Genomic DNA, 60948 nt, shown 5'->3' on the forward strand with positions numbered 1-60948 from the left:
TCAATTGCTGATTTGGGATTAGATGGACCTGGTATTATACACGTTAAAAACATGTAAGGTTTTTTCATACACATCTCAGGTGGTAGATTGTATGGGGCAAAGAATTGTTTGGAGGTGTCAGATCTAATACCAATTTTGATATGAAGTCTAATGCTTGATTGGGAACATTCCAATTAGATTTAGAGGCCATCAATCTAATGCACACTGACAATTTTGACTCAGTTGATCATTCAAATACAGGTTGATTTGCCTTTGCCAATAAATTGTAAAACCTCTGAGTGGTTTCATTTGGAGACTCTTCATCATGACTATCGGCTGGTTCTTGTTCAATATGTCGATGAAGAGCATTGTTGACCATCTTTTTCATATAGGCAAATTGATCTATCTAAGATGTATGTACACTAGTATTCGAACCTATTACATGCCTCTTTTCAGTTGCAGTGGAGGTGAAGGGAATTTCTTCACCATGAAATGTCCAACCCGTGTAATTAGGCAATGAACCTTTTTTGGTATAGGTGAACTTTGACAACTTCATCTTTTAAAATCCTTGTAGATTCGCACTTGATGCATGGACATCGAATCCCTCCATCAAGAACATAATATTGATATCGTCGATCCGTCTCCACAAATTCTTCAACTCCGATGACAAAAGCTTCCTCCAAACCTCTCCTTCCGCCATAACAACGATCGTACATCCATCCATGGTGGTTGGAAAAATGGGTCATGTTCTGTGACAAGTCAAACAAAGAAAAACTTAGCCAAAACAGCAACATTCCACGTGACATAAGTAATAAAACCTATTACTACTTAAGTCGATCATGGAAGGTAATTTGAACACTACCATCATAGGCATACAATAAGAGAATCCAAAGAGAAGTCCTTAGTATTGAAATGCCTTAGACATCCTAACGGTTGTGTATTAAATTTGGGGGAGACAACTTATTATTACTGAAGTTCTCTTTTATAGAGTACTTCCAAAGATTTTGTAGGTTCTAAGTGTTTATAGTACTTTTACCCTTCTCATTCCATTGAGAATGTGTGTAGTACCATAGGATTTTAAATGACTACTTAACTTAATGAAGTTGTAGCCTAATAAATGAACATACAAGATATATGAACATATGAAAAAGTCAACTCTAGGTCAACTATGTAGTCAAACCTGGTCAACTATGAAGAATTAATGAAGCATGGTGGGGGGCAAGGTCCTCGAGTATGATTTTTGGGTGGAAGTTAAATGAGAAAGAAATAAAAGGAAAAGATGAGAAAAAGTGTGGGGGAAATGGGAAGTAGATAGATTTCAGAGGGTCATATTTTAGCCTATTCTAGTAACTAGTTTTAGGTTCCAGAGTGTCATATTTTGAGTTCTAGGTTGCTTTTGTAGTGTGAGTTTCTAATTAGCTAGGTTTTACCATTCTAAACTTGTTAGGACGGTTTATTTGAAGTTTTTTAGGCTAGTTTAGTGCAGTTTGCAAATTTTGACCATTCTAGTGCATTTCTAGTAGTCATTTTGAGGTTTTAGTAGTGATTTCAAGAAATTGTGTCAAGAATCAATTCTTGAGTCCATTCTTAGTCATTTCTAGTCTATTACAACTTGTGTAGATACTTTTAGGTGTCTTTTACAGATTACTTAGTAGAGATGACAGGTGAGACGCAGTATCAGTCTATACTTATGATGTCAAAATGCCAAACAAAAGATAGAAAAGTAGGTAAGTAGGCTTTAGACAGATCAATCAGCACCAAACTAAAATAAATCATCTACATAAGTTTAATGCTCAATTGGCACAACATGAAGGTTATAATAAGCAAAACATACAATTCATACATGCTCAAATTGTTCAAACTATGAAATTTATAAAACAAATTCCATACTCACCTCTTTAGTAGCCATTTTTAGGTGGGTTGCACGTTTGATAACAAACTTCTACAAGGAAATAAAATTGCAAGGTGTTCAGCCATGGTCTAAATGCCAAATAGAAGAAATGGAAAAGTTGGACTCAAACAAAGACCCAAAATTTGGTGGTTTGAGATATAAAATTACACAATAGCAGCTCTAGATAAAAAACAACCACTTCAGCAACTTTGTTTGATGAATTGAAATATGATAAAACTCAAATTTAACTCAAAACCAAACTACTACTCAAAATCACCTTTCTACTTCCCAAAATTGACTCAAAATTGGTCTTAGTAGTGATTTTTTGCCTAAGCCATTCTAAAAGTTTGCTAATCATTTCAACAGTTTTAATTCATCAAAACACACTTGCTTGAACTCTAATTAGGCACAAAACAGAACTGCAACTCAGATTCACTTTGCAAGTTCTAAAAATGGGTCAAATATGATGGTTTGACATACTAAATTGCATACAGGTCATTCTAACTTCATATCAATGGTTTTAACAACTTTAATACATCAATTTGGACTTGTTTAAACTTCTAAACATCACAGAATCATAGTAGAACGAAATTTCACATGTAATGACTCAATTATGCAAAATGTTGATTAACCACACTACAAAATTTGAGTTTAAATGAATCAAAGACTATAACAGCACTAAAATTGACTCAGAAGTTTAATTATCAAAACTAACCACTTCAGCAACTTTGTTTGATGAATTGAAACATGTTAAAACTCAAAACATAGGATAAACCAAACTATTACTCAAAGTCACCTTTCTACTTCCCAAAATTAACTTAAACTTGGTGGTTTTGGAAGTGATTGTGCCTAAGCCATTCTGACACTTTGCTAATCATTTCAACAGTTTTAATTCATCAAAATACACTTGTTTGAACTCTAATTAGGCACAAAACAGAACTGCAACCCAGATTCACTTTGCAAGTTTAAAAAATGGTTCAAATATGATGCTTTGACATACTAAATTGCATACAGGTCATTCTAACTTCATATCAATGGTTCTAACAGCTTTAATACTTCAATTTGGACTTGTTTAAACTTCCAAACATCACATAATCACAGCAGAACGAAATTTGACCTGTAATGACTCAATTAGGTACTTTTTACTACACTTTTTAAGGTTTTAAGTAGTGTGATTTTGAGTTTTAGGGAATTCTTTTCTTTTGACCACTTTCATAGCATCATTTCACTACTTTAGACTTGTTAGGATGTTAAAATTACTTAAAATTACTCTATTTTAGGTGAATTGGCAATTTGTCACCCTTTAAGTGAACTTTTTAGGTTGAAACTACTCAAACTTTGAGTTTTAGGTACATGTTTGCTTTTGAATAGTTTCCTAGTGTCATTTCACTACTTTAGACTTGTTAGGACATTAAAATTAGTTATTTTTAGTCTACTTTAGGTGAATTGCCACTTTCTCACCCTTTTAGTAAACTTTTATAGGTTCTACATACTCAAACTTTGTGTTTGAGGTAATTCTTTGTTTTTGACAAGTTTCCTAGCTTCAATCCTCTAGTTTAAACTTGTTACGATGTTAACATTACTTTAAATTATTGTACATTAGGTCTAGTTGCAATTTCTCACCCTTTAAGTACACCTAATAGGTTCTAAATACTCAAACTTTGAGTTTGAGGTAATTCTTTGCTTTTGACAAGTTTCCTACCTTCATTCCACTAGTTTAGACTTGTTAGGATGTTAACAATACATAAAATTACTCTGCATTAGGTCTAGTTGCAATTTGTCACCCTTAAGTACAGTTTTTAGGTTTTAAATACTCAAACTTTGAGTTTGAGGTAATTCATTGCTTTTGAGAAGTTTCCTAACTTCATTCCACTACTTTAGACTTGTTAGGATGTTAACAATAGTTAAAATTAGTCTACTTTAGGTCAATTTTCAATTTATCACCCTTTAAGTAAAATTGTTTGGGTTCTAACAACTCAAACTTTGAGTTTTAGGTAATTCTTTGCTTTTGACTCCTTTCGTAGGTTCATTAGAGTACTTTAGACTTGTTAGGATGTTAAAATTACTTAAAGATGGTCTACTTTAGGTCAATTGGAAATTTCTCACCCTTTTAGTAGACTTTTTTATGTTCTAACTACTCAAACTTTGAGTTTTAGGTAGTTGTTTACTTTTGAGTAGTTTATTAGTGTCATTTCACTACTTTAGACTTGTTAGGATATTAACATTAGTTATTGTTAGTCTACTTTAGGTCAATTGGAAATTTCTCACCCTTTTAATAGACTTCTTAGGTTCCAACTACTCAAACTTTGAGTTTTAGATAGTTGTTTGCTTTTGAGTAGTTTCCTAGTGTCAATTTAGTACTTTATACTTGTTAGGATGTTAACATTAATTATTGTTAGTCTACTTTAGGTGAATGGCCACTTTCTCACCCTTTTAGTAGACTTTTTTAGGTTCCAACTACCCCAACTTTGAGTTATAGGTAGTTCTTATCTTTTGACTACTTTCCTAGGTTCATGTTGTAAGATCCGTATAAATAAAATGATTTCTTACCTTAAGTATTTTATTTTGTGGTATTATATAATAAATTGTGATGAAAAACAATGTTGAGGAAGGGAAGAAACTTAAATTAATATTGGTTTCATAGTAAATTTTGAAAAAAGTTGAAAGAGTATTTAAGTATAATTGTTTACGCTATTATATCAGCAGATGGAGCCTGGTCTAGTGGTTGATGTGAGTGTGCATGGGAGGGTGTGTGTGCTTGGTCTCAAGTTCAAGCCCTCTTAAGACCAAAAAGGCTCCTAGCTCTTTTTGATTTCCACCTTGACATGTGGGTCCCACTATGAGTTAAGAAACATAGAAATTGAAGTGTTAAGATGAGCGTGGAAGTGGCTTCCAAAGCCTTGTTTCACTTTGCTTTTCATGCATTAAATGATGAAAGAGAAGGGTGAATGTTATATTATTTTATTGATGTTGAGGGAAGCACTTTACGTTAATGCTTCCATTATTTGATTCCAAGAGGGAGCTTTTATTCTCATTAATCCCTCAGTCTCGTGAAATGTTGCATGAGTGCTTGAGTTATTGCTTTTTTTTTCCAGTTTGCTTGAGTGGGCACATGTTTTCTGGGCACATGTTTTCTACACTTAGGAATCTTGTAAGTGACCTTGGAGAGGTTAAAGCTTGGAGAGTGGAAAAGAGATTTTGGAGAGCAACCAAGTTGGTGAGATAAAGGAAGAGCCACCCTAGCCTTGGAGTTTTTGGACGTCACTTGTAGGAGACCAAGAGGAATGGAAGCTTGTTGTCTAGTGAGGAAAGAAACCTAAGAACCTTTGGAAGCTAGCTTGGAATTGAGGTAAGGGGTTTAACTTGGGATATAACATAGTGTATGATGGGTAGAAGGTACCAATATAATGTTGTTCCATGCTTTCTCTCTTGTGTGTTGGGATTAAAGTTAACATGTTGAGGCATGTACTCTTCTTTTGGGTTTAAGTTTCATGTGTTGTTGCATGGAGAATGGGTATTCACATGTTCATTTTCGTTTTTCTACTATATGGGGTAGTTAATGGATTATACATGTTTATATTTTATGAAAAAGTGGTGTTGTTGTAATGGGTATACATGTTTGATGTATTGGGGTGTTGTTTGTGTATGAAAAAGTGTCATGGGTACACTTTAAAATCATGTATATTTTGTATATCTTGGTTCTTATTACCTTGCAAGAATTATATATTGTTGAGAGCACTTATATACACTCTTTAACCAAGAGTGTGGGTAAGAGGGTATTGAGAATTCTCTTCCATTGTTGGAAGAGGAAAGAATGAATTATGAGAATGAGAGGAGTGAAAGAGATGTTTGGTGAGTTGAGGTACATGTGTTTGATGAAAAACAGTGAAGAAGAATGAAAGTTTGATGTCTTGGGTAGAAGAAGAACATGATGGAAGAAGAATAGAAGTGGAAGATGGAGATGCGCATGGCTTGGTTGATGTAAAAGTGGCAAAGAAAAAGAAAGGTGCTGGAAGAGGACCAAAAACAGTGAAGGAAGAAGCTTGGGATGGCCTTTGAAAGCAAAGAAAAAAATGAAGGAATGGTGGGAAGGAGTTATCAAAGAAAAAAAAAGGGGAGAATGGGTAATTGCAGGGGTCTGGATATAAGAAGAAAAAAATAAATAAAGTGTAGCATGCAAAGAGTGATGGGGCCGTGAATATGGAAGGAAAGAGAGAGAAGAATGAAATGAAATTTAAAAAGTTAGAAGTAAGGTGTGGTTAAAAAGTCAAAAGAGAAGAAAGTGGAAGTGTGAAGAGAGGTGGTTACGTAAATGGTGTTGGTGCATGGAATGAAGTGTGTAGCTTTTAGCATTTGAAAAGAGAGTGAAAGTGGTAGATATTGGGAGTGGGGGCTACGGTAACAGTGGGAAAAGGTGGGTGAAGTAGAGTTTTGTGTAAATGCATGGAAAATAAAAGAGAAAGAGGGAAGGAAGAGAGTTTGGTTACGTAAAAAGTGGTAAAAGGGGAGAGAAAGAGCGTTTCATATGAAGTGAGTGGTTTCATGTGGGACCTACTTGGAAGTAAGAGAAAATGTAATTTAATGGTTTTGGGGTTCACTTGAAAATGTAGATATAGAAGGGAGTGTATTTAGAGAAAAAAAGGGGTGTATTAGAATTATGTTTTTTTTTGTTGGGTATTAATTAAAAAGTGGGGGTGCACTAGAAATGTTGTTCTAGTTGATGGAAGTGTGAAATTAGTAATTTCAGAGGGGTGCGGCAGTAGGATAAATAATTAAATTAAGGTATTTAATTATTTGTTAGTCAATGAATTTAGTTGACTTTATATATGATGGTGATGGTTGTGATGGTAAAATTGTGAGAGTAAGCGTTTTGTCATTTCCTTAGAATTTTTGTCGAATCGATGGTGTTCGTATTGCGATACGATAGTGTGTTGAGTCTCTGCGGAGACTGAGGTTCAAGTGTCACCCTTTCCTCGTGCGCGGGGACTAGAGAGGGTTGGATGTCTCGCCCAATGACTTCGGCTCGTGTGAGTATAGTGCTCGGTGGGTGCGCCTAACCGAAGTTTTTACTCGTAATTCCTTGAGGAGTCGGGGAGATAGGTCTGAAGTTGCGATGAAAGACGGCTCGAATCGCCCTGTTTTGCGAAACAGGTTTGGTACGACAAAATTCGAGGAAACAACAGAAGCTCGTGTAAATGATTGAATCGTGAGTTTAATACTGTGACGTATTGTAATATTGTGACTTTGATAGTCTGAGGGGTGATGATCTAAGTTATGAGTTGAATATTATGTTGTATTGTAAGGTTATGACTAGGATAATTTAAGTTATGATATTTTGATATTGAAATTATATGCTATCTTAGGTTCTTCGTTACTCACCCTTTCCTTTTATGGTTGTGGTTCCACCTACGATGATCGTACTTGTACGGAAGTAGATGGCGTTGCAGATGAGGCTGAAATGGAGTAGCATGACGAGAGTTATGGGAATAACTATGGGGGATTTATCATGTTTTAAAGTAATTTTATGTCTTTGAATAATGAATTTGATATTTGTAAGGTTTTAACCTTATGTTGTAAGACGCGTAGACTTTTGAGGTTTAGTTCCACGATGCTAATCTTAAAAGAAAAAAAACTGGCATAAAATTTTGGATTTTGTTATTTTCTAGTGGCACTCCATAAGGGGTGTTACACATGTCACTACTTTACACTTATTAGGATGTTATCATTACTTAAAATTAGTCTACTTTAGGTGAATTGACAATTTCTCACCATTTTAGTACAAGTTTTTAGGTTCTAAATACTCAAACTTTGAATTTTAGGTAGTTGTTTGCTTTTGAGTAGTTTCCTAGTGTCAATATACTACTTTAGACTTGTTAGGATATTAACATTACACATTCTTAGGCTACTTTAGGTGAAATTTTAATTTCTCACCTATTTAGAACACTTTAAGGTTTTAAGTAGCCAAATTTTGAAATTTGGGTACTTGAGCCAATTTGACTTGTTTCTTACCTTCATTTAACTGGTTTAAACTTGTTAGGATATGAAGATTACACATTCTTAGGTTACTTTAGGTGAATTTCGAAATTCTCACCTATTTAGTAAATTTTTTTATGTTTTAAGTCTCAAATTTTGAGGTATGAGTACTGATTTTTAGAAGTTGTCTTAGGAATCAAAACTTCACTCAATTCTTTGTCATTTCTTGTCCATTAGAACTGGTGTAGATAGTTTTAGGTCTCTAAAACATAATGGACATCTTCATCCTAATCTATTTCACTCTATTAAAGTGTAAATTTAGGTGCTCAATAGTCAAATTTTGATTTTCTTCTTATTTTCGAATTGTGACTTCATTTTTATCTTTCTTTTATGTTTCAAAAGTTGTCTAGATATTTATTTTACAATTTCAATTAGTACTTTGATAAAATTTTCATTCTTAGCACTTTTAGCCTATTCTACTTACTACTTTAAGTTTTAGGTAGTTTTTGTAGGGAGTTTTTTATTAGCAAGGTGTAACTATCCTAAACTTGTTAGGATAGTTTTTGTCTAGTTTAGGCTCGTTTAGTGCACTTTGCAAAATTTTAGCATTATAGTCACAATAGTGATTTTTAGGTGTTTCTCATTAGTTTTATGTAGTTTAACTTGATTTGGTGCAGAAAAGGTAAACCAAGGACAATTAAATGGAGTTATTTGAGAGCTGATCAAAAGCAAAGAAATCCAGTGGTTAAATGTTGATTAAAGGAAGAGAAATCACTGATCACAGCAAGTGCACAATCTAAAAAACAATTTCAAGCTTTATATGTTGAACTTTTGACTTTAGAGTTGACTTTCACAATTGAAGTCCAAATTCATGTCCAGGTTGTTGGAGACACTAAGAGACATATCTTTTAACATGTTGAAGGCCAAATTAACCACTATAGTGCCCTTAACCACTACTAGTTGGAGCAAAGTTAATAAAGCTTAACCTTAGAGATGTTCTACTTTAGCCTTAGTTAGGAATTTTCAGTTTTTTAGTTATTATATGAACTATAAAACAATTATAACTTTGGTTCCTCCTTCTAGTCTGGTAACTTGGGGGATTCAAGATAGTATATAACCAATATATATGCATGTTGGTTCGTCCTTGTACTCTGCTTCATCCTTATAATTACTCATTTTAGTAATGAAGGTGTACTTGGATATTTTTAAGGGTGTTGTGATGGTCTTCTTCCAAGAGGCCATTTCGGTGGAAGGGTGGGCAACAAGGTGTGGAGGTTATAGATAAGAAGAATATAAATCAGAGAGAAGACAAGAGAGGAGAAAGAGAAAGAGAGATAGAAGGCAAGATCTGTGAGATGAGGAGGGATGGAAAATGTATCATTTTTATTGATCCCTTATCTCATTCATATCCATTGATTAAGCAAAAGGAGGGGCCAAAAGTTGGTCCTACCCATCCACTTAAGAAGCAAGGAAGGTGGTAGCATCCAAAAACTACCAAAGCTGCCCACTTTTCACACTAAAGACAACATAAATATATCATACACTAATATCAACACATAATCATAAAATTTCTCATCAAAAGCCACTTCTGGTCTGCCCAACACAGCTAGTATAATTCCACAAATAAACCACTAAAGACAACAAAAAAATTATAAGCATCACAACACCATGATCACGAGCATTCACTCATGGATATCAAGCATTCAAACACATAAACTAGTGACCAAAATCAGCTCCCTTTACCTACACATGTAATATTAATACTTACTTTAATAGAAAAATGTACACTTATACCTAAACCTAAGTACACTACCAAGCAGTACAATACATATAAGTATCTTCACTCTATCATGTAACCACACCGTAGCAAATAGTCATTAAACCATGCAACATCAAGTTAGTAACTACATACTAAAATTTAGTAATGGTATCAACTTTAATCACATTGAAGTTTTCAAACTCCTATGCACAATGAAATTGTTCTTTTCAAACTCCAAGTTTTCCCCTTAAAGGGAGTTTCATACCTCTCACAAAGCCACCCAGTTACTAGTATCCATTACACATTTGCAAAAACCAATTCCATCTTAACAAAACTTTAGCTTCCCCATTTCAAACGCAATTAAAACCCAAAATGAAGCAAGCCACACACAAGAGAACGAACTTTACCTACCTAGAAATGATGAACTCTTGGACCCTTCAGCAATGACACGCCTCAGCCCCTGATCGAAGCCCCAAAACCTTGTAAATTAATGAAAAAATGACATTAGCAAAACCTAACAGGAACAAATATTAATCATCAAAAACACCCTGTTACCCAAGAATAGGAGTTCAACACATTCAGGTTCGATTAGAAACCTACTTACCTCATCGACAAGGGAAGAAACATAACCCAAAACCTCCACCAAGATGCTTTAGACAACCTCGCACACACGCACGAACCACACTCGAGCAAGACCCCTCCAAGAACAACCCTCCAACCCTCGAACAACAACCTTGCAAGAAGAACGCACACGTCACAGCAAGTGGAAGCCCACACCTCGATGACAATCGGTGAAACTCACTGTTTAACCGCGAAACCAAGCGCTGAGCCTACCTTTGCGATAGACGAACTCCGATGGCGATTGTGACATAGCCGATTCACCAACACAGTGGCTGATAGTCATGCTAGCTAATGGAGAGGGCCTCTGCACAAGCCAACCAAGGAACGTTGGGACAACGCGCGAGAAGAAGAAGAAATTGGAAATAGGATTGAACGAAGGAGGGAAATTGATTTTTCCCAAATCCCTTTTTAACTAAACTATGCTGCTTATCAGCGGATCCCGCCCTTCGGTAATGACACATGTTGCTTGCCGAAGGATTTGACTGTCGGAAAAACCACTTTCATGAGTCGTTGCTAAATCCTTCGGTAATTGGTCAATACTAACGAACCAAAGGCCGTCGACATATGTTCGTCGGTATTTCGCGCATTTCCTGTAGTGCAAAACCTTGCACAATAATGGAAAAATGACATTAGCAAAACCTAACAGGAACAAGCGATTGGGACACAATCAATCACCAACAAGGTGGCTGACAGACACGTTGGCTGAAGAAGAGAGCCTCTACACAAGCAAACCAAGAAACATTGGGATAACGCGCAAGAAGAAGAAGAAATGCGAAATGGGATTGAATGAAGGGGGAAAACTAATTTTTCCCAAATCCCTTTTTAACTAAACTCTGTTGCTTACCAACATATCCCGCCCTTCGGTAATGGCACATGCTACTTACCGAAGGAGATGACCTTCGAAAAAACCACTTTCATGAGTCGTCGATAAATCCTTTGGTATTTACCAAATACCGACGGACCAAAGGTCGTCGACATATGTCTGTCGGTATTTCGCACATTTCCTGTAGTGAAAGAACTTTTCACTAAAAGTATTAGAGTTGTGTGCCTAAGGGAAACTTTTCATGTTTGTGAAAAAAGGGCTTTGAGAAACTCAGTATGGGTAGAGCAAAAACTTTCAGTAAGTGTGTCTTGTGATTGAGTGTTGTTGTTATTGTTAGGAAAGTTGTTCATCCTTTGTGTGTCAAAGGAGGTGTTGTTCATCCTTTGTGTATTGAAGGAGGTGCTTTCTATCCTTAACCTTGTTCTCTGTTATTGTAAGTTATTGGTTATTTTTAGTAATTGGTTAATCCTTCTTTAAAAGAGATTAACAACTAGTCGTATGGTCTTTTGATATGAATCAGTATAAAATTCTTTGTACAAACTTCTCTTTTCCTCTACTCTTTATTTCTTGTTAATATTTAAAAGAATAATTTTTATTGTGAAATCAAATTTTAAAAAGAGAAAATTTTTAAAAAGCACAATTTTTAATTACTAAACCAATTCACCTCTTGGTTTTGTCTAGCTCTAGATATTACAATGCACGTTTCTTACAATAACTTTAAGAGTTGGTGTGATGTTGCTTCCACAATAATGTTATCAACATAACCGGAGATATATTCAACTTCAAAAGTTCTTTATAAAAATATATTGAAAGCCATAACAAGTTATGGTAGAAGTATTGCAAGCTAAAAAATATATAATATATACATATAATAATTAAAAATATATTTAACCTTAAAATCTAAGATAAACAAAATGAAAACAGAATTATAGGTGTCGAGGAAGAAACAGTTGTGGCAACAATGTGTGGTTTACTGTGAATAACATGAAGAAAAGGAAGTTAGGTGCGTTGGGTGAGTAGGGGGTAATATGCTTTCGTCTTGCACTCCCATAATGTTAAAACCTCTGAATTCAAAAGCGACTTCTGCACAATTTAGAAGCCACTCTTTTACACTTCTTTTAAGGATGTGATATGGAAGTGAGAATAATATATAGAATGGATGTCTAAGATTAATTTTAGAGTTTACATTTCCAACCCACCAACTCATTTTAACCTTATTCATTTAGATTTTAGAGATTTCGAAACCCACCAACCCATTTTAGCTTTATTTATTTAGTCTACCAAATTTGCAGATTAAGAATAGAGTACGACGAGTTGGTTCACGCACATATTTTTTTAAATTAAAAATTAAAATAACAAATAATTTAAAAGATATATTATATCCTTTTAAAAATATAAATATGTAAGAATATTTTAACTTAAATGATTAATATTCATAAATTAAGTTGTAATTGTTAATTATAAAAGTGATTTAAGAAGTAAATATAATAATTATTTGGTTTATCTAATTAAAAATAATAATTAATTAATTAAAATTTTAAAAATATTTATATGGTTAAATATATTTTTAATATATATATATGTATAAATAAATTTTCAAAAAAAAATATAAACAATGACGAGCCAACCTGTCCTTTGACAGAATGTTACAAATTTTAATTCATTTTGTTGTGACACGCCAATCCTACTCTATCTTTTTTTGGCGGACCGTGAGCCCTAGTAAATTTTATGTTCAATGTTCTGCACCCTCTCTTTTTCTTACTGCACCCCATAAAACCCATAAATCCCACATTATTCTTCATGGAAATTATAATAAAAAGGTAAAATTTATCCCAATACCTCCTTTTTCTTTAATATTCTTGAATGGATGTCTGAATATATAAAATCCAAAATATATTTTAGATTTTAAAAATATCTTTCAGAATATTCATTTCAAAATATATTTTTATTTTTCAGAATAAGTGTTTCAAAAACATTTCTATAATTCGAAAATGTCTTTTGGAATGCAGAAAATATCTTTGAAAACACCTATTTCAGAATAAATTTTTAATTTGTAAGAATAATTGTTTGGGAAGATATTTCAAATCCCAAAAAGTTCTTTACAATACCTATTTTGGAATGTATAAAAACATATTTGATAATGAATGGTTTTAAAGGTATTTCCAAAGAGGAATACCCATTATAAAGAATGAGGTGGATGGGATGTGTGAAAATGAAGGAAAAAAACAAATGGAGATGGTTGAGTGAGAGGAGGGTGGTGCAAATGGAGGTGGAGGATGATGAAAGAAGAAAGGTGTAAAAGTGTAATTTTATGAAGGCTTTGAGGGTGCAGGAAGAAAAATATAAAGGTGAAGAAAGATGCGGCCTTTTCTGTTTTATACACTCCAATGTAAACTATTCGAAGAAGCTTCATTATTCTGAGGATATTATATTTCGGGTTTTTTATGAGAATTCTATTCTCCTTTCTCTACCTCTCTTTCTCCTAATTAGCTTTTGTTTCTTTTCAATTATGTACTGTTTTTCTCATATCACAGGAAAAGTCTTGTATTGTCTTGTATTCCTGCAGCTCAACATCATGATGAGGCTAAAAGGTAATAATAAAACACACAAAAAAATAGAGATAACAATAATGCAATGAAGCCACGAGTTGAAAACCATTAAACTGACGCTGCAAAACAAGAAGCAAAATCCTTATTCAATAATTCAGTATACAAATGGTGTGGTTCTGTATAAATAGACTGCAGGTAGCAGTAAATAGTTGTGTAGGACAACTGACATTATTAATGAATTGTAATTTATTTGGAGAAAAGGGGAAAGACAACTGAAATATTGAGTAGAAGTGTCTTCATTACATGTTTTTCTTTTCATCAGTCTTACAGAAAATGAAAGAACAAAGATCACCAACCACAGTTTTAGTAAGTGCTAGGCAGTAGGCTTTATTCAATAGGCATAAAATGTCCATGTATTCTATCAATTAAAATGGAAATAATGAAAAGATAGTGTGCATCATTGGACAGAAGATTGACTAACCTGATCAATATTGAAGATACAACTGCACTCAAAAAAAGGATCAACAACTTTTGCAACAGAAAACATGTTAAATTGAGGACAATATAAGTCTAATAAAGGAATTTTCCGTAGGCTCCTAAAACATATTTGACATCTGTGCATGCTTTGTGGCTGGCTCTTATGCGAATTGAGCTGTAATGTAATTGCCGGACTACATAAACGACATCAGAACATGAGGTTACATAAGCAATCATCAGTCTGCGCATACATCTCATTTGCAAAGAAAATCATAACAATAAGCAACCTAGAAATAAAAAACTAAACCTAGCTTTTGATATGTTATTCTTAAGTAATAAACTAAATGTCTTCCTTTGATATATAAACAGGTAATTCTCTAAACATCACTAAATTTGATCATTTCAAGTTAAAATGTGAAAAAGACCTGGAATCCATTTGGAACCCCATGAAATTTTATTCATAGCAAGTTCTCATTCAGAATCACATAGTGACTGTCCTTAAGAAATTCGCCTTTGCCTGCTGGTCTACAACATGGACAATGGCAGTCTTCTTTCCCTCCTCCATGCTAAGGTTAGCCAGAAAAGCTTTTGAAAATACCGAGGGAGAAATGTAATGAAGCATACAACAAACAAGAAACCCAAAAATGTCTGATGCGAAGGATCACTCAGCAAGTGTGACAAGCACGCCAAATGTCAAAGCAAAAGAAATTTCCCCAGCAACATGAGCACTGCAAGAAGTTAAGGAAATAGTCAAGAACAATGGCATCAATAATGTCCCGACATCTTCAATGCACTTTACACATTAATCAATCTGATAGAAAATGATTTCACAACCCTACACATATCCTACCAGGGACTGTATATCCAAGTTTGAATTTTAAGTTGTGATCAAATTATGGTCATATATCTATGTATTCCTTTAATTTTGATATGGTACTAATTAATCCTAAATAGAGAACGTCAATATACAAGATTACCCAAAAATAAGCCAGTTTAAGTTTAGAACCTCAATATCAGCATACTCACAGCTATTTACAATCTACTGTTTAAAATTATTATTCTGTGGGGTTGAAGAAACCATAATATCGTTTTTTAAAATTCATAAAAATCCAAAACAGGTAAAAATAAAATAAGACAAATCTAAGAACCAAAACTTGAGATGAAAACCCATCTATTGTACTCATCAGAAATTTTCAGTAACCTATTTGCGGAAACCAGAAAAGTAACCATTTCAAATGTTATATTAAAAAGAAGGAAAGAATTTAAAAATATCTAGGAAAGGGCTTTTCAATTTCTGTAATCTCATGTAATGAAAACCTCATTTCCCCTATAAATAAAAAAGACTACAAACTACAAATAGGTTTCTTGGTAAGAAATCTATCTAGACGCTTCACTAACACACCACACGAGAAGAAAAGATAGTAAAACTGAGTAAATCTGTTATTATTCCTCCAATCTGTACACTCAAAGCCTCCAAGGGAGCTAAGGTCCCCCTCCACAGGATAAATGTTTCCTATCTATACAAAGAATGAATTTCCAAAACTAAACTATTACAAGAGTCTTTTTTCCCCTCTATTATAAATGTCTCCTCTTCTCTCTATCCCCTCTATTTTATTCTTCTTTTTTCCCCTCTTTGCCCTATTTTTTGTTTCTTTCTCTTACTAAATTCTATATATCATACCAGCTAAGCTTCACAACATCTAAAGCTCAAAAGCTCTCCCACTCGCTTTTCAAATTCTTTCAACAATGAACAAAATTCAGAGAAATGAAGTGTTTATATTTTAAACTGGAGGTTAGACAACTCAAGTCCGAGTGCAAAGTAAAATTCTAGAAGCAAGAATGCAAAGATATATATTTCAATTGATTCCAATGAATTTTACATTTATAAGTCTGGAAAGACATAATTTAACATTCAAGACATACATACGAATTAAAGGACACCTTTGGCTCATTAGAAAGAATATTGAGTCTCCTGATTCATAGTATCTTCTCTTTACTTGATGGGGATGTGCAAAGCGCTGAATCAAGCAATTCATTCATCTTGATCGGTCAGTGTTATTTAATCTCTAACAGATTATTTAAATGGTATCCAGCAGACTCCATCCTACGACGAAGATGAATAGCATAACCCCTTTTGTCTGGGGAACAAAATAAACACTTGATGAGCTGCTCACAAATTCTTGAATTTAACATAAAACCTTTGTCAAGAGAGTAAAGAAAGATGTTTACTGCATCATCCAGCCTTCTTTTTGTACAGAGACCTTTGATCAAATACACACAGCTTGGAGGATTGATATTGATATTGAACTTATTGAGAACAGAAAATATAATCAATGCTTCATCTAATTGTTTTGCCTGACAAAATCCAATAAGTAGAATTGTATATGGAGCTAAATTAAAATCTCTAAACCTGAAGTCCAGTTCTAGTAAACCTTGAATTGCAAGTTTTACTTCTCCTCTGACAAAATATCCCTCCAAAGCATTGATTGAATTGTCTTCCCTGCCACGAACGTTCTTTAAAAAATCCAAATAAAAACTGAAAGCCTGTGAGACCTTCCTATTTCTAGACAACCAAGTCATAAGTGCTTTATAAACTTCAAAGCTAGGTTGGCATCCATTCTTTAACATATGGTCATACATCTTCAGGGCGTCTTCTTCTCTTTTAACCCTGAAAAGCCCATCAATCAATGTCCCATAAGTAACAGAGTCAGGTGATAGACCCTTTTTCTGCATATCCATGAAAAGCTTTAACGCACCATCAACCTTAGAAGCTCTGCAAAGGCCGTAGATCAGAATATTGTACGTCACAATGTCAGGCACAACCCCACTATCAGCAAGTTGTGTGAGAAGCTTGTAAGCTTCCAAAATCTGTCCAGCTTCACACATTTGCTCCACCTTTTTCTTGAGACTAACACCATCTAAAACCTGATTAGAACCCTGAGTAAGCCGGAAGAATAATGAAGGACTTCTCCCAATCTCCATCTTGTATAACATGAGTTGTGCCTCCTCCAGTTTACCAGCCTTGCACAGTCCATGTATAAGAGCATTGAAGGTTACAACTGAAGGTAAACATCCAGCCTTCTCCATCTGATTAAATATTTCTTGTGCCTCGGCAATCATTCCTCTCTTACACATGTCACATATGAGAATGGTATGCGTGTAAACGTTATGAAACCCTTCATGCTCAGAAATTTGATGTTGGAGAGCTATTGCTTGATCCGAAAGACCAGCGTCACAGAGACCTTTAATAACTTCATTGTAACAAACAGCATCGGGAACTAAGCCTCGCTGGGTCATCTCAAAAAACATGTCCACAGCCTCACCAATCCTGCCCTCACTCGACAAACCCCGTATCATAATTGTGTACAAAACAATATCTGGAACAATACCCTCCTTTAGCATCCTTCCATACCACGAATGCGCTTCATTGTATCTCCTTTCCCTAAAAAAGCCAGCAATCAGATGACTGTAGCCCTTTAAATTAAGGGGTAACCTGTCTCTCTCTAACAATTGCAGAATCGAATCAGCTTCATCTAACCTCCCCATCTTGCAATACCCATTAAACAAAACACAATAAGACATAAAATTAGGCTTGCGCCCACTTTCTCTCATCACATTAAACATTCTGTGTGCCTCATGTACCCTCCCCACACGACACAGACCAGAAAAAATAGCTAAAATTGTCATCACACTCGGCTCTAAATCCCTTTGGCGCATCTCATCGAGCATCTCAAGAGCACCATTAACATCATCACTTCTACAAAACCCTCCAATCAGCCGGCCATAAGTGCGTTCATTAGGACAACAGTTGGACTTAAGCATCAGATTATATACCGCAAAACCCAACACAAACAACTCTTTCTGAAACACAATATCCAAAATGGTGTTATAGGCACGAGCATCGGGCATGCACCCAAGCTCACCCATTCTACCAAACGACTCTATAGCCTTCTCGATCAGACCCACTCGCCAATAGGCCCAAATCAAAACACAAACCGAATCAGAAGTTATCAAGACTCCGGATTTCTTGAGATATTCAAGGGCCTCCCAGTAAAGAGAAAACCAGTTGTTGGTGCAAAGGACCGCACTCACCAAAGCACGGTATTTGATGGTGGATAAGGAATCGAACTTGAGGGCAAGCAAGATGCATAAACGAAGGGAAAACTGCGGGTCCGAAGAAGGAGATTCCTCGGACGAAAGGGAAAATCTTCGGAGGTATGTGGGAGGCTTTTGGATTCGACGGAATACGCATGAGACCTCCGCTGCTTTCCTGAACTTGGAGAAGGCCAACATCGGAAAACAGATTCAAATCGGAATACGGTTCATTGGTCGTCGAAGATGATGCGTTGCGTTAGACTGAGATGGCAGGTATAGGTAGGGGTGGGCAAACTGTCCTATAGTGTACTGCACTGTAAAAATTTATAGTTAACTATAAATCAGTTTAGGAAAACTGGACTGAATTAACCGAACTATTTTTTAGTTCGCTTATAGTGCAGTGCAGTTCATTGAACTATTTTTATAGTGCAATATACTGCTCACGGTCCAGCCAATTCTTTCAACACATCAAGAGTTTCCCTTCCTTTCAAGCTCATTTCTTTCTCCAATACTGAAGCCTTCTCCTCCAGTGTTTCAGCGCTGAGCTCTACTGAGTGCTGCTGCTAACAAAGATGGGGATAGGTGAGATACTTAAAAATTTAACTCAACCAAATACTTAAAAAGGAAATTTAACGAAAACCCAATATTAACGGATAAAGTAAGTATAATGCCAAGGACAAAACGTAGATAGAAATCCCTTAGTGCTTTTGGTGTTCTCTGATCAAAGTTAAATTTTCAATTTAGTAATTGGCATAATATAGGTTTGGGTTAAAGATCAACACAGTTACTGAAGTATTTAAATTTTTTCCTTAAAACACCAATAGTTTCATTCCAATTTACCAATCAAGAAATCTATACAAATATAGCATTTTTATCTTTTTTCCTTAGATTTTAAGGATATTCTGCATAAATGACTTAAACTACAGTTCATGGGATCAAATCCTCGTACAACACAGATATAAAAACAAGGAAGGAGAGAGGGATTTGAATAAAATTTGTTGTTTGCTTCAAAGGTTTAGAGGGAATGGAAAATGAGGACCTCAAATACCTCCCCCTCCAATTAAGAGTTCTCTTCTCAAAAAAGATGCTTTTATTTTTTTCCAGTTCCTCTCCTCACTTGAAACTAAACCATAAGTCCAAGGTTCTAAATAAATACAACAAATGCTTTTATTTTTTGTCACACAGTCCATGACATTACCGAAAACTAAATAAATACAACAAATGCGGCCCCATTTATAACTGGAGACCCCAAAAAGCCTTGAAATTGTGGCACAATTGCAGATGCAAATCATTTTTGAAACCTTGAAAGAGTCTGTAGATCTTTTAAACCTTGAACAAGATTTTTAAAAAACAGTCCACAACCACAATTGTAGCTGCAATACCAAGAACTCAACAAAAATAGACTCTGCGACCACAATTTAGAACCTTAATCTTCAAAGAGTTCCTTAATCTTAACCCACGAGCCAAAGGAAACAAGGAGAAACAACCTAGAATCACAACAACAAAAACCAATTTTTCAACAGCAAACATCGAGGAAACAGCATAAATGGGTCTTCGACAGCGGCAATTAGAGAGACAACGGCAAACCTTCGACGATGGTGGTAGAGCCGACAGTTCGGCGACGACAGAATGCGGAAAAGCCTTCGGTGAGTCTTCAACGGCGACGAGCCTTCGACGGCGGCGAGCCTTTGACGGCTACGAGTCTTTAACGGCGGCAAGCTTTCAACAAGGCGCGAGTTGAGAAAGCAACGTAGGATACAAGAGACGGGGAGAAAATTGTGACAAAGAATGACCTAAGATTTAAGAAATTCCTAAACTCATATTACCTTCCCATATTATAATTTATTTTGTACTAATTACTTTTATAAAATAATTTATTATTAATTACTAGTTAACTATTACTAGTATACATTTTTCATATACAAATACTAGAAAAATCAAACTTAATTTCACTGCAATGTAAGTGTAAAGCATTTTCTACTCAAACAGTTATAAATGATCTTAAATGTAATTCACAATAATAATTAAAAAAATATATCTTACTGTATAAAAAATCTATTCATGTGTACCCTTAACATTATTTTAAAAAATAAGTGCAATGAGAGTTATTTTATGAGAACGTTCATTAGTAAATGAATGGCTATACACTACAAAAATAAATAAATAAACTTGTGTAAATTACAATTATTTATGGATACAAGGTAACATCAAGAAAGGTGCATCACCATCCACCATTTTTTAGGTAAAAAATAAGAACTAAGCAATATAAAACCAAGAATATTTTAGTAAAGTTCCAAACACGATGTAATGTTTATTATTAATTAGCTTTTGGACACTAAAATTAACTCTTTCCTTCTCTCCGTAAATGTAACTAACAAGAAGAAGAAGAAACACCTTCTAATTTGCATTTTAGCTCTTACATCTGTGCCATCAATGCCACCTTCCTCCATTTCGGATTTTCCAATTCAATTCGCTTTTTGTTTTCATTCTCATTCATGTTCCATTTTACTACACCACGCTTTACCTCTGCATGCGTGCTAATCATTGAGTTCATCCGTTCCTGCAAACTTCCATAACCCCAGAATTGTAGGTTTTCCACAATCATCAAATCCAAGAGCTTTTTCTCACAATCCGTTGACACCCATTTTGTTTCACTCCCAATATCAAATCTTCCTCGTGTAAAGTTTTCCAACGTGTTGTGTTATTTTCGTTTTTTGATTAAATCTGCAATATTTGGACATTTTTTCTTCATTTTGTTCCTTTGTGTTTTGATTTGTTTAGGGCAACAACAAAGGAAAAGATGGGCGAGGGAGAGAAATTTCAATTGGGAACTATTGGCGCATTGAGTTTGTCAGTGGTGTCATCGGTGTCGATTGTGATTTGCAATAAAACGTTGATGAGTTCATTGCGTTTCATTTTCGGTAAGTTCATAAAGGATTTGGTTCTTTGCAAACTGATATAGAAATTACCGATTATTTGTCTGTGTATGTTATTGGTGACAATTACAATGAGTTTGTTCTCATCTGACTCGTTCACTTTTTTCATAATTTAATAAGATGATACCATGGCAAGCCGTTATTTGAGGTATTGTTGAGAAATGTGTCTGTATTTAGTGTTCGTTTCAAATTGGATTAATTCTGAAGGAGAATTTTAATGGAGAAAAAAAATGAATAAAACAATATCTTACTTGTTTAGTTTGAGAAAACATATTGTTTTAACTTCTAATTAAAAACTATCACATTATTTTTAATATTTATGCAGGAATAGGTGAAAGGATTTGTGTTTTCTCTGTCTTTTATTTTCTCTATTTAACTATGCAAATCCTTTAAAGTATCATTATTTTCTCTATTTAACTATGCAAACCCTTTAAAACAAGATGATTTTTTGTGAATAAGAGTGAAAAAGCAAGAAAGGAAACCATAAAAGTATTTGCAAATTAAATAAATGTATCATTATTTTCTCTAATCATGAACATATATGTAAAATTATGTAAAAAATAGGGTAATAATTGTGAAAATAGGAAATGAAAATAGAAAATTCTTTAACCAAAAGACACTAAAAAGGTGATAATTTTTGAAGGATAAAAAAAGTTCTAATTAGTTGTTTAGATACCTATATATAATCTTTTATGCCTTCAATTCAAGTGAAAATTACTTGATAGAAGTGAAATATCTTAGTTAAGGTTTTTATACATATACTTGGATTTTCATGCAGCTACAACTTTGACAAGTTGGCATCTATTTGTAACATTTTGTTCTCTTCATGTGGCTCTTAAATTGAGATTTTTTGAGCACAAACCATTAGAGAAGAAAATGGTGATGGGATTTGGAATTCTAAATGGAATCTCTATTGGACTTTTAAATTTGAGTTTGGGCTTCAATTCTGTCGGGTTCTATCAGGTGATGATGCATGTTCTTTCTTTATGTTTTTCTCATGTCGTTTTGATTTTTGTTCTTTAAGCAGCTTTTCAAGGTTTTTTGACACAAGCTCTTTGCATTTGCATTCAGATGACTAAGCTGGCAATCATCCCATGTACTATTCTATTAGAGATCCTTTTTCTTGGAAAGAAGTTCAGGTCTTGTTCAGTCTTTTAATCTCTTTAAATATTTATTCTTATAGTAACTTGTGTAAGTTTCATTAAATAATTATTTTGTGTAGCTATCTTTTAATGTTGTTCTTTCTTCCTTTGCTAACTTTTAAGAAACTAGTTCATTAGTGATTTATAATTAATTTCAAGTCATGTCTTTTATATGATTGTCAAGATGTTAGGCCTCTTGTTGACCTTTCTAGCATCTCACAAATTTGAAGGCTATTAGTTCCATTGGCTTGTTATTTTGTCCTTAATTATTATTGATATTACCCTTATCCATTACTCGGGATTTGCTTTATTTATGCCACTGTAATAATTAATAATTGATAATGATTTGAATTGTATTCATTGTTTTATTTTTGCAGTAAAAGAATACAATTTTCTCTTGTGATCCTCCTTGTGGGTGTTGGAATTGCTACAATTACTGATTTGCAGCTTAATGCTTTGGGAGCTTTCTTGTCTTTGCTAGCAATCATTACAACATGTGTTGCTCAGATTGTATCCTTAAAGAAATTTTCACTCCTCTTAACTCCTCAATTTCTGAAGCAATATAATACTTTTCAAAATCAAATTAAAGAATATTTTTTGTGATGTAGATTACATGCATTAATTGTTAGTATTTTCAAACTAATTTTCATAACAATGCCACATAAAATATATCATTAAGTGTATGATTGTTTCTGCATAATAATGACAATAATTACATCACAAATAAACATGTCAATCTATGTTTCATTTATCATGTGAGAAGATAGATTTCTTTTAGATTAATGTTCTATTTATATATATATATATATATATATATATATATATATATATATATATATATATTTTTGTATGTATAAATATATTCTAACGATGAGAAAACATACACACATATATTTCATATGAGTTCTTAAGAAAAGGTTGGTCCTTTTTTATTTTTTGGATGTTACATTAATTTAGTGTTGATGTACTTTGTTGAAATCTTAATTAGTCCCTTTCAGATGACAAATACCATACAGAAGAAGTTTAAGGTTTCTTCTACCCAACTTCTGTACCAGTCATGTATATATCAAGCAGCTACATTGTTAATCTCCGGACCATATTTGGATAAACTTCTGACAAACTTAAATGTTTTTTCATTCAAATACACGACAAAAGTGACGGTGAGATTTAAATAGTCGACATGTGTGCTTAGTTTTAAACATAAATTATTTCTTAATTAATGACCTTTCAATTTTATTTATTTTTTCTTTTTTGCATTGTAGATTGTCATTATTCTTTCATGTTTGATCTCTATCGCGGTGAATTTTAGTACATTTCTTGTAATTGGAAAGACATCTCCAGTGACCTATCAGGTTCTTGGACATCTAAAGACATGTCTTGTATTGGCTTTTGGATATATTATTGTCCATGATCCTTTCAGTTGGAGGAACATATTGGGAATTATGGTAGCTATGGTTGGGATGATTATATATTCCTACTGTTGTGTTCTTGAGAGTCAACAAAAACCAGTGGAAGGTGGTGGTCAAGTGTCACAGGTTTGTTTTATGTCAGTTTTCATGTTCTTGTGTTTTTTGTGTCGGTCATGGACTAAAAATTTCGCTGTGTTTCGTCACTGTCTTTATTATTTTCAGGCAAGAGACAATGAAACCGAGACTCTCATTAACGTGGAAAATTCAAGTGCAATTTTGAACAAAAGACCTCCTGTCTGGAACAAAGATAAAGACAAAAACTAAAACTCTCTATGAACTTTCCAAATCATTACAAACAATACATAGGCTTATAGAGGAATTTATACTCTTAATTAGGAAGTTTTTCCCACTTAAATCTTAACATGTATGAATTGTTTCACATGTTACTATTAGCTTAAGCATTACATATAGCCAACCAACCACCAGTGAGGGAAAAATACATGGTCACGTCTACGTTATGATCAATAAATACAACTCGAAAAATATTAACTAGATATTTTCCACACTCATGTATATCAAAAATTCATTGTTGGAAGATGACACAGTGTAAGATTTAAAAGGAGTTGACTAGCAAAAACACTTTAGTTATCAATAGAAACGATTCTGGATTAGAAAAGGAGATGGATAATCCAATCTTATGTTCTTCTCTTAATTATATACATTTTAACTATTTCAATTTTTTAGATAGTATGAGACTGCAATGTATCTATACTGTCTATTTTATTGGTTAATTGAATACGATATCATTTATAAATCTTGAGAATATTATATATATATATATATATATATATATATATATATATATATATATATATATATATTTATATTTATATTGTGTGTTTTGTCAATGCGTATAGTCTTTTCTCAATTGCATGTATTAGTTTTTATCGATAATGATAATTTTTTTAAATTGGAATAAATTTCTATCAATAAAATTTAAAGGACGAAAAAAAGGATAAATAGTGACTTCAGTATAACAAATTGACATATTTCAGTAAAATAAAAAGAATTATAATTTTAGTATAAAAATTTTAATTTCGTTTTTAGTCAAAATTTGTTAATGGTTAACGTAAAATTTGTTAATGGTTAAAGTAATTGAATATCCACAATAGTATTATGTTACTAAAACAAAATGTTTCATATTTAATAATCCAAACCAGAATAATATAGTAATATAGTTGTCAAACATTCAATTTCGTCATGATAAATAAATTTATTTTAAAAAAATAATATATATATATATATATATATATATATATATATATATATATATGTTTATAATATAATAAAATAATGTTTTTCATTAGGTTAAAAAAAAGACAAAAGACTTAAATAAGTTTTCTTTAAATTTTCAAATTTTAGTTTTAGTACAAAAGAATAAAAAATATAATAATAAAATAAAATAGTCTAATTTGTTTTTAATCTTTTCATGAGTCCAATCGGCTATACTTATACATATTCTCGTCTCCACTTTTTACCCAGACATATCGCCAAAGAATATTTTAAAATTACTGATTTTGATTTTAGAAGAAGAATAGAAACAATGTTCCTAATGTTTCAGTTAATGTTCCTAATGTTTCAGTTAAAGGAGGAAAAAAAAGATAGTTAAAAGAGGGGAAAGAAAGATAAATAATGACTTCAGTATAATAAAATGACATATTTCAGTAAAATAAAAAGTTATAATTTTAGTACAAAAATTGTAATTTTTTTTATTCTAAATTTGTAAATAGTTAAAGTAAAATTTGTTAATGGTTAAAGTAATTGTATATGTATAATATTATTATGCTACTAAAATAAAATATTTCATATTTAATAATCCAAATCAAATAGTGGTGTGTATGTATAGTAATATAATTAACAACACCAATTTCGTCATGATAATAAATTTATTTTAAAAAAGTTATATATATATATATATATATATATATATATATATATATTAAAAAAATGTTTGTCATTAATGCTAGGTTAAAAAAACAAAAGAGGAAATAAATTTTTTTAAACTTTAGTTTTAGCATAAAAAAGAATAAAAAATGTATGTTTAAACCCTTGGTCCTCAATTTTTTATCGTAATCTCAGTTGGGTCCTCATTTTTGTACTTGTCGATCATATATTTTGTAAAATAAGTCAATTTTACCCTAACTGTTAAGTACTCTTAGACGGCGTTAAATTTAGCTAAGCTGTATTTTATGTTTTGATAGCATGGCATTGTGCATTAAATTGAATGGGTGATGTGTTTTATAATCATCAAATCCACGTGGCGATGGTGCTTCTTCTTCCCTCCAACCACTGATCACCTCTTTCCGCTCCTCCGCCCAAACTGCTTCCTTCCAACTTCCACCCTCAAACCCTCACTCTCTAGACACACACCCTTTCTCCCTCAATCGAGGGTAAAATTCTTCAAATTAAAACATTTTTACTGAAATAAGATTAGAGAAAGAGAATTAGGGATTTGGTCAGTGGGAGAAGAGGAATTGGAATCCTAGAGAAGACGAAGACAATCAACTGCATTCTACCAATCTGAAACCCATTAGGGTTTTTCGCCTCTCCCACCAGACCAATTGGTCTTTCCATCCTCCACTTGAAACCAAAAGGGAACCAGAGGAACCCCATAAGCGCTTATCTCCTCCGCTCATGTGCGTCCGCCTCAGCCTTCACCCAATCAATCGTCGCGAGTCGTTGTCCAAGGCGTCGCCAGCACCGATGTTCACCATCGGAGGTATCATCAGCGATGGCGTCAGGTCCTCCCTTTTCCTTCTTCTCTTCGCGTGTGAGAGAGAAGCTCTCTCGTTCCTCCGTCAATCGCCTCTTGTGTGAGCTCGGCCGCCGCGAGGCGCTAGCCAGGGTGCCACTAGCACTACCGGTCGCCGCCAAGCTCGTCGTCGGTCACCGCGTCAATGTCACCAACGCTGACTCCTCTTATTCACTCGCAAGCAGGGAAACCCTTTCCCTCTTCTTCGAGTTCGAGACTACCGTCACCAACGATTACAAGTTCGACACTTGGGTGATGCACAGTTTGCTGATTGGGGTCACCGCATCAATGTCACCAACGCTGACTCCTCTTATTCACTCGCAAGCAGGGAAACCCTTTCCCTCTTCTTCGAGTTCGAGACTACCGTCACCAACGATTACAAGTTCGACACTTGGGTGATGCACAGTTTGCTGATTGGGGAAAGCCCTAATAGAGAAAGAGTTTGGAATGGACAACAGAACTGTATCGTTTTGTAGCAGTCTGAGAAGAGGTTCGAAAGGAGAGACAAAGCGAGATTTTTGGGATTTTCCTTTCCTTTTTTTGTTTATGTCACCTCTAATGGTGTCTCAAACTAAAAGCAATTTGCTCTAAAGTACAGGATTGGCCTATGACTTCCATGGGAGATGTTTTTTTCTCAATGCAATTAGCCATGTTTGATGTGGTGCCCGCGAAACCGAAAGAGATATTGTCATTCTTCTTCTGATATGTCTATGATGAATGATATACCACTAACATTTTTTGGTTTGATCTTGTCTTACTTTCTGATATATTATTGCATATGCTATATTTGAATTTAGATTTTGGAAATCTTCAAAATAACTCATTGACTCCTTTCTTTTACAATTTCCGTGACAGTATTTTGGTTTGAGAATTATGTTTTACTCCAATATTTTAACTTGGTTAGTGATTGAAAGGTCAATTAATGACACTTTAAATACTAACCGAACAAAATTGCCTCTGAAAGAAATATGCTTAACTTTAGACATGAAAGTATAGCATTGAGGTTATTTCTAATGAATTCCTTGGTTCATTAAAATCTGAAGTTAAGATTACTTGACTATGGCAAATTCTATTTGGTTTTAATGGATTATACCTTATCATTTGACTGGTGATGATGATTTCGGTGATGTGTGAGGTGTGGGAACACCAACAACGATGGGAGAGACCCAATTCCAACACAGAGCGAAAGAGAGAATCTGAACTTCGGAGAGAGAAAGAGAGAGATAGAGAGACAGAGAGAGATTGCGCCGGCGAAGCTCCGATGGTGACCGGCGACCGACAGGGAGGCCCATGGCCTGACTTGATGAAGAACGTTCGGTGGTTAATGTCCAGATCCCTAATTCCCTTTTCAATTCACTCTTTCCTTTTCTGACCTTTTTCAATCCCTAACATATTATTTTAATATAAATTGAGATTACCATACAAAAATGAGGACCAACTGAGGGTTTAAACCAAAAATATACTAATAGAATAAAATAGCTTAATTTGTTTTTAATATTTTCATGAGTCCAACACGTTCAAGGCTGTATACATATCATCACCTCCATTCTTTACTTTTTACATTTTACAAGACATGTCGAGAGAGAATATTTTAAAATTGTTTCTACTGAAATGGGACGAGGATGACTCCTTCGTAGTACTCTTGTTTGGACTAGCGTGCGCTTCCTCTATATTCTTGGTGACCGATCGCTTTGAGGGGGGTGACTTACAGAAATACACTCTGACGCTCAAGTCATATTTTTTCTCTAGAGGTCGAAAGTAATTCAATTATGAAAAAAAGTGTCATTTACCTCGACATTAAACCTCTATTTATATAATTTACAACAATCTGACCAATTAATTTACCTCTTCATGGTCATTAATGAGTGTCTTAACCAGTCATCAATAGTAGTTACCGTATTGATTGCGCTTTAACTCTGCTCAATTGTTGTCTTGATCGAACGACTGCAAAATTTATTTTCGTATTGATGAGTGCATATTTATGCCCACATTTATGCTTTAAAATTCAAATTTTTGATGGGATAATTGTGCTTAAATGGTTGATTTTAAGTGAATTTGTGATTATTGGAATTGTTGGGTTTGGAAAATAAAGAGACGTAAAAAGTGAGTTTTAGCGCATAAATTATTCTTGGATGTTCTAATGTTTATTTGTGTAGCTGAGAATATAAGTTTTATTGGTCCAAATGGCAATTCAAGGCCCAAAATCATATTTTATTTGGAAAATAATATACAAATGGGCCAAACTGACAGACTTTACCCTTGCACCTCCTAAAATTCCTACATACACTCCTATTTCTGAAACAGACCAAACAACCAGGCCCAATACTAAGCCAAACAGTAACCCTATTCTAAATACACCTCCTAAATTTCCCTACCCATACCCCTCCTAAGCCAGAGTCCACCAGATCATGCCACGTGTCCAAATCCTCCCCACACAGATCCAGCCAACCACATGCCGCCACATCACCTCCCTTGCCACATCATCATCTTCTCTAACAGAGAAACCCTAATTCCCAACCCTAGCCGTCAACGCTTCGCTGCCAACCTCAGCGCCGTCGAGCCGTCATACACAACCGCCGTCGGTCACCATTTTGCCGCAACCAAGCGCCGCCAGCAGCACCACCACGAGAGCACTCTCCTTCACGCAAGAGTTCGAAGCCACCGCGCCGTTGCCGCGACCACCACTCCCGCCACCACAGCACCGCAGATCCGTACCACTCTCACCGCCAGCCAACTTCTTTTTCTTTCTCGCAAGATCCCGATAGCCACCGCAGATACGAGTCAGGCCGCCACCATGAAGCCACCTCTTCGCCATCACCTCCGCCGCAAACCCCAATGTCGCGCCGCCGCTATGAACCCTAGATCTGACCAAACCCAGGCCGCTGTCAACCTTGGAGCCATAGTCGCGAAACCCGTCTGCCTCACGCACAGAAACACCATCAACCATCATCACCGTTCATCTTCTCCATTCTCGCGTCACCGTCACTCCATGGACGCCGCACCTCATTCTCGAAACCTGCAAGAACCCTAACCCAGATCCAGAAAACTAGAACAAAAACCAGAAGCAAATTGTGCCACCATGGGAATCATGAGATCAAGCCATAACATCTTCTCCTCCGTAAGCATTCAAACCTACAGAGAAGGAGCAAAACCTAACGCGAAGAGAGAATAGGCGTGGCGGCACAGAGAAACGCGGCACAGGGGCAAGCCTTTGCCCAAATCTGAACCCTAATTTGGGAGAAAAGGGGAAAGCCACGTGGCGAGCTCCCATTGGTGCGTCCTCCTCTGGTCAAAGTTGGTCAATAAGCCTTCTTTGGTTAAAGTCTGGTCAACTGAGGGGCTTTCTTGCAATTTCAGAAATTCAGAAGGGGCTAAAGTACAGATAGAGACAATTTCAGGGCATTTGTGCAATTTTGGAAATTCAGAAAAGCTAAAAGATAAAATTCAGTTGTTGAATTAATTTAATTTGGAATATCAACCGAAAATATCTTCCAAATAATGTTATAATTATCTAAATCTTTTAGTCTAAATCTTTTAGTTATTTGGAAGATATAAGATAAAAGATTCTATCAACTGAATACTCAGAGTCCAAGCCCAATCAAGCCCTATATAAAGAGACCAGGGACTTCACTTAAGTCATTCATTCTCTCATACTCCTCTCACTTTTCTTTCATCTTGTATTCAACTCCATTCATGGAGAGCTAAGCATCTAGGGCTATTCTGCTGTAATTCCATGACGGATTCTGAGGTTACGTTCAGTTAATGCAATTGTTTACTTTGATTATTGATTTAAGTTGTTCTCTCTATGTCTTTCATCTCTCTATCTTGTTAAAAGCAAAGATTTTTGCATCATAATATGTTTGAATCTACATGCATATTGATTATATGAGTTTTAGGGTTTCTAGGTTTAAATTGAGAATCTACTTTGATTTAATTTAGGAACTTTCATATGATTAAATGGTTTTTACTATCAATTGAGAATGTACTTTGATTGATTAGTAATAATTTCAATTATAATCAATTGAGAATTTACTTTGATTGATTAGCTTTTAATTTGGTTAGGAGATTTAAGAATAGACATGATTAAACACAATAGAATTTGATTGAGAATGTACTTTGGTTGAATTTATTGTGAATAATCTAGAAAGGTTTTGCATTTGATTGAGAATTTACTTTGGTTAAATGTAGGATCGCCCTCGAATTAATTAAGAATGTACTTTAATTAATTTGAAACTTAAACAATAATCAATTGAACAATTATCCGTGAACAACCGATGATGAATCTATCTTGGAAAAGCAGTGGAATTAGCCTATTTCGTCGTAACTGTTTTTAAGTTTCCTATTTATTCTTTAAACACTCTTCAACCATTACTTTTATTCATAAGCATTGCATAACATTCATAAGAGTCAGATATTCGAAAACAATTCTATGTTCGTTGGGAGACGACTCAGGGTTACGTTAACCCTATCTACTTTCTTAAATACTACTTAGTAATACTGAAGTTGCCTTGAAAAGTAGTATTAATTTGATAGCTTCTCGATCGTTTGCGCTACTCTCGACCTCATTCCCCCTCCCACTTCATTTCTCTACTTTTTTCGGGTGACGCCACACCCAAACAAGCCTTGGCTTTCCTTCATCTCGATAAAGGAGAGATAGTTTTTCACATTTTTCAACACATCCTACAAAGACTTTAGGGGAAACTTTCTCAATGTTGCTTTTCTTGAGGCCGGTTGTTCGCATTTTTATTTTCCGGACAGTCGGCCTAAATTTCCTTTTTATTGGACCAATTGTCCCAAGAAAGTTATTTATTGGCCCAAGTCCTCCATGACGCCTGAAGAGCTAGAGGTGATTAGCCAGCTAAGTCAACTACCCCTCAAGTCCTCCTCTCGCACGCTCATAGGCTACTTGGGCTCCAAAAATCTTCATATTAGAGTGTTCGGTAAGTTATTTGAGACCTTATACCGAGAAGTCATTTGTAACTTATCTAAATTTCTTTTTGTTCTACAGATTATCTGAAGTGGTCCGGTGAGGAGTGCTCCTCTCGTCCTCCCATTACACCCAAGCCTGCGGTTGTGTAGACTTCGTCAGTTGACCTTGAGGTCTAGACTGTCGCCTCCTCTCACTAGGCTGATGATGCTTCCGCTCGTAGAGTCGATGCTATTCCCATCTCTTCGGCTCCTATGCAGAAGAAGAATAAGAGAAAGGCTGCTCGGGAGCCCTAGGTGTCCTCAAAGCGCAACAAAAGGACTCTTCCTAAAGGTCCTCCCCTCTCTAGGCCGCTCGACCCAAACATATGGGTGGCCCGACGAGTTCAATTCGACTGTTTGCCGAAGTGGAAGAATACTTCAAGGGAATGACAAAAGAAGAGGCCTCTCGTTGGTGAGAGTTACAAGAACGTTCCTCACCGAGCGTTAGACTCTAGGAATTCACTTAGAATGTTTCTTAGGTCAAAATGTTAAGCTGAGAGTTACAAGAACGTTCCTCACTGATAATGGTTGATTTCACCGTTATTTTGAATTCAATTTTGATAATAAATGAACCCTTTTTTGACTTGGAAACTTGCTAGTTCTCTTGCTTTTAGCTTGCTTTTGTGAATAAGAGAGTTGAGGTTATACTTGAGGATTTTATCACTAAATTCCCTTGATTTTGTAGGAGATTGGGATGAATTGGAAGAGGAGTTACAATATCAAGAAGTTGGAACCCAGAAAGGACAGAAAGATCACCAGAAGAAAAGGCTGTAAAAGGTCGTAGGACGCTTGGGCGCCCTTTTCTGGGCCCTGGGCGTTGGTTGTCTCGCAGCCACGCTTAGGCACCCTTTTCTGGGGCCCTCAACGCTGGAGGTCTCGCACCCACGCCTGAGCGCCCTTTTAGGGACGCTGAGCGCCAGTCTTCGAGTATCGTTTCACGCCTAGGCGCCCTAAGTAGGAGCGCTGAGCGTTGGCGACGTTGGCCCATGATCCAATTCAGCTTTATTTAAGGACTTGCACGTTCTAGAGCGGGTATCTTTTGACATAAGGGATGCAAATTCAGATTTTTCCAACTCTCTAGAGGCATAATTGGATGCGAAAGCTCTCCTTTTCGGTTTTTAGGGTTTATCTTTCATTCTCATTCCATTGTACATCTAGTTTCTCCATGACAAGAGGGAACTAAATTCATTTGTTGTTGGGGAAGATGTAACCTCTAAACTCTCATGTATTTGAATTGATTCCGATTTATATATGCTTCTTTCATTAATTGATAGAGTTATTCTCCTTTGCTCTATGATTGTTATGGTCAACTCATTCATGGCATGATTTTTTATTTTCTTTGTTGTTGACAAATACCTAGAAACCTAGAACTGGAGAATTTCTCCCAACGGAACTATTGCCTAAACATAGGGATAGAATGCTTGGTTGTCTTAAGCTTCCGTTCGTAATGCAAAATTAATTATTAGGGATGCAAGACATTGTGGTCTAATAATTAAGCATAGGCTTCTTTCGTCGAGACATTGGGTTCTAAGGAATTTAGAAAGTGACATTGACAACTAATAAAGAAGAAGAATTCTTATATGCATGAGAGTGATTAGGTGAAATCTAAACCCCAATAACTTCTTCATCTCATAATACCATCATTCACTTTTGTGTTTCACATCAATTGGTCAAAAACTGCATTATATTTACTTTCTTGGTTTTACATTTAAAAACGCTAAATTGTTCTTCAAAGTCTTAATTAGTTAAGTAATTACATGACTGTTTAGTGTCGTGAGTCTCTTGGGAAACGATATTTGGTCTGACCATTTATTATTACTTCATACGATTTGGTACACTTGTCGAGGTCTTAACACTCACTGAGCGTTAGACTCTAGGAGTTCATTTAGAATGTTCCCTAGGTCTTTTCATAGAACTTGCCAAAATTTTGGATGGAAAACACATGATATTATTAATGGCTGCATTGCGCATTACATCATAAACATTCAACTGAAATAAAATTTAAGGTGTGATGCATTCCAAGTGTTGGGGATGGCTTTGCTTGTCGGGTGTTCCAAACGATAGGCTCTGTTCTTTAAGTTCTCAACAACCCTGAAAGGAGTCCATATTTCCATTCATGTAATCTGTTTTGGTTTAATAAAAAGTTTGTGATTGTTGTTGATTTTGTGATTGTTGTCTATTTACTTTATTTGTTCTATTTGTTGCTTATTTACCGCTTTATCTGGATTATATTTATTTTTGTTTATTCGACTATGTCCACTAACAACATGCAAAAGATATATAATACACAAGACTTAAAACTAAAAGTTGAAGTAAGAATCACTACATCGTTTAAATGTGTATTTGGTAAACATAAAAAGGGGATATTGTTAAAGGTAAAATCATCTATAATACCAAACGCTCTCATGTTTTGAAGTTTAATCAAATAACATTAAAACAGAGTAATAATCAGAAAATAACTTAGGGTAAGAACACAAGACTTAAAGCCTAAACACCAAACAAACACAACCTAGAACCAGAATCCCCAAACATAAAAAAACATAGGAAAACACTTAGGTCCTAGGAAATAGAATAACATCTAGGCTAAAACATCTAGACACATGACTAAACAATGTTTTTGCCATCAAAGTTGGTCCTAGTGGAACTATTAACCAACTCAAAGCTCGTCTTGTTGACAAAGGTCACACATAACTTTTTGGGTTAGATTATGGTGATACCTTTTCTCTAGTGGTAAAGATGGCATATGTGTATTTGTTAAACATAAAAAGGGAGACTGTTAAACATAAAATCATCTATACAACCTAACGCTCTCATGTTTTGAAGTTTAATCAAATAACATTAAATGTGTATTTATTAAATGTGTATTTGTTAAACATAAAAGAGGGTGATACATCGTTTAAATGTATATTTGTTAAACATAAAAATGGGGGAGATTGTTAAAGATAAAATCATCTATACAACCAAACGCTCTCATGTTTTGAAGTTTAATCAAATAACATTAAAACAGAGTAATAATCAGAAAATAACTTAGGGTAAGAACACAAGACTTAAAGCCTAAACACCAAACAAACACAACCTAGAACCAGAATCCCCAAACATAAAAAAACATAGGAAAACACTTAGGTCCTAGGAAATAGAATAACATCTAGGCTAAAACATCTAGACACATGACTAAACAATGTTTTTGCCATCAAAGTTGGTCCTAGTGGAACTATTAACCAACTCAAAGCTCGTCTTGTTGACAAAGGTCACACATAACTTTTTGGGTTAGATTATGGTGATACCTTTTCTCTAGTGGTAAAGATGGCATATGTGTATTTGTTAAACATAAAAAGGGAGACTGTTAAACATAAACTCATCTATACAACCTAACGCTCTCATGTTTTGAAGTTTAATCAAATAACATTAAATGTGTATTTATTAAATGTGTATTTGTTAAACATAAAAGAGGGTGATACATCGTTTAAATGTATATTTGTTAAACATAAAAATGGGGGAGATTGTTAAAGATAAAATCATCTATACAACCAAACGCTCTCATGTTTTGAAGTTTAATCAAATAACATTAAAACAGAGTAATAATCAGAAAATAACTTAGGGTAAGAACACAAGACTTAAAGCCTAAACACCAAACAAACACAACCTAGAACCAGAATCCCCAAACATAAAAAAACATAGGAAAACACTTAGGTCCTAGGAAATAGAATAACATCTAGGCTAAAACATCTAGACACATGACTAAACAATGTTTTTGCCATCAAAGTTGGTCCTAGTGGAACTATTAACCAACTCAAAGCTCGTCTTGTTGACAAAGGTCACACATAACTTTTTGGGTTAGATTATGGTGATACCTTTTCTCTAGTGGTAAAGATGGCATATGTGTATTTGTTAAACATAAAAAGGGAGACTGTTAAACATAAAATCATCTATACAACCTAACGCTCTCATGTTTTGAAGTTTAATCAAATAACATTAAATGTGTATTTATTAAATGTGTATTTGTTAAACATAAAAGAGGGTGATACATCGTTTAAATGTATATTTGTTAAACATAAAAATGGGGGAGATTGTTAAAGATAAAATCATCTATACAACCAAACGCTCTCATGTTTTGAAGTTTAATCAAATAACATTAAAACAGAGTAATAATCAGAAAATAACTTAGGGTAAGAACACAAGACTTAAAGCCTAAACACCAAACAAACACAACCTAGAACCAGAATCCCCAAACATAAAAAAACATAGGAAAACACTTAGGTCCTAGGAAATAGAATAACATCTAGGCTAAAACATCTAGACACATGACTAAACAATGTTTTTGCCATCAAAGTTGGTCCTAGTGGAACTATTAACCAACTCAAAGCTCGTCTTGTTGACAAAGGTCACACATAACTTTTTGGGTTAGATTATGGTGATACCTTTTCTCTAGTGGTAAAGATGGCATATGTGTATTTGTTAAACATAAAAAGGGAGACTGTTAAACATAAACTCATCTATACAACCTAACGCTCTCATGTTTTGAAGTTTAATCAAATAACATTAAATGTGTATTTATTAAATGTGTATTTGTTAAACATAAAAGAGGGTGATACATCGTTTAAATGTATATTTGTTAAACATAAAAATGGGGGAGATTGTTAAAGATAAAATCATCTATACAACCAAACGCTCTCATGTTTTGAAGTTTAATCAAATAACATTAAAACAGAGTAATAATCAGAAAATAACTTAGGGTAAGAACACAAGACTTAAAGCCTAAACACCAAACAAACACAACCTAGAACCAGAATCCCCAAACATAAAAAAACATAGGAAAACACTTAGGTCCTAGGAAATAGAATAACATCTAGGCTAAAACATCTAGACACATGACTAAACAATGTTTTTGCCATCAAAGTTGGTCCTAGTGGAACTATTAACCAACTCAAAGCTCGTCTTGTTGACAAAGGTCACACATAACTTTTTGGGTTAGATTATGGTGATACCTTTTCTCTAGTGGTAAAGATGGCATATGTGTATTTGTTAAACATAAAAAGGGAGACTGTTAAACATAAAATCATCTATACAACCTAACGCTCTCATGTTTTGAAGTTTAATCAAATAACATTAAATGTGTATTTATTAAATGTGTATTTGTTAAACATAAAAGAGGGTGATACATCGTTTAAATGTATATTTGTTAAACATAAAAATGGGGGAGATTGTTAAAGATAAAATCATCTATACAACCAAACGATCTCATGTTTTGAAGTTTAATCAAATAACATTAAAACAGAGTAATAATCAGAAAATAACTTAGGGTAAGAAGACAAGACTTAAAGCCTAAACCCCAAACAAACACAACCTAGAACCAGAATCCCCAAACATAGAAAAACACTTAGGTCCTAGGAAATAAAATAACATCTGGGCTAAAACATCTAGACGCATGGCTAAACAATGTTTTTACCACAAAGTTGGTCCTAATGAAACTATTGACCGCCTCAAAGCTCGTCTTGTGGATGAAGGTTACACATAAATTTTTGGGTTGGATTATGGGGATACCTTTTCTCTAGTGGTAAAAATGGCATATGTCCATTTATTTATAGCCAAAACAATGACCTCCTTATTAACTAGATGTGAAAAATGCATTCCTTAATGTCAATTTGTAAGAAGAGATTTATATGGAGCAACCTCTTGGATTTATTACTCAAGGAGAGTCTTCTGGGTTGATATGTCGTCTTCGCAAATCCTTATATGGCCTAAAACAATCTCGTATTTTCAAGTACATTAAAGGATCTCCTAAAAAATGGTTGTTATATGGTTATAATAACCATACAAAAGTGGTTTGTTATTCTGATATTGATTGGGCAAGATCTCCTTCTGATAGAAGCCTACATTCGGATATTGTGTCTCCATTGGTGGTAACTTGATCTCTTGGCACTTGTGACCTTGTATGGCTTAAGCAATTTCTTAGAGAGTTACAATTTGGAGATATCACTCAAATGATGCTTATATGTGACAATTAGGTTACTCTTTATATTAGTTATAATCCTGCCTTTCATCAGAGAGGACCAAACGCATTGAGATTGACTCTCATTTCATTTGAGAGAAGATTGCATTTGGAGATATCAAGACTGAGTTCGTTAATTCAAGTGATCAGTGTTAACTCATTGGCAAGAGTACCAAATCGTATCAAGTAATAATAATGGTAAGACCAAGTATCATATCCTAGAAGACTCACGACATTAAACAATTGTGTAATTACTTAACTAATTAAGACTGAAAAGTTATTTTGTTGGTGTTTAAATGAAAATTCAACAAAAGTAAATATGAATGCAAATTAATCAATTGAGGCTTGACACAAGAATGAAGGGTGTTGATAATATGAGATGATTACGTTGTTGGGGTTTAGACTTCACCTTCCTTACTTTCATGTATATAAGAATTCATCTTCTTCATTAAATTGTTAACGTCACTTTCTAAATTACTTAGAACCCGATCCCTCGGCATAAAAAGCCTATCCTTAATTATTAGACCACAATCCCTTGCATCCCTAATAATTAATTCTACATTAGGAACAGAAGCTTAAGACAACCAAACATCCTATCCCTATCCTAGGCAATATTTCTTTTGGGTGAAATTCTCCATATCAAGGTTTCTAGGTATTTTCCAATAAAGAAATTCAAACATCATGCTATGAGTGATCAAAACATAACAAGCATTGAGCAAAGGAGGACATCACTAACAATTAATGAAAGAAGCATAAAATAATTCAAATCATATTCAAATACATGAAAGTTTAGAGGTTACATCTTCCCCAACAATAAATGAGTTTAGTTCTCCATAGTCATGAAGAACCTTGGTGTACAATGGAATCAAAGTGAGATAAAAACCCTAGAAAACGAAGAAGAGAGCTCCCGCATCCAAATCCGCATCCAAATCGCATCCAAATCCGCATCCAAAGGGTCGAAAAGTGTGGTTGTGCGCTTCAGCCTTCCAAAGATGTGAACTACTTTTTGTTTCTCTTTTTTTTCTATTTTTTTTCCTTTTTTTTTTTTGCACAAACAACTTGAACTATGAAATTGCAATGTAAAATGAGTTCAATACATGAAAAGTAAAGGAAAGCAAACCTAAAACTCCCGCCAAAGGGGGAGAGAAGAAAGTGCACCAAGCTACAAAACCTAGAAGAGAAGAAACGTGAAAAGTGATGGCTAGGAGACTGTAGAGAAATCTGCTTTTAGGGTTTTATATAACCAAAAAGACCAAAATGCCCTTCTAATGGGCTTGTCTTACAAAATGACCTAAAATTGGGCCCAAAGTCCTAAAGTTTGACCCAATGACATTCTAAAACGAATTTAAACTATACTATTGACGTGACCACCCTCTTGAAGTCCCATAATATGATTCCAACACTGTGCATCTAAAAACTTCATCTGACTGTTCGATCATTAAGGGCTCAGTACTGTTCGGTCATTAAGGTTTCAACAGGTTCATGAACTGGTTTGTAATGCAGTCTTTACAAGACCGTTCGGTCATGCATTCTCAAACAACAGTGGTTTGTCGTTCGTTCTCAGACCATTCAGTTTAGCAAGCTCTGTAGGTTGCTATGTTACCGTTCGGTGTAACATTACAAGACCATTCGGTGCAGGCTTTCACAGACTGTTCGTATCAATAGTGCTCGGCCATTCGGTGCAACAATGCTCTGCAAGTTAGCTCACTGGTGTCTGGTATAGGCGTTATCAGATCGTTCGGTTCATGCCTTCCCACATCGTTCAGTTCTATGCATCATTAGACCGTTCAGTTCTGTGCAGTAGGTTCAAACCCTTTCTCTACCTTTCAAACAATGATTGTCCTGTAAATAATGATTGGAATAATTAGGCCTAAATAATTCAAATTAATTAAGATAAGAATTAATAGACTTATTAAGCCCAAATAGCGAAAATGCGACAATAATTGAGAATTAAACACAATTCACTAACATAATTCGGTGCGAAAAGCTAAGTGAATAGTACAAAATAGTGATTCATCAATTAGACCACAATCCCTTGCATCCCTAATAATCAATTCTGTATTACGAACAAAAGCTTAAGACAACCAAACATCATATCCCTATCCTAGACAATATTTCTTTTGGGTAAAATTCTCCAAATCAAGGTCTCTAAGTATTTCCCCAATAACAAAGAAATTCAAACATCATGCTATGAGTGATCAAAACATAACAAGCATTTAGCAAAGCAGAAAATCACTAACAATTAATGAAAGAAGCATAAAATAATTCTAATCATATTCAAATACATGAAAGTTTAGAGGTTACATCTTCCCCAACAACAAATGAGTTTAGTTCTCCATAGTCATGGAGAACTTTGGTGTACAATGGAATGAAAGTGAGATAAAAACCCTAGAAAACGAAGAAGAGAGCTCCCGCATCCAAATTTGCCTCCAAAGGGTCGAAAAGTATGGTTGTGCGCTTCAGTCTTCCAAAGATGTGAACCCTAGGGCGTTAAATAGATCAAAAATAAGTTCAAAGGCCCAACACGCTAGCGCTCAGCGCCCCTACTTAGGGCAACCAGGCGCGCTTGCGAGAGAAGTGGCGTTGAGGGCCCTAAAAGGGGCAACCAATCGTCCCGCAATACTTGGAGTCTGGCGCTCAGCGCCCGTCAGGGGGCAAGCAGGCGTTGGTGCGTGACTGATGGCGCTGAGGGCCCCATAAAAGAGCAACCAGGCGTGGTTGCATGAGAACCTGCGCCTAGGGCCCCAGAAAAGGGCAACCAGGCATCATCAAGTATAACCTCAACTCTCTTATTCACATAATTAAACTCAAAACAAGAGATTAAGCAAGTTTCTAAGTCAAAAATGGTTAATTTAGTATCAAAATTGAATCACAGATAACGGTAAAATCAACTGTTATCAATCAGTTAACAAATATTTTCATTAAGTCTTTACGGGGTTCGAGAATTGATTATATCTGTAGCAACCTTGGTACATACGATTTGTATGCACCAGCTTGAGGGGGATTGTTAAATATACTATTGTCAATACCAAATTTCGTCCGGATTGGTTTTTGGCTTTATCGTATTCTATTGTCTTATGTTTTATTATTTACTCAGTTTGATTTACATTGTTATTTTCATTTCTTTTCTTTTTCTTATTCTTATTTCTTTTTTTAGTATTCTATTTTTATTTTATTTTATTTTACTTTTCCTTTCATAATTTCCACTTTTAAACTTTGTTTTTACTTCTTATTTTTATTTTTAGTTTTGTTTTAATATAATTGCTATAAAAAAATAAAAAATAAAGAGATTGAAATGTTCTATTTTATCTTTAGTTAAAAAAAAAAAAAAAAAAAACTTTTGTCGGGAGAAAGGACGACGCATGGGAGGAGTTAGTGGGCGCAGACACGATTTGGATTGGCAGAGAAAAAAAACGGTTACGAGGAATCTCAGAAAAGGTAGAAGAAGGGAATTTTGAGGGGGAGAATGGGGACCGAAAAGAAAAGACTAGAGAGCCTTCAGGAAAATCATCATTGATTCCTAGTGGGAGCATCCAGATTTTTCACCCGCAAAGAAAGACAGAGGTCGGCTAGGAAGAAGGAGAAGGGATCACCGGCTTCACGCACCAAGAAATAACACAGGAGCTCCAAGAGGTAAGGAACTCCTTCACTGGTTCATACTGTCATATATATTGGAATAAGCACACCTTGCTCACACCCTGTTCATACAAGCGGGCTGCATTGTATGTCATTTTATGCTTGATTTTGCTCTGTTTGAGTATGATATTATGGTGTGAATGTTTTCCTTTCTCTGGTCCAACGCATAAGCACACTTCCACTTTAACCTAAAACCTGCTTGATTCATTCCTTGATTCCTATTCCATCTTTGCCGCCAAAATCATCACCATCTCCATTTTCATCCTTCTTGATACACCTATTCACAGTTCCCCTACATTAAAAAACAACAACAAAACAATGAACGAAAGAAACCAAATCCATCCCAACTCACGCACTACACCTACCAACCTCCCCTTCCATTCATTCTCTGTTTCACCACGCTCCCTCTCTCCTTCCTAACTCTCACGCTCACGGCCAATCCCAACAAACCAAACCCAAAACCCACTCGGTGCCTAGTCTCAATCATGTTTTTCCATCACCATACACACACACACCCGTAACAACCAGAAAATAACATTCACACACATGGCACCCATTACACAATCAAAGAATGACGATAGAAAGAGAGGGAGAGATCGGGGTGGTCGCCGGCAACGACCTTGACGGTGACGCCCTGGCTCGTGGCTTGCGGCGGCCAACTTCGGTGGAGGCAGCGGCGTCGACGTTGCAGTGCGTGGAGGAGCAACTCCTTTTGGTCAGAGAGAAGGAGACATTGGTCTCATTTGAGAGGAACGGCGTGAATGAGTGAATGAGAATGGGAAGGCAGAACCCCTAGGGGAATCCTAGGTTAGAAACTACCCCGGTGGGCTAAGCCCAGGAGTAAACGAACGAGCGCTCGTTATCCAAACGAACAAGCGCTCGTTATCCAAACGAACGAGCGCTCGTTAACCTTAAGCCTTTCTCGACTGACCGTTCAACCTTCTCACCAACGAGCGCTCGTTATCCAAACGAACGATCGCTCGTTAACCTTGAGCCTTTCTTGACTGACCATTCAACCTTCTCACCAACGAGCGCTCGTTATACAAACGAACGAGCGCTCGTTAACCTTAAGCCTTTCTCGACTGACCGTTGAACCTTCCCACCAACGAGCGCTCGTTATCCAAACGAACGATCGCTCGTTAACCTTGAGCCTTTCTCGACTGACCGTTCAACCTTCTCACCAACGAGCGCTCGTTATCCAAACGAACGATCGCTCGTTAACCTTGAGCCTTTCTCGACTGACCATTCAACCTTCTCACCAACGAGCGCTCGCACGACCGCTCGTTAACCTTAAGCTTTAAGCCCTGGCCGTTCAACCTTCTCCCCAAAGAGCGCTCAATAACTAAGCCTTTTCGACCTTTCGCTCAGCCTTCTCCCCAATGTCCGCATGATAGCCTTCGCTCTCTTCCACAGACCGCTCGTTAACCAAGCTTTTCAACTGACCGTTCGACACCTCTTTTTATTTTATTTTTATTTTGGCACCCTCATTTTGTTTTTTATTTTTATTACTATTTATTTATTTATTTGCCTTTTTATTTATCTTATTTCATTTTATTTTGTTTTATTTTATTACTTTATTTTATTTATTTCTTTTAAATATCCACTTATTTCAAAATATATATATATATATATATATATATATATATATATATATAATAATTTTACTTATATACACATAAAAAATAAAATTTACAAAAATACGCTTTAAAAGGTTTAGCACACGTGAGACCGCTCGCGTCGTCCTTGTGCTAAAAACCTTTTCTTCTTTCTTATAAAATTTACAAAAATACGTTTTAAAGGTTAAGCACACGTGACACGTCGTCCTTGTGCTAGAAACCTTCCCTTCTTTCTTAAATAAAAAATTACAAAAATACGTTTTAAAGGTTAAGCACACGTGAGACCGCACGCGTCGTCCTTGTGCTAGAAACCTTCCCTTCTTTCTTAAGTAAAAAATTACAAAAATACGTTTTAAAGGTTAAGCACACGTGAGACCGCTCGCGTCGTCCTTGTGCTAGAAACCTTCCCTTCTTTATTAGATAAAAAATTACAAAAATACGTTTTAAAGGTTAAGCACACGTGTGACCGCTCTCGTCGTCCTTGTGCTAAAAACCTTTTTCTCTCTTTTAAATAAAATTACAAAAATATGTCTTAAAGGTCGAACACTCGTGAGATCGTCCGCATCGTCCTAGTGTTCAATACCTTTCTCTCTTATTTACATAATTTTAAATAATGGTATGAGTACTCGTGTGACCGTCCGCGTCGGCCTAGTGCTCGTTACCTTCTCTTTTCTCGAAAATATCAAAAACATAAAATCTTCAAAAAATTTTAACAAAAAAACATCTGCTTTTTCAAGCAACAAACAATCTTTCAGCCAGAACTACGTGATCCTTGATTCTCCATCAAGAGTGGAGATACGTAGGAGCAAGGCTAGTCCTTGTCAGGTTCACTTCCCAAAAATTCCAAAATCATTTCAAAATGAATTTTCAATCAATTTCTCTAACAAATCTTTCAATCAATTTCTCAAACATTTTCAAAAAGAACTACGTAACCCTGATTTCTCATTTTGAATGAGAATACGTAGCAGCAAGGTCAATCCTTGTCGGGCCCAAAAAACTAAGAAAATATATTTTGTTTATTTAGAATTTTATTTTAGGGGATAGTTAAACATTTTGAAAACCACATCATATTCGTGCATTTAGTTAAAGGTACTGCCTTAGGGCAGGCGCTGTAGGGTGCTAACACCTTCCCTACGCGTAACCGACTCCCGAACCTAGAATCTAGTTTTCGTGGACCGTGTCTTATTATTTTATGGTTTTTCCGTAGTTTTCCAGAATAAACTATTGTGGCGACTCCAAATCTCTTTTTCAAAACCCGTTTTTTTTGGATCGTCGTCCCGTCGCGATTCCGGTTGTGATAGATGGCGACTCCACTAGGGACTTTTTTAGAGAGTCAAGCCATTTAACTATATGCGCGAATTCAATGTGGTTTTTCTTTATGTTTTTCTTCCCTTTTTCTTTATCTATCTTTGATATTTGAATAATCGCATGTGAGTAAATTTGCCTGTTGGATATTGAACCCTAGGGTAAAAACCATGTTTATATCTGCCTGGGAATTTTTCTGGTTGTTTTGCAGGTGATGGTTTGGGTATGCATTGCATTCTCCCTTCACACACGCACCTTATGCATATCATGAGTGAGGCCCTATACCCGGGTCTGAGCGCAACTTAGAATTAGAGGGGTTGTGTAGCGGTGTCACTCTGGGATGTACTTCCTGTTTGGCTATCGTGAGAACCCCAGCTAGAGTCTGTTCTCTTCATTTGTGTCTTCACACCTAGTTGATTACTCGACTGTTGTGGAGATGCTATGAAGGGGGCCATAGCTCTAGTGACCGTTGACCTTTAAGTTTAGGGAACCATCCTGGTGAGATTGCATATGGTTGACCTCGAATCCGAAGCGTTGAACCTTATCTAGGGCACAAAGGGAGATGTGTGGAGCCTTATAATCCTCATTGTTTCTTAATAAAATCCAACACCTTGTACATATCTTTATACCGTTTTTATACACCTTTTTCTTTTCTTTCTTTCTTTGTCTCATGCATTTTTATGGTCTTGTCACTGGTTCTAGTCAGGAAATTATAAATTTGTGACTAAGCCCTTGAGGTAAAATGGAAATTAACATGAGATTTGAAGTTGACCGGCCTTCAAGTTCAAACATTTTAAAGGAAAGGATAGTCGTTGAAGCCGAGGAAGGAAATATGGATGGTCTGAGAGAACTAGTAAAAAAAAATGGCGACATCCCAAAAAGATGCATTCAAGAAGGAGTATGGGAATTTGTTGAGCCTGTTAGAGGTGGAGGTCCAAACATCAGCAATTACTACTTTAGCCCAGTACTATGATCCACCACTGAGGTGTTTCACTTTTCGGGATTTCCAATTGGTGCCAACAGTGGAAGAATTCGAGCAAATCTTAGATATACCTCCCGAGGGGAAAAGCTCTATGCAACTACCTCGGGTAGTATACCTATATCTCGCAGCAAGTGAGAATCATAAGAGTACACCCTATGAAATTGGAAAGTGAATTCGTACTTATGGGTAAAGCAAGGGGTCTTTCTCGAGGATACCTAGAGTGGTACTTGCATCGAAAAGTTGAAAATTCATGATTGTACGGGCTTTGATCCCCTATGATGTAATGTTCTTTCCTAATACCAAGGATTTCGTCGATTAAGCTGCCATGAATGCATTTGTGGGGTATAAAATTCCCTCTAAGAATCCAGTCAGTATTGTCCTAACTGAAGTTTCCAAGACCCTTAATCAAGGTTATGAGCCATGTAGAAAGAAGATCTCTCGCATGAGTATGGCCATTTTGAATGCCACATGTCACATGGAGGAGTTATTGCGGTGTAAACTGAAGATGAAAGAGGCAAATGAATGATCGCAACTCTGTGCAGCCTCAGAGGAGGAAAGGTTTAAATGATGTGTTTTCTTGGCAGCAAAGACCGCATATCATATATCATTGCGGGAAGTACTCTAATGTACCCCTCATGGGTATTCGATGTTGTACTAATCACAATATTGTGTTAGCACAAAAGCAATCTGGGTAACGCCCACACCTGCATCTCTTGCCACATTGCAGATCTTATGAGGAATGAACCTTTGTTGAAATGCTTCATCAAGTTAGGGACGCTTGGGGCAATGTTCTTCACTGCGAGAGAGGCCCATGATCATGGACTGTTAATGAAAGATTCCCTTAGCCAATGGATCGTAGAAAGAGTTAAGACAATCCAGTTGCCATTCAAGTTAATCTCCCCTGACCCAAATTGTAAAAAGAAATTTCACAGTGATGAACAGTGTGAAAGCAACAGTGACAAAACTGAATAAGGAATGTTGACATCAAGCTAAAAAGGAGACATAAAGAATTGATAATTCAACTATCTTTATCTTTTATCTTTAGTTAGTTTGTTATTATTTCTTATTTGTATTTTGGGCTTAGCCTATATTTTGAGATTGGGATAGTGTTGAGTAGTGTTAGCTAGGGTAACACTAAGTGGTTTTAGGGTGTCATTGAGCATTATCCTTGTACTGTAGGTATGGAACAATTTAGTTCCAAGACGTTGGGTGATAGAAGTGTGTCACTAAGCATGACTTTTTGCGAGAAGAATGGCGTGAGCGCCACCTTTTGCGAGAAGTCTTACACTGAGTGCCACCTCTGAGCGTTAGTGTGTATGTTTGTTATTTTCTTCTTCTTTGGTTGTTTGAAATTGTTGAGATTGTTGATAGGGGGAACACTGGTTTAGCTTAACACACAATCTCAGTAATATATGAGTTTTTCATGATGACAACGCATAATTAATAACACATGTGTATTGTGTGTTAATGTTCTATGCTTATATGTTATATGCGTATATTAGAACATGATTGTGTTGTTGTTGCGTTGTTCATTTTATTTCACTGTGTTATATATGTTATTTTATACATGAATGCATGACACATGTTTTTGGTTGAGAAAAACCACAAGCACTAATGTTGAACTTTAATTGTGTGGCAAAACAACAATTTGAAATCGATTACATTATGGGGTGAATCGATTAAAACTCGTGTATTTGTACAAACGTTTTCAAGTGTGTTATGAGAAGTTTTTCAAAGAGAAAAGTTTTCAAAACTTTGCATAACTGCCACAACGACTATATTTTTAAAATCTGTTAATGCTTGATATAACTGTCACAACGACTATATTTTTAAATGTGTTGACCAAGCATTAAATGTTATTCGACTGCATTAATTGTGAATTCAATTAATTGCTTTGACTGCTACTATCTGTTATAACTAAATTGGTGTATTCGATTGCATTTGTGGCAAAGTCGATTATGTTGTGTCGGATACAAGTTTATCTATATATTGACGCGAATTTGATATATGTATAGACTTTGTGATTCTAACATTTTTATATTCTTTTACAGAAAAGTGTAAAGTTTACAGAAAGAGAAAAAGCTCCAAGAAACTAGTTTGACCGTGGTGATCAACTAATTGTGATTTCTTGAAGAGCAAGATTGTTGAGTTTTCAAAGTCTAATCTATTTGCACATTTGGGTGTCTATTGCAAGATCAGGTTCTACAATCTGCTGAATATTGGGTTGAGTTCCCTGTTGTGATTACAGGAAGAAAGACGTGATGCGTTCTTGACTTTGAGGGTGCCTCAAAGGGGTTGGACTACAGGAGAGGGGATTCTTGTTGCAAGTTTGTTTGTGTACTGCCTATATTTTGATTAAAGGGTTAGATATGTGTTTTATATTTTTGATGTGAGGTCTCTATAAAACCTTGTTGTAAAAACCTTGATCATTATAGTGCATTGGCTTCCTGTGGTTGGAAGGACACTGGATGTAGGCTTGGCCGAACCAGTATAAAAACTCAGCATTTGATCTTTCTTATCCCTACTCTTTTACATTCAATTGATTATACTTTATACGCATTCGATTAAATTTCCGCTGCATTAAAAATCTTTTAACTTGCGTTTCAAGAAAAGTATAAAGCCATCTCTTTTGGTGAAAAAGATTTTGAAAGTTTTAAACTTTATACTTCACCAATTCACCCCCCTCTTGGTGTGAGAAATTAAGTCACTCTATTTTAACAGAAATAAATATGTGATGAGACTGATATATATTTATAGTGTTGTTTATTGTCATTTGTGATGATGAATGGTTGTGGACATGTATGGTGATGATGTTGAGAGAATTTCAAGGAGAAATTCTTTGTGGTGGTAATTGAAGTACCTCAAAAACACTACAACAGGGGGTGAATATTGTTAAATGGAAAACTTTTCGCAACCCTTTAGATATAGCACGTTATTGAGCTCTGAAATTTTCTTTTAAAAGCTTAAACACTCGACTTGATAAATATTAATAAACGACAGTAGTTTTTGACGTGTTATTCAAAATATATCCTATAGTCTTTTGTAAGAACTTCCTGTATGAAAAATGATCGTTTAGCTTGAAATATTCTTGTGTTTGAAAATAAAGCGCAACTATAGGTTTTTGTAAGAGGATCGTTTGATAAGAGAATAGATAATTGCACAAGTATTTTTATACTTGTTTACTCCAACTGAGCTACGTTTAGTCTCCTCCGTAGAGTGTTCCACTATAATCTTCACACGATTACAAATGAGTATTCGCATCACTCTTGGTCTTTGAGTATTAACACCACTGCTGGTACTCAACAACCCTAACCGAGATTTTCTTTAAATATTCGCACCACTTTTGTTACTCAGCAACTCTAGTTGAGATTTTCTTTGAGTATTCACACCACTCCTGGTACTCAACAACCTTAGCCAAGATTTCCTTGAGTATTCAAACCACTCCTGGTACTTAGCAACCTTGCTAAGATTCCTCAACTTAAATTGAGTTCAGTTGTAAGTATTTTAATTCTCTTCAGAATTGCAACCAATGATTGCTTACAAGTTGTTCAGACGATATCTCTCGCAAAGAGGATGCGATTACAATACAAAGTAGTCTAAACACTCGCAAGTGTTTCTCTCTTTTCTCTTACAGTAGTAAGCAATACAACAATGAAGCTTGTAAGTATTTCTTTTCTCTTTTGCTCTTCTCTTCTCTTTTTCTTTTCTTCAACTCTGATGTATTCTTTTTCTTGAACTCTATCTTTTCTTTTCTCTTAAGTGCTTGTAGGAAGAATGTTTCATTGTAAGCTTCGCACTTGACTATCCTCTTAAGCTATCCTCTTGATTTTCCTTTTGAAGTTCTTCTATTTAAAGACTTCATGAATATTTATTCGTTAGACTGAGCTTTTAGCCTTGATATCCGTGCTTTTTCTTTCTTCTTTGTACAACAATCGTTGCGTAAGTCAACTTGTCAAAGTAGGCATGCTTTTACAGTATTTTTCTTGAAGTAGGTTGTACGTTCTCTTTAGGTAGGACTTCAAGTGAAGAACATTTTGTGAATATCTCATTTGTCTCTAACGTCCACTCTTGATATTTGATTTGTAGCTTTGTGGATGCGTGTAGAATAACTTATCTACAAATAGTAGAGTAAATTTGCATGTAGTAGATATGTCTTTTCTTATAAATTTTGTTGTTTTTGAATGTTGAACATTTAATGTCATTTAATGTTTGCTCGGAACAATAAAGTGTTTTTTAATTTTCTATCATTAGGTAGCATTTTACATTAAGCTTTTTTCTAAAGATGCTAAGCGTTGTATAGAAACTTCATCGTTGAAAAAAGTATTCTTTAATCTCATGGTATCGTTTAATCAAGTAAATGCTTTTTTTTTTGGTTTTGTCTCTTCTTAGATAGATAGTGTTTAACTTGTTTAAGCTTTCTTTTTATATTTTGATATTTAATGTCTTTTAATGTGTTTTGTCAGAGACATTATCTCAACATTTTGTTTTCAAGAGTTATGTTGAATACCTCTTTTAGGTATGATAAGCATCAAGCATTTCACATCAACTCTCTTAGACGTTTTAGGCACAATAGCGTTTAGCCATGCGTCTGGGTGTTTTAACCTAGATGTTTTTCTATTACCTAAGATCCTAAGTATTTTCCTAAGCTTTTCTATGTTGTGGATTCTAGTTCTAAGTTTGTGTGTAGGTTTTCTATGTTTGGGGATTCAGTTTCTAGGGCTTGTGTTTTCACTCTAAGTTGTTTTCATATTATTATCCCGTTTTAATTTTATTTGATTAAACTTTAAAACATGAGAGCATTTAGACGCATAGACGATTTTTTCTTAATAGTAATCTTAGTGTATGCGTTGACATTGGGGGTTTAGTAAGGAGGTACCCTAATATTCTACCAACCATTCAACTTATATAGAGAGGAATGGTGGGGAGAGAATGATAAGAGGTCATAGTCCTTGGACTGATTTAGTCCTAAGTGTGAAGAGGACTAACTTTTTTAGTAGTAGGGTGATGACCCCTTTGTTTATGACTTTGCAGAGTATAAATACTATGCACGCCTATAGTGAAGGCCAATGTCAAAGGCATGTATCCAGATAATTGAATCTAGAATGAGTTTTGATATTTGGTATGGTTGTTTATGAATGAGCGATGTATTATAGTAATTCTATTTTTGTTTTATGAAAACTCTTTTGCACATTGTCGTACCTTGTTGTTTCTTGTGTGTTTGTTCATTTTTTTTGTCATGATCACCTTATTAGTGTGAACAAATGAATGATAGGTATTAAAGAGTCTCTCGTTGAAAACGACGATGTAATAGAGTTTTCATATTGGTCATCTAATAATAATTCTTGATTATTTTAGATATATTTATTACTGTGGTTATTTTTTTTAAATAAGTGTATTAGTACTATATCTGTATTTTGAGATAAATTTGTTTTGTTTTATCAATTTTATAATATCTTATTTATCTGTTGTACGTAGCTAAAATTGAGATGCTACATATCATATATTTGTTAATATTTTTTTGAAAATGTTAAAACATCTTTATGATCAATAATAATATTTTAATAATAATAATAATAATTGTAACATCCCGATTTAGTAATATAAAATTACCAAGATGAACATTACATAGATAATGATATAACAAGAACTACCATTTTACGAAGAATAAAATTCTTCACCTGAAGAATAAAAACACCACCTACACTGCAAGCTTTACTCCTAACCTTTTGCTGAGACAATTGAAAGATTGTATCCCTAAGTTCACACCATTAAGGTGATCATTGCAAAAGAGAAACAACAAGCAAACACAGACCACAGAAAAACAAGGGTAAGCTAGTGTACAATTGAGAAACGATACATATATATACACTCATTTAAAACTTGTTATATACGACCAACATATCACTACAAAATTGTCAAACACTTTATGCGAAACACTTATTATGAATAAACTGTCCGAACTTAGAATGATTGTCGAGCTATGACGGGTTGTACACTCGTGGTGGCTTCTACTACTTTGCAAAGTCATTGCCAATGAGTTTCACCCTACCACACTTACGAGGTTAGTCCGTTATCACTCACCTTGGATCATACTGGAAGCACCCAAGACTAGGACCTTTTGATACTCCTTACGACATGAATCAATCATCTCTACTTGAGAATGAAAGACCATTGGAGTTTCAGGATAACCCCCAAGATTGAGCTCCTGCATTCATTCTAAACATTCTTGAATCTCAACAAGAGCATTCACTTTGGAACATACTTTTACTTTGAAACACAACATAGGGCACCACCATGTAACCTCTCCGTGAGGATCATGGAATTACGTCCATCAACCATACTTTCATTCACTTTGAATCACATAATTTTATGTGTAGTTAACATCCATGTTTATCCTTTATTATATAATACAATACACTCTCAAACATACTTCACAAACTAAACATCACCCAACATAGTACAGCACAAGATGATAGAAAAAGATAGTAAACTAAACTCAGAACTTTCGCACAGTGCACCCCATTCGCAGAGTGAGACCAGGAGTTTCTCACATAGCGACACAACTCGTTGTGCGAATTAACTCGCAAAGGTACCAGACCTCAACCATTCGTATAGCGCCCAAATTCTCTATGCAAATCATCAAACAGAGAGCAAACCCCACAGCCATTCGCACAACGCACCCTCTCGTTGTGCGAATTGCTCAAACAGAGAGCCACTCGCCAAGACCACTCGATGTGCGAATCCATTCGCACAACGAGTCTGCATAATTCTACAGTACGAAATTCTGCAAAATTATACAACTCAAACCCCTCTTACCAATTCTAACTATTTTTCCCAAATTCTAACATTCCTAGATTGTGTTATACACTCAATTAAACTTAACTAAGTGTGTTTAAACCCTTCTAACATCCATCTAAACAAGTAGCTACCAAATCTTAAACAAAAACTCAACTTAGAGACTCAAACTGAATTCTACCACTTGTGGCACAATTCCAATTAATTTAGGGATTCTAACTAGTCCCATATGTCTTACCAAGACTATTCAATCCGACCATTTGCGCACATAACTCCAAACTCAAGTTTTCACTACTACACTTCCTTAAAACAAGTTCTAAACCAACAAGAACTCTACACATTAACCACCACACACTCCTAACTCAATTCTCTCACAATTAAAGTATTGAACATAACTCAAACCAGTTCATAAGCAACCCAAACTTCATCATATCAGTTCATCAACCATTTCTCACCATTTCACTACCTTAAACCCTATTTTAGACCAAATAACCAACAACCATTATTACTTTTTTCCTTTAACAGTGCAATTAGCACCATTCACTTTAACAACATCTATTTCAACATCATAAACATACACACAACAGATTTCACATGTTTACAACATCCATCAACATACAAAGCATGAATTTCATCCAATTACCTAAATTATCACTAACACAAAACCACAATTTTTCAGCTAACAATTTAATCCTCATATTCCATCAATTCACACCACATACTTCAATTAAAGCAATTATCTAGCTTCCCTTACCTCTGATCAACAACACAGCTCACAAAAACCCCAACCGCTTGCTTGCACCGCAAGGAATTTCTAGAAACGCCTACAAATCATCAATTGGTGATAGGAAACAACTCTTAAAACCTAGATGGAGCTATAAATTGACGAGGAAAGCAACCCCATACATGCAAACAGAAAACATTGCACGATCAAGGTTAAAGCCATATGGGAAAATAGGAGAAACGACTTACTGGCTGGAAACAAGAAACTGATCAGTCAAGATTGTAGCCCTCGATGCCAGGATCGTCTAGGCACTTCTTGATCGTCGAACGAATAACTCAATCGTGAGAAATTCTAGAGAGAAGACAGAGATATAGAAAAGTGTTTTCTAGAGAGATGATATTTTAAAATAATAAAACTCATTTATAACAACACTATTTATAATAAGACAGTTTAATATTAAAAATAATCGAGTCTCAATATTTTTAGACTACCATCACTTCTAAAATACCATTTTTCTGGGGTTTTACAATAATAATAATGTAGTAAAGTTTTAAATTTATTTTTTATTATTTTTTAAGAAACATTATAATAATAAAAAATTATTTTAAATTATAACTGAAATTTATTATTCTTAAGTTATTTTTTAATTTGTTTTTTCTCTCAAAATAATTATAATTTAATTTCTTAATTTTTAATTAATTTATTTTAATTTTAGTTTTATAGTTTTTATTTTTTTAAATTTCTTTCCTTTGTAAGGATAAAAAATTTAAAAAATATTTTTGAAATTTAGTCTTCGAAAATCGAATTTTGAAAATATTTTTTATATAAAAAAAATCAATTGAGAACTCGATGAAAATGCAATTTTTAACTATTACTAAACTCATGTAAAAAAATAATATTGTACTAGATTTATTTTCGGATTCAAAAAAATATTATTTAAAAGAAAATCTTTAAAAAGAGGAATAACTAGTTATAATATATGAATAGTCAAATAACTGCTATCTTTTATTTTAATTGTAGTAAACATTACTTTTTAATCTCCGTTCGTATAAATATATTATTTTTTATTTTAATGCACTGTAATAATTTGATTAATTTTGATAGCATGATATGTAAGGATGCTATAATGACATCATTCTTCAAATAGAGAAAATTAATTGCTAGGGCCAATAGGAAGAAAAATGGAGATGAGAACAAAAATATTCATATTTTAACTATTTAACTATTTATATATTATCCTACTTTTTTTATTTTTTCTCAAATTTGGTTAAAAATATCCTCAATTAGTTGTTCAGTCTTCCTTTTTTTCCTTTTTAACAAAATGGATGAAACAAAAAAGTTGGATCTTTCATCAAATTACTGTTATCTTATCCAAGATATTCTTTTATATGTTTTATCTCCCTTAACATTCCGAAATTGTAAGTTCTGAATAGAAAAGGTTGTAACATTTGTATGGTATTTATTTAAAAAATGAAGTTATGCTTTTATATCCAAAAGTTTTGAATAAGTTCTCTTTTACTAATTTTCAAATTAAAAAAAAAAATATACATCAGCGTTGAAATTCAGTAAAAATGTGATTTTAATAATCAAATTCAATTAAAAGATTAAAGATAGTTTTAAAAATAAGGAAATAGAATAATTTTTTCTATTTTGATATGAAAAGTAAACTTCTTTTCTAATTTGGAACCAAATTCAATGCATACAAATTTTCAGAAAATTAAAGCATAATTAAAGATTTAAAGAAGATTGAAAAACCTGGGAAATAGTCAATGTGGGTCAAAAAAGGTAAAGTCAAGACGTGGTTTTCGAAACTAGGTGGTTTTAATTCTTTTCATGTGTTAATATGTATATATATATAAGAACAAAGATCCCGGTTCCTGCGACGACAGATAATGTGGGGTACTTTGTGAATGATATTGAAGGAGAGAGTTTGTGCTGAACAGTTCTGAGCGTTGGTGACGAGGTTTGGATCCCTCCAGCCAGCTGTATCCGAGACAAAAGCTAGAAATTTTATGCATTTTTTCTGGTAAAATTCTTTTTCTTTGCATCTGTGTTGTTGTGGGTATAGTTGAGGTATGACTGCAAGGGGGTTTCGTGGGAGAAATTCTGTGACCCCTGTGTACTCTTTATTTGAGTCATTGATTTTTGTCCTCGTTTCTTGGGGTTTTCTGTATCAAGAACGGAACCTTTTACTTGTTTGGGTTTTGAGTTGGGAATAGGGTTTTTTGTGGGGTTAATTTTTTCTACCCTTCCTCTGAATGCAATTACTGAATTCGAATTTGTACATATCCTGATATATCTGCCGTGCTTGTGACATGCTGTAACGTGAAACGTTCTAGCCTGCTTTTGATGTCTTCTTTTTGGTGTGTTCAAGAGTATATGTGCGGTATATTAGTGTTTGGAAAGAAGGTATATTAAGGAAATGATGATGACAATGATTTTGATCATATGTGGATCAATAGAGCCCTAAATGAGAATCTGGGTTAAACAGAGGCAGAGGAAGGCTGAATAATGTGTTGCTAGAAACTATTTAAAACACCCTGAGTTAGAATGTTTTGTATTAGTTGGCTGATTCGAAAATTTTACTTCGTAAATAAATAAACAACATAAGAAAAAGAACATTATAATTTTAGTGTAAGCAGTTAGTCAAATTTTTCTCCCTTACTCTTAGCATCTCAGTTGATTTCATTCACAATAGAGGGGGACAGGTGTGCCTAGTGGAAATCCAAACCCTGACAGCATTATTGTATCTGAATCTTAAAGACTTTAGTAAATTTCAATTAAATTACAAGCTCATTGTTTGCTCACTGATATTTTATTTGCCTTTAAAGTTCTGGATACTTCATTGTAATTTTTATATTAAATTTAATAAATTATTGGGTTTTGAGGGCATACTAAGTGTGAAATGGTCATGGAGGACTATCACAGTGGTCAAGCAATGATTTTCCCTTTGTTACTATGCAGAATTAGTAAATTGACCCCACAAATCTTGGCTCGACAATTTTATGTCTAACTAGTTACAAGTGTCCCATTTTTAATCCTGTTTTCATGAATTTTGTTATCATATAAAAGGAAATTAGTTTTTGGGGCAGTTTTGCTATTGTACATGCAGTGATTGAAGTTACTGCCAAGATATTGTGTTTGTGCTCGTCTTACATGTCTATTTTTTTTCTAGAGTTCTAAGCTCTTACATCTGGGCTATGGATGATATACAAGAAAATTTGTTATCATCCACCTTGCCTAGCCAGCTCTTATCAATCGACGAGGAACTATGGCAGATGGCTGAAGAGAGAGCACAAGAGATACTGTGGACAATTGAACCAAATGTATTATCTGAGGTGAACAGAAAGGATGTTATTGATTATGTTCAGAAGCTGATTAGAGGTTGCTATGGATCTGAGGTTAGAATATTTTGATCCAATTATGATATTTATAAAAATTATTGCCTGAGTAGGTTTTCTACATCTGGTCTTTTCTTCATTTAACGAAGTTTCTTTCTTTCCCTCATAATTTGTTGGGTGTTCTTATCGGTTGCTGCTTTGAATTGTTTGTACATAATTAGATTCAGTTTGATTGACGATTTTTTTTCCTTTTCCCCCTATCATACTTTTCTTTTAAGAGCAGTTAGATTTGAATGTGATTTTATTATTTATTTTACTGTCTCTTAACATGAATTTACAACCATGGTGTTGGCTCTTTTATACTTCTACCATACCTTACACGTGCAGATTGACACCTTATCCTATTGAATGAATCCTTTTCTCCTTTTATATTTTGATATCTAAGAAACATAAAATATCATGTAATGGAAAAGCAGGTTATCATTTGCAATTCTTATGATCAGCATAATCCTACTTCTGCAGGCTGGCTTAAAATCTTCAAACTATTTTTAGTTTCCTTTATATTGTTCACTTCCTCTCAGCTTGACCACCAGTAAAGAAAACTTAATTTCCAATTTATATGAATTGATACTTCATGGAATCACAAGCATGCATGCACAAATTGTCCCCAGCCAGCCCAAGATTTACTGCCCGAGTTAAAAAAAATGTGCAACATGTAGCTCGCCCACTGCATTTGATAAATTTCATTTCTCTATACCATGAGATTTGTAGTTTTAAAAACTTCAAAAAGCCTGAATTGAAATGATGTTGACGTATTTTGCTAGTAATTGATTGCTTGGGTGAACATTGTTGACATCTGGAATTGGAAACTAAATCCATTAGGAAAAGGCTTGAATATCAAATTTACAGATTCTCTTAATCATTGCACTTAAATTTAAAAGCATTTTTTCCGCACTAGTTGATTTAACTATATTTATACCATGACCGTGGTGATTGAAAATGAATGTTTTACCTTTGTGGATCTCCTACAGGTCTTGCCATTCGGTTCTGTTCCACTAAAAACCTATCTTCCTGATGGAGATATTGACCTGACTGCTCTTAGTCATGAAGATGCAGAGGAGGATCTGGCACAGTCAGTATTGAATGTACTTCAAAGTGTAGATGACCCTGAATACCAAGTAAAAGACATACAAGATATACGGGCGCAGGTTGTTAAACAAAATTTTCTTCTAATCTGCTATAATTTTATTACTGGCTTTTACATTGAATTACTCATTTTCTTTTATTGACCTTATTGGAAGTGGTGTTTAATGTTCTTATTGTGAAAGGATATCTCCTCTGCTTTGTTAGACTTACCTTCTTTTGTTTGGATCATTGGATGATGGGCCCCAGGTCCGGCTTTTGAAATGCACAGTGAAAAATATAGCAGTTGACATCTCTTTCAATCAGATGGCTGGACTTTATACTCTACGTTTCTTGGAGCAGGTATTTGTATTAATTGATATTTACCCTTAATTGATGTTTGATTTCTACATACCGTGTGGTCTGTTTCTGTGTTTCAGATGTCATGTAAGGAACACCTTAAAAAAAATTCCATGTTTCAATTCAGTCAACTTGCTTTTTAGTGGTCTCAATGATGACTTCATTGTTTGCCTTGCCCCTTTCCATTCTCTTACTCCATTCATTTTCTTGATAAATGAATGTTACCAATTCTCCATCCTCATAATGTATCCGTATTTTTTTTATTAACATCTTACAAATACTTGTTGATATCTAACCTTCTAATGAAATTGATAGGATATAGGGTACCCAGGAACCTAACAGAAATTCTACTATCACTTCATTTGTAATTGCAAACAGAAACTTCACCCATGTTTCTGATTAAATTCAATTTTTTTTTCAGTTTGTATTCAGGCTTTGCTAATTTTGTTAATTGGAAATGATTTTAGGTTGATCAACTTGTTGGAAAGAACCATCTCTTCAAGCGCAGTATTATCTTAATCAAAGCTTGGTGCTATTATGAGAGCAGACTTCTTGGTGGACACCATGGCCTGTTATCGACATATGCCATAGAAATATTAGTCTTGTATATTATCAATCGTTTTCACTCTTCAGTGCGTGGTCCTCTAGAGGTGCGTCATGCCTTCCATCAATAATATTCTTTGCACCCTTTCAGCATCTGTTTTTAAGCTCCAAGAATAAAACCACTGAATTACTACTACTAGCAGGTGCTATACACATTTTTAGACTACTATGGCTCATTTGATTGGGACCATAATTATGTTAGTATATGGGGTCCCAAAGCCTTAACCTCCCTTCCAAAAGTTGCTGGTAAGTGTTGCAGTGTGTAAGCAGTTGGATGCTTTTTCAATCTTCAATCTTTGATATATCCATACTCGCTTGTCGCAGAGACAGCAGAATGCGATCAGGATGGATTCTTGCTCCAGAAAGAGTTTCTCAGAAATTACAAGAATATGTGCTCTTTTCCGGCAAGGGCATCTGAGCCTACTGTCCATGAATTTCCTGTCAAGTACATGAACATCTTGGATCCTCTTAGAAATGACAACAACCTAGGGCGCAGTGTAAACATAGGTAATTTATTTTTTCCTTCTAAAGATGATGGATACTTTGCACCTTTAACAGGTAACAAGGAAAGCATATGATTTATGGTGAATACATAGACACTTTAATTGGTTGGGCTTATTCACAATGATTAAAGGACGTGATATTTAGTAGATCCAAACTTTACCCTATGGAAAATTGTTATAGTTTAGAAGGTCTTCAACATCTACAAGTTCACAACTCAGCATACTGGTGAAAATGCATCAAGACTTATTAAAATATCATTATAGATATCAATATTTGATATATTCCCATGATGACTTTTAAGTTGTATATGTGATACTGAAATAATTAGATACTACGATGTTTCATGATAGTTTAACACTCTAATGGTTTACATTTTAAAATTCTTAGTTTACTTCCACTTATTTCCCTAGTTTTTTACTTACCTGCAGCCAGTTTACATCGATTAAGATTTGCTCTCTCCTATGGTGCTCGAAGGCTTAAGCAGATCCTCACACTTCCGGGAGAAAACATGGGTGCAGCACTAGAAAAGTTTTTCTTCAGCACTTTAGACCGGAATGGGAAAGGAGAAAGGGCGGATGTTGATGTTCCGGTTTCTCCATTTGGTACTGGAAGATCTGAAGAGTGTGTCCTCCGTGGAGATTGTGAAAGTTACTATGGTGGCTTACAATATATTCAGCTGTATCGTAACTATACCATGCCAGTAACTGCACATTCCAGTTCTCCTTCAAGGCCTTCTCAGGACGATATGCTTGCATTATCAAGGCAGCAAAACTGGAATATGATTTACCAAGGCGGTACAGATGTATATATCCCAGGACAGTCACTTTATCATCCAAAGTACAGCCTTGAAGAAGGAGGGAAATCACGTGGAACAGGCACATACATCCCTGACTTGGTATAATGTCTTTCTTCTATCTATATAGATCTTGTTTGGATAAATTTTCCTTACACACACTTATACAAGAGAATAAAATATAGAAGTCAAGGTAAATGGGAGTTCTCATGTAAGATAAAATTAACTTATGGACTTAATTTTAAAAAAGTTCTTTTATTTAAATATCCAAAAGCTAAGATGCATAAGATGATTATAGCTTATGGAGAATCTCGATGTATTTTATCTTATTTACTCTTCTTACAAGTGTTTATGGAGAAGTGTATTTAAATAGGACCTTATATTAAGATTATAAAACACTATATCATTCCCAAAATGGTTGAATCTTGCAGAATTATAATTCCTACTGGGATATACGTGCAAGGACGAACAGGCCAAGGAGATATACTTCTGTAAAGCACATTGCAGTGCCCAAATCACCTCCGAAGAAGCAAGAAGAGGAGGAGGTTCACTATGAGACGGACACGAGTAATGGTAATTCAGATTCCAGGCTTTTTGATCTCTCAAACGAAGATTTCCCCCTTCTTCCATGCAATTGCAAGGCTACACAGTCAACACAAGCCCAAGGCTATGCTCCATTAGCCAAGATTCATTCTGAGACAGGCGTTTATGGTAATTCAATTATGTCTGAGCCTTCAAATTTGTCCCTTCCATTAGTAAAGGTTCATTATGAGACAGACATAGATGGCAGTAGTCCAGGGTTGTTTGAACTCTTTAAGGAAGACTTCCCCCTTCTTCCTCCTAAGGTTTGTTCTGAGACCCGAATGGATGGTAGTTCAATCTCAACGAAAGATTACCCCTTTCTTCAAAGCAATCTCAAGACCGTCTGCTCAGAGTCTGGTCAGTTAACTAAGCAAACCAAGAGTTTTCCATCCTCAAAAGAAGCTAAATGGAAGGGTATTGAGTTTGGCTCTTTCAAGAAATCACAGTCAGTGACAGAACCAAGTTTATCGACAAGGGATGAGAAAGAAGACTGTGATGTTTCATTAACACAAAAAACTGTATCTGTAGTTCCGAAGGTGCCAACGGAGAGGAAAGAGAAATCTCGCATGACCAATGAGAAGATGTATTGAACGTGTTGACGTAGATATTTTGTAGGGTATACATAAGTAAAGTGCTCATGTTCTGACCGAATAACTGAAAAATAGTGTCAACTTTTCCTTCTTTTTCTTTTATATTTACATATGTAAATTTGAGAGAAACTTGAATATCCTCGAACTTCAGGGGAACAAACAGTTGGTGGGAGAGTTGTTGACCAATTTTGTGCCATTTGGTGGTGGGGGACAGAATGACAACTCCCTTTTAATTTAACATCTGCATCAGCTTATAATTCTTTTAATCGTTTATGGGCCAGTTCTTATGTCTATTTGGATTGGTAATGAAGAATGGAAAAATCGGATCAAATATAATCAGAGAGGGTATATTATTAGATGGAATAAAAGAAATGGGGAAAATAATATTTTGATTCTCAGTACAAAACTTTGTAGGGTGTTGCTTCCTCCACCACCACCCCTTGCTTCCTCTACCTCCTCATTTCTCTTTTATCCCTCCCTTCACTTCTCTATTCCTATTTTATTCTTGAGTAAAATTTTACTTTTAGAGTTAATATTTTTTAACTTCTACCTATTTCAATCCTCTATGCATA

The 60948-nt window shown here is 34.9% G+C and overlaps 3 protein-coding genes across 8 annotated transcripts; 2 read left to right on the plus strand and 1 right to left on the minus strand.

Annotated features, from left to right (window-relative positions):
• Positions 1-13992: 13992 nt before the first annotated feature.
• On the minus strand, positions 13993-19967 carry LOC124842039 (Pentatricopeptide repeat (PPR) superfamily protein). Of its 6 annotated transcripts, XM_088106362.1 has the most exons (4): positions 19755-19967; positions 16014-18727; positions 14498-14800; positions 13993-14266 (listed from the first exon to the last, which is right to left on the minus strand). In XM_088106362.1, exon 2 carries the CDS (start codon positions 18363-18365, stop codon positions 16128-16130), a length of 2238 nt encoding a protein of 745 aa, XP_087962488.1. In that variant the 5' UTR covers positions 18366-18727; positions 19755-19967; the 3' UTR covers positions 13993-14266; positions 14498-14800; positions 16014-16127. The 6 variants fall into 6 exon arrangements, with proteins under 6 accessions (XP_087962488.1, XP_087962484.1, XP_047174408.1 ...); XM_088106358.1 differs by having other exon boundaries at positions 14068-14800; positions 16014-18724; XM_047318452.2 differs by having other exon boundaries at positions 14068-14800.
• A 571-nt stretch (positions 19968-20538) lies between these two features.
• Positions 20539-24442, plus strand: LOC124842040 (UDP-xylose transporter 3-like). Its single transcript, XM_047318453.2, has 8 exons — positions 20539-20845; positions 20949-21088; positions 21882-22066; positions 22175-22242; positions 22623-22755; positions 23244-23405; positions 23508-23780; positions 23877-24442. The coding sequence occupies exons 2-8, from the start codon at positions 20968-20970 to the stop codon at positions 23976-23978; spliced, it is 1044 nt and encodes a 347-aa protein (XP_047174409.2). The 5' UTR covers positions 20539-20845; positions 20949-20967; the 3' UTR covers positions 23979-24442.
• Positions 24443-54346: 29904 nt separating this feature from the next.
• On the plus strand, positions 54347-60656 carry LOC124820026 (uncharacterized). Its single transcript, XM_047291640.2, has 9 exons — positions 54347-54507; positions 55657-55882; positions 56854-57030; positions 57215-57307; positions 57772-57954; positions 58051-58153; positions 58232-58414; positions 58840-59306; positions 59636-60656. Exons 2-9 carry the CDS (start codon positions 55682-55684, stop codon positions 60374-60376), a joined length of 2148 nt encoding a protein of 715 aa, XP_047147596.1. The 5' UTR covers positions 54347-54507; positions 55657-55681; the 3' UTR covers positions 60377-60656.
• Positions 60657-60948: the final 292 nt, after the last annotated feature.

The sequence above is a fragment of the Vigna umbellata genome, chromosome 2, assembly GCF_029865625.1.
Source record: "Vigna umbellata cultivar VRB3 chromosome 2, Vumbellata_1.0, whole genome shotgun sequence".
NCBI lineage: Eukaryota > Viridiplantae > Streptophyta > Magnoliopsida > Fabales > Fabaceae > Vigna > Vigna umbellata.

Coding starts and splice junctions, on each gene's coding strand:
- LOC124842039 (XM_088106362.1), bottom strand. CDS start 18,365: ATGTTGGCCTTCTCCAAGTTCAGGAAAGCAGCGGAGGTCTCATGCGTA.
- LOC124842040 (XM_047318453.2), top strand. CDS start 20,968: ATGGGCGAGGGAGAGAAATTTCAATTGGGAACTATTGGCGCATTGAGT. Junction 23,406..23,507: donor AATACACGACAAAAGTGACG/GTGAGATTTAAA, acceptor TTTGCATTGTAG/ATTGTCATTATTCTTTCATG. Junction 23,781..23,876: donor GTGGTGGTCAAGTGTCACAG/GTTTGTTTTATG, acceptor TATTATTTTCAG/GCAAGAGACAATGAAACCGA.
- LOC124820026 (XM_047291640.2), top strand. CDS start 55,682: ATGGATGATATACAAGAAAATTTGTTATCATCCACCTTGCCTAGCCAG. Junction 55,883..56,853: donor GAGGTTGCTATGGATCTGAG/GTTAGAATATTT, acceptor GATCTCCTACAG/GTCTTGCCATTCGGTTCTGT. Junction 57,031..57,214: donor TACAAGATATACGGGCGCAG/GTTGTTAAACAA, acceptor GATGGGCCCCAG/GTCCGGCTTTTGAAATGCAC.